General features: G+C 39.3%; 2 protein-coding genes across 2 annotated transcripts in view; one reads left to right on the top strand and one right to left on the bottom strand.

The window, feature by feature from the left end:
• The window catches only part of Ica1 (islet cell autoantigen 1), a 107,381-nt gene extending 102,850 nt beyond the window's left edge, over positions 1 to 4,531 (top strand). The window contains exons 12-13 of the mRNA XM_055612921.1: positions 2,056 to 2,142; positions 4,269 to 4,531. Of these exons, the coding sequence (XP_055468896.1) occupies positions 2,056 to 2,142; positions 4,269 to 4,390 (209 nt within the window). The 3' untranslated portion in view covers positions 4,391 to 4,531. The remainder of the gene's footprint in view (positions 1 to 2,055; positions 2,143 to 4,268) is intronic.
• Positions 4,532 to 29,232: 24,701 nt separating this feature from the next.
• Positions 29,233 to 70,376, bottom strand: Glcci1 (glucocorticoid induced 1). Its single transcript, XM_055612920.1, has 7 exons — positions 70,365 to 70,376; positions 67,061 to 67,147; positions 56,760 to 56,873; positions 54,838 to 54,990; positions 48,489 to 48,699; positions 33,316 to 33,436; positions 29,233 to 32,092 (listed from the first exon to the last, which is right to left on the bottom strand). Exons 1-7 carry the CDS (start codon positions 70,374 to 70,376, stop codon positions 31,747 to 31,749), a joined length of 1,044 nt encoding a protein of 347 aa, XP_055468895.1. The 3' UTR covers positions 29,233 to 31,746.
• Positions 70,377 to 72,089: the final 1,713 nt, after the last annotated feature.

Genomic DNA, 72,089 nt, shown 5'->3' with positions numbered 1-72,089 from the left:
TTACACTGGCCTCTGTTAGCATCTCTTACAGATGAAGGGGGTTCACCATCTCTAACTGGATTACACCAGGTGTGAGTCAGGCGACAGGCCGCAGGGTTGGAGGGTGCTGGTGGGCAGGTGTGGGGACAAGGAAGCACTGCAAAGAATACAGTGACCGTTACCAAGTTAGCTTTGACACCTCTCGGCTTGTCCTGTAACTGGAACTATTGGGCAGACATTTGCACCATAACTTTCTCTTTCCACATTTACTGCTTTTATGTGATTTGGGTCTCCAAGGAAAGTGGTTAAGGGCCAGTTTTCTAGGAACTTGGGAGGTTTTGTTATTCCTGGATCACACCAAATACTGGTCATTTAAAATTGCTTTATTGAAGTATAATTTACATGCTATAAAATTCACTCTCTGTAAGGGAACAGGTCAAGGATTTCTCGTAAATACATATAGTGAAGTTTGAGTTCCAGCATCCCAGAAAGCTCCCTTGACACCTGAAGCTTCTGGCTGCTTATGAATCATGCTGACTGTGTTTAAGTACCATTCCAACGAACAGTAATGCCATTGAATATCCTTTCTGTTTTCCATTGTTCTATACCAAGGAAATAGGTCACAGGCCATCTGTTTCATTGCTTGTTAGTCTTCATCATTAAGTGTATACTTCCCATCAAAAAATGAAGTACATCTTGCCAGTGAGTAGGAGACTATATGGTTGCCAACTACAATGTTACCATCTTTTAAGATAATGCACCAAGAGTATGCTTCTTGCCACTTATGGGGGTGGGAGGGTTGTAATAGTTTGTCTTATTTCAAGAGTCCTATGTCCAAATGCCCACTGTGTGCCAGTCACACTGTCCTAAAAAAAAGGAAACAATACATGACCCAAGTCTTCAACGGTTCATGGCTCCTGAACTCAACAAAAATACAAACTATTAAAATTAGTGTAATTCTGTCATTGAGTCCACTGGAATGTGTAGACGTTAGAATAGCTGGCTAAACAAATGGTGTTCAATTGTGTAATTTTTGTAGCGTACATGGTGTGACATTCTTCCTCAAGAAACTGTATCCCCTGACCCTTCTGAACTCTGCAATCCAAACATGGTCTCTCTTGAGGACTTTGCTGGAGACTAAGTTATTGCTTACCAAGAAATACAGAACAGTGTAAGCAAGACCATCTCGGTCAAAAGGACAGAGCTTTGGGCACAGTGATCCCCGTAGTGATGCCCTGTGTGACAGTCACCATTTTAATGTGAGAATCAGCACTGGGCTTAATCAGCAAACAGCTACCCATTAAGTGTTCTGACAGAAAACGCCTACACCTCTTTCAGAAGACACACAAAGAACTAAAGCAGAGGGTCAAAGATGTATTCAGTAAATTTCCAAATGAAGGATGAGCCACGCCACAATATCCAGGACAAAACAGTAAATGTCGTAGGGGATGGAGCTTGCTTTCCTAAAACAAGACTGCTGAAGGCCTCTGACCGTGCTCTGCAGGCAGGGCACAAAGCTGTGACAGAATGTGGGCTCACACAAGCCAAATGCCATGGTAAGGTATGCATAAAGTGAACACTACCGCTGCTCTCCCCGCCCATCTTTTGGGATGGGCTGTTGTTTCTTTAACTATTAACTCAACTTCTCGACATACAGGGAATAGACGCACAAGACCGTCTTGGTAGAGATTGTGGTTACTAGTTCTACTGTGTTACCACTATTTGGTTTTAGGCCTTCCTCATTTGTGACAGGAAACCATAGCTCTTGATTTCCTCATGGATTTTGGTGTGGTTGTGAAGTCACCACACTCTGAAAGAAAATGGGTATAAAACATAAAAGGCAAAATCTTGGCTGCTTTTCAAAACCCATTGTCTTCCCATGTATTTCATTGGAAAGGATTCAATGCTTCTCTTCCCTCAGATTTTTCCAGGTCTGAGGAAGATAAGAGAAAGGTCTTGTCACACCATCTTCTGCAGGAAGCCTTCATGGGTGGGAACCATATTATGTCCCCAGCAGCTGGCCAGGTGGTGTGACTGTTCTTATTAGATCTAATATCCTTTGGTTTTGAATATTAGGCTGGCCAGAGAACAATGTCAGTCCTCCTCCTCCATGGCCTGTACCAAAGATGAGCAATTCAAATGGCAACAGCTCTGCACCAAAAGGTAATGCAGCCTTACCCTCCGCCACCACAGCTGCCTCCCTTTGCAGTGGCCTATCACTCTTCCTCTGTTTCTTTACTAGTTTTCCATTTGCACATCTAGAGCTCAGTGCAGGCCTGTGGGAGGAGGAGTTATGCAGGACCCTAGAAATTACATTCTGCCCCCCCCTTTTTTCCTGGCTTACTGTCCTAATTCATCATTCCACTCATCAGATTCATCTGAGGGTTCATCCAATATGTACATCTCCATGAGATCCTTGAGATGATCAGCTGAAAATATCAAAGTAGGAAAGGCCACTGTGGTTTGTTGTCTCTAAAGATACCAAAAATAACTTTGCTTACCACATAAGGCATGGAGTTAAGCGAGCCTCTGGAAGGGTGGGACTTCTTAGCTGTCAAAAGAGGTCCTTTCAAGCCTGGGAGATCTGTTCTGTTTTGGGACAGGCCCCTGAAGTGAGCATCTGCTGGACAGGAGGTGTCATGTGTATTCACAGCTTTTATCTCTGTGGCTTTGGTCATCACCCCTCTCCCTTTGACCACGGGACATTAGAGGAAACGTCTGTCCCATTAGCATCATAAGGTGTTCCTATGATGTTCTTTTAAGTGCTGTGCAAATAATTTGCACCTGCTTTTTACTCCTAGTGGAGACCTGGGGGATCTGAGGGTCGGTCTCCTCAAAGTGCAGTCAGCTGGCTTTGTTCCTAACTGCAATGCTGTGATCACTCACCGGGGACCTTCTCAGACCCCCGCAAGAGGTTGGGAGGAAGGGGAAGAAAGTGTGTTGCGTATTTTCAGTGGAGATATCTTTTAAGATATCTTTTATATTTTCTATCAAGGACTGAGATAGACTAATGCATCTCTATCAGTCTTAGCCCGTACATTATCCTCATATGACCTCCAACATGATGACGAGGTTCTCTCCTGTCTCAGTTTGTCACTGACATAAGCTGGGGTTGGGGAGGGCTAACCACATAGAATTCAATTAAGGTTATATGGAGTAATAACCTATTCCATTACTATGCAGAGAACTGTTCAGACTTCTCTACCTTGCCATTACCAGCTGTTCTGTGTGTACTAGTTGCATCTCATATATGATGACATAATTAATACATGCATTGATTCTGTCATTGCAAAGTGATGTACCCATTGGGTATTATGATGAGAAAGAGGGAGGTGAAGCTAAGGTAGAAGGTGCTTCGCTCACTATCTTAACAGTTCGGTGCCATTTTGATGATGGATCAAAGACGGCTCATGTGATCCTAATCCCATTCTATCCCTTCACTCTAGCCATTTTTTAGACTTTTCAGCCAGATGGCAAGCACATTCCTGGCTGCGCCCTGCTAGACGGGTACCCTATTAGAGAGACATTTATTCATGCCTCTGACACCTCCACCTGTTGGAAAGGGAAGAAAGCCTGGTTTCTCCAGCCAGTGAAGTAGATAGTCACGTGGAATGATTTATCTGAAAGAGTCCCAGCTTGTTTATAAATGGCTTGCATGAGGCACTCTTTTGAAAATTCTCTCCTCATCTGGAAGACACTTTGGCTGTCTAATCATGGTTTCTGGGAAGTTAGGGAAGGTGATTTGGTGAAAGAGCAGTTGAGTGAAGGGCTCCAGCGAGGCTGAATGGAGGAATTTCAAACCCTTGAAGGGAAGGGCAGGCATGTCAAGGGCCTTTTGCCTTTGACAGGAAAAGGTGAAAAAGGCAATGACCATAATGGCAGAGAGGCTGGGCGTGAGTATGACGGCCTCTGGGTCCATGCCTTTGAAGGACGAAAAGAGAAACACCAGATTGCTCCTGACCCAGAGGATTTAAAGGGTGCTCTCCGAAAGTACCTTGCTTCCTCAGCCATTCAGTCTGATTTCTGAAATAGCTGTGCTGTTTCCTGGCTGAGGCGGAGAGACAGGGTGTGGGGCTTTGAGCAGGTCTGTGAGCTGTGGAGGTGCAGATGGTGGCTAGTTAACTGAGCCTCTGGTCACAGTTTGAGTGCTAGCCAGACCTTCAGGGCACATGAAATTCCCTTACAGTTAGAGCCCAGGGGTCATGGGATTTGTCCCTTCTAAGACCTGTCTGAGTCCAGCATGGCAGAGGTGGTCATTGCTTTGTTTATGTTCCTTTTTCTTTCCCCAGAGCCTGCCAAGGCTGCCTCAGACCTGACTGCCTGGTTCAGCCTCTTTGCTGACCTCGACCCCTTATCAAATCCTGACGCTATTGGGAAAACCGATAAAGAACATGAATTGCTCAATGCATGAGTCTGCGACCTTCAACAGGGAGCCCCCGGGCCACTCCACAGCGCCTCATCCAGGGCTCACAGAAGGCTAACATGCTCAGTATGCTGTTTTAATATTTACGTGCCATTTTAATAAAATGAGAGGGTCACGGCCCCGTTTCTATTGCTTCCGTTATTTACTCTTACTTGGTTTGTATGTGCTCCGTGTGTCTGGAACAACAGAGGAGGGGTACACAGGAGCGGTTAGCAGGTCACTTGCTCGCTCTTGCTGACATCCCTTCGGGACCATCACTGTGTCAGGACACCACAGTGTGAAATCCAAGTCTGAATGACACAGCTGAATGTGGATTTACATAATTTGTGCTCGGGGACACCAGAAGGCCAACAGACTTTTTTGTCCCCGTGTCCCTCCGAAGAGGCTTCAGGAAGAGCCCTTGATCCTGCCATACCCCCTTCCACTGAGCTCTGGGTGAAGATCTAGACAACCAAAGACACTGTCTCCCGCTACACTCGACTGTGGCCATACGCCACATGCATGGACCTTTCTATTGAAAGCAGCCATGTTTGCACATCTCCTTTCGTCCTCTTTGTGTCTGAATTCAAAAGCATGCATTCCAGGAACCTCAGCGATTTATTTTTGACAGATTTAAACATTAAACAGAAAACAACATTTGATTTAGAAATTCAACTCGTGGATCCTGTATGGAGCCCCAGTTGTGCTAGGAAAGGCATTGTGGGAGGTGGGATAGAGGAGGAAGGTGAGGTCCCCATGCAGTTCTGAAGCCATTGACTAGACCTGTGCATTCCCAAACAAGGCAGCCGGGTATGTGGGCTGCAAGGGACTTTTGTAGGATCAGGAGACAGTGGTAATGACAGATTCACATGTCAGAAACTGTCAATATCATAGACCCTAGAGCTGGCACCTCCCCTCCTATGTCATAAGTAGCCTGCTAAAGGGCCCTACACAGTCCCTGAAGTTCATGTAGACCATGTCTTTTCACGTGAAGTTCTGTGTGAGGGTAGAATCAGTGATGATCCAGGGAGAAGGTTCTCTGTGCTAGGCCAGGCCAGTGGCCTTTTCTGGGCTTCTGTAACCCATCTCAGAGAAGGCCTCTGGACTACCCTCAGAAACGCAGGAGCACCTCATGGAAGGGCCTGAGCACGGCTCTAAAAACTCTGGGGGCTGGAGACACAGACTGTTACAGATACCTTCCTGGTGCAGAAAAGATAAAGATGTGGGAGCCAGCTGGGGGCTTAGCATGGGCAGCTTTCCCTGTGCTTGGTAGATTTGCTGCCCTGTGCTGTCAGGGTTGTCATTAGCAGAATCTTCTCTTGCAGCTTTCTGAGCTCTGCATTAAGACACCTTGAGGTTGTCCTGATACGGAATCTGAAGCCAGCCTCACACTCCTCTGAACAGAGGTGTTCTTGCCATCCCCCTAATGCACCATCCCAGAACCTGTTTACTACGTGAGACACCATGACTACCCTACTCGGTCCCCAAAAGCTTCCTCAGAGCCCACCTCCAGTCGCTAGAATGCCTGTAGGTGCACCTTCAATTCTCCAAGGATGAACGTACTGTCTCCCTGGGAGTTTGACTCCTGGCCTGCCTCTGCCTCTCTCCTCCAGCCCTGTGGTACCCTACCTAGCCTGGTCAGGCATGCGCCTCTACCGTTACCATTAGATGCTGCCGTCCTAGAGAACACGACCCCATTTTCAAAGTCTGCCTCTGAACAACCTGCATCCTAGAGTCACCTTGGGAACGATGGATTAATGATTGCCAGATCAAGCGGCTTTCCAAGGAATGAGGACTAAGGGTCCTAGTTTCATCCCGGGGTCATGAAAACCCCAGAAGTCACAACAGGAATCTGAATCTGAAGGGCCAGTCTGGCTTCCTCTAGGTGGTCAGAGAAAGAAGGCGGTTGGAGGGCAAGCAGGGTGGAGCTCTTCTGTTTTGAATGGGTTAAACAGTAGGAGGCTGCACCTTGACACTTATCAGTGAGTGGAGAAAAGAGGATCATGGTTGGATAAGCTCTGCTACAGGAAAAGGGAAGTGTTGCTTGTGGAGTCATTTTCACCCCGAATCTTCTCTATATTTCTTGAGAAAAAAAAAGAAAGAAAAGAAAAGAAAAAAGACTGTTTCCTTTCCTATCTGCAGTCCACTTAGGAAGCCTCTTGATCCCCTTTGAGAGTCGTGTTTTGATCCTGCAACATAAAGCCCCGTGACCACCTCTCCTGTGTGAGGAGAAGCAGCTGCTGCCTGGTTCCCTTGTAAGTGCCCTGTGCACCCGCCTGGCCAAGGCGCTTCCTCTGGGACCCACCTGGTGTGGGCTCCCCAACTGCCTACCACCTGGTGTGGGCGCCCCAACTGCCTACACCAGTCCTGTCTCGGAGTCAAAGTGCCTTCGCCCTCTCCCTCCTCACCAACAGTCTCACTCATCTCCATCTCACCTTGGGCAGCTGGCCTCAGCCACAGTTATACTGGCACTTGAGGCAAAGATGGGAAGCCTTTTCCACAGGCTTCCTTGGTTTTCCTGGGTTTCAGCATGACTCTGTACTCCCCAACTCCCCACATCTCCCCAACGCCACCCCCACCCTGCTACCTCCCTCATGGAAAGGAGGGACCAGGAATGTTTGTGCCTGCCTTCTTTCCCCAACTGGCATTGGCTCTCAGTTCACTTTACAGATTCATTCCCCTTAAAATGTAATTTTAGAAATGTCAAGTTGATTTTTGAGTTCTGGGTTTGTCAAAAAAAAAAGCATCCGTCAGACTCAGAATTAGAAACCACTGATTTAGAAAGAGCCAGCATGTTGTTGTTGTTGTAAAATTTTGCCCGAGAAAATGTGCTTGAAGCCAGCACCGCTGGGTATGAAGGAGAGGCAAACCCATTGTGCTTTAGCCAATTTTTATAACTGGTGTGGGGCCAGGGCTGAGGGCCCTGATGGCACTTTGTGCCGCTGCCCACCTGCCAGATGACACCTACGAGGCCCCTCTTGCCTTTTGCCCCATCCTGCATCTCCTGGAGTCGGCATTGACTTCCCCCTTTAGGAGATGCTGAACCAGCACACCCCCGGCCCAGAGCCAGTCAATGGCAAGGGCTCATGGCTAAATCTATTTGATTTTGCCAATATATTAGAGATGCACCTGGCTTTGTGATCAACTAGTGTCCTCCACAAAGGCCACAGTGACTCCTCTGCTTCCTGCTTTGATTGGAAGCAGCTTCCAAGCCCTCTGCTTGGCACTCTCAGAGCAGTGATGTAGGTAGGGCTCTTCGGCTCTGTTGGAACATAGATGCCAACTTGGAGGCCAATCCAAATGACTGACCATGGCTGCCAAGAATTCTGCACCGGGAAGGCTTCTAGTAAATGAGCAATGTTTATGGTGGGTGTGGGGCAACCAACACTACCTCAGCCTTTGCCTTTCATGGAACTTTTCAAATTAACTTTCTTATCAAAGGAAATGAGTAGTCTGGAACCTCCAGGGAGGGATCTGTGTGATATGAACAACGAAGTTCAGAGACTAGCCATTACCAAAACCCATCCCGACTCAAACTGAGGTAAACACCAAACTTGTAAAACTAGCATTTGGAAGGTGGAGGCAGGAGGACCATGAATTCAAGGTCACCCTTGGCTATACAGTCAGGTTGAGAGCAGCCGAGACTAAATGAGGTCCTGTCTCAATAAACAATAAATTAATATTTTACATATGACAGTAGGCTTATTGCTTAGGTGACCATCTATAAACTCCAGACACAGATCTAAAGGTGCATATTTGCAACCATGCCCTGCCCCCATCTCAGATTCCTCTGTTGCTTCAGTCCATCAAGCATTTCTTCAGGAGACAAGAGGGCCACAAGTATCTGTCCTTGAAATTTTGGAATGTTCCATGTGTGAGTCCTGTGTCCACTATTCATTCACTATGCTCAAAGAGAGGAAAATAGGCTGTTTGATAAGCTTCCTCCAGTTAAACCTGAGTGCGCTTACTAGAAGAAGACAGAATGGAGCCTGCGCAGAAGAATGCAGTAGAGATCTGCTCAGGTTTCTCTACTGCAAGGAGACATTTTTCTTCCCAGAGGACAGTGAATGGCAACCGGGCAGTTAAAGAAGCCAGAGGCCTTTGGTGACTTGTTGAGGCTCCTAGATCATAGAGCCCTCTGCATCTGTCACACTTTTATCCAGAAACTATAGGAAACTAGGGACCAAGGAGCCATCAATTAACAGTCAAAGTCAGTGGCATTCCAGGCCTGGAGCCCATGTTGTCTAATCCCAAGCCAGGGCTTCTTTTAAATCCAAGTGTTTGCTAGAGATAGCAAGCTATAGGAAAGAATGCAAAGACAGGCAAAGTTCCTGTAAGAATTAATGTTTCCTCCCTTACACACATTTCTTATTTTTCTTTTCAGAAGACAGTCATTAAATATTAAGGAAAGCTTGATGAAAGTAGTTTAAGGCAGTAAACAAGAATTTATTCCTGAAGCGGGACAAATCTTTAGTGAAATCATATACCCATCAGCTACGAGTCATAGCCTTCTTTGAGCTTCAGGGTTTTTTTTGCTTGTTTGTTTGTTTGTTTTTCACTCATAAACAGGAAAATAACATTCCCTGTGGAGTCACTATACAGAGTAAGGGCTTCAGCTCTAGGGCGCTTCTGTGATGGCCTCAACACCATATGGAAACAGACACCCCCGAGGCTCCCTCAATTCATGAAATGCTATTTATTAAAGCAGGGGGAGGAGATTGTTCATTCTCAATGAGCTTCCAGTTGACTCACCAAGCTCCGTGTTCCTTCTTCAGTGTTGGTCGGCTCATTCCTAAGTACCAGTGGGATGGAAGGCAGATGGGCAGAGTCTAATGGAAAGCTAAAGACACAGCTCCACCAGTACTGCTTAAGCAGCATGCACAAAGCCTCGAGTCGGATCTCTAGAACCGAAGTTCCGGTGTATGTGCCGATAACCCCAAATCAGGAGGTGAAAACAGAGGATCAGAAATTCAAGCTCTTCCTCAACTACATCGCAAGTTCAAGGATAGCTGGCTACAGGAGACTCTGTCTCCCCCCTCCATACACATACATACATACATACATACATACATACATACATACATACATGCATACATAATAGAAGAAAGTCTAATAAGTATCTGCTGACTTTCCCATTAACTGGACACGATTCTCTGAGGAGGCGAGGTGAAATGAAAGGGTTATTTGCCGGACTTAAGGAGTACACTACAATACTTGCCAATTTTAGATGTTTGTTTTTTATTTTTTTATTTTTTTTTTACAATGAATCACTCAGTAACCAGAACACCAATTAAAATAATTAGGATGTAGAGCAGTTGAACCCCTCTAACATTGTTGATGGGAAGGCAAAATGGAACAGCTATTTGGGGAAACAGTTTGGCAGTTTCACAGAAAATTAAGCACATGCATGCCATACAACCTGCCAATTCCACAACTAGGAATTTACCCTGGGGAGAGGAAGAGAATGTATATATTCACACAGAAGCCTCTATATAAATGTATAGCACCTTTATTCATAATCTCCCCCAAACTGGAAGCAGCCCAGATAGATGTCTTTCAGCTGCTGAAAGAATAAAAAAAAAAAAGTCTGTGACATACACACAGAGAGGTATTATTTATCAGTCAACATGAACAAGCTACTGATATACAGAACATGAGGCCAGCTCACACCAAGATCATGTACCCTTGCTCTGAGGCTGTGAGAAGAGTGCCTTGTATCTGTATATTCCTCCCCAAAGCTCACAGCCCAGTTTAGAAATAAGAACAATATCAAATAAAGCCAGACCAAGAGACACTGTACAAAATTCCAGGTCACTACCTTTCAAAAACATCTGCATCTTGAAGAAGGCCACTTTGGATAAAGGAAAACTGTAAGAACCAAGGCCACCAAATGCCACATGGGAATCTGGAAGTAGGAAAAAAATGACATTATTGGAGAAACTGGTGATTCCCAATCAAAGCTGAGAGATTATCTGTGCCAATATAGGTTATTAAAAATTTTAACAATAATTATACAGGTATGTGAGATGTTAATAAGAGGGAAGCTAGCCATGGAGATATGGAAACTCTGTGTTCTGCTGAAACGTTCCTGTAAATTTAAAATTATTCCATAGTAAAATTTGTGCTTATTTGTATTTTTTTTAACCCCGGAATTTTGGTGCTACATAATTTCCATTTGCATAAAACTTGGAAAAATGAGACCTATAGGGACAGACATCAGATCCATGTTTGCAAAGGCTGAGGCAGAAGGGTGGTGGACTACAAAAGACAGAGAATTTAGGGGGATGAAACTCTGTTGGGGTTCTTTTGATGGTTACATGCCTGCCCGGATTTGTCAAAATCCATAAAGGCACACAGGAGAAAGGGTGAGATGGACCAAGTGTAAATTTTCCTTAATAAGCGTGTTAAAAGGGAAGAGACTGGATTCTGGACCAGTCCTCAGGAAGCAGACCCCCTGGAGCCTGGAGCAGAGGACTCAGCCCACGATGCAGTCAGGGCATCCTGTGTGCCTCCTGCTGCAGGAAAGCAGTGCTACTCCCAGCCACTTGCCTCATGGCTTAGCATCCATCTGTGTGTCGGTGGGGATGGGACTAGCTGAACTCCCGCAAGCGGGATCACACAGAATTGGAGCTTTTCAGATGGCAGCAAGGGAGGGAAACCTGGAAGTCACACACTGACTGCCTCATCCAAGGACTAACACCCCCACCCCCATCTACCTCCTTACTTAGAAATGACCACAAGGCCCAGCCCAACTGCAAGGGACTGAGAAATAGTTCATGGCAGATGGACTGTTGCATGAAATGCTACACTAACCTTGAAAAGGATCACGGTCTTCAATGCTGGCTTTGAAAACACTGCAACAGTGAAGCTTGTCAATTCTATGGCAAGAAGGAAATATGGATGCATTACTAAGGAATTTTGCACTGATTTAAAATACAAAAAAAATATTGAAGGTCAGTTCTGTCTTCTTACAGAAGATTACAAAAAGAAAATTGAAATGTTCCATTATAGACCAAATATTCAAGATACCCTCCGTACTCATGTTCTCCCTTTGAAGCATTCCTGGCTCCTGTTCTGTCTGGAAAGACACAAATCTTCCAATAGTTAGTCACACTCTGAGCCACAGGTCCTCCTGATCTCATAGATGAGCTCAAGGAGCCTGGTGGAATAGCTGTTCACCTGCGGAAGAGTCAGACTTTTTCAGATTTTCTTCCTTTCATTCTGGGCTGCTGATGACATAAAATCTGTCCATTCTGAAAGCAACAGCCTAGATCACCAGAAACAACGCGAGGTTGCCTAAAAGCTTCGAGAGCTTCATGCAGGCACAGAGTATGAAGTGACAGAGCAGAGGTACAGAAAGGTTGGGAACCAGAACGAGATGATGAGACCTACTGTTGAAGACACCACGTGCCTGGATTAAAAGATACAAGCAAAACGGGACAGAACTGAGGTGGAAGAACCTCTCCCTGTTGGCCACTTTTTATAGTGTTAGGAGTAAAAAGACTTGAGTGGCCTTGCCAACCGGCTAGGCGACATGTACCCACCTGTCCAGTCACTCTACAGTTGGATTTAAGGCCATCTCCCCAGGGGGAATCCATGATTGCTATGTAAACCCATTCAAAGACCTTGCCTGGAGATATCACAAACCTCAGAAAGGAACTTACTACTGTGTTTAGCTAAATTGATATAGTCTCAAACTACCTTGTAAACATCTGAATTTATACCCATAGATAAATGCTACTCTGGGCCTTACTTGGACAGGCTTCCCTTTGCCGTGAAAGGTGGTGGAGACAGACACATACAGCTGCCAAAGTTTCCCAGAATAAGTTGACAGTCCTAAATAAGATGTCTATACCATCCTCTCAAGGCTCAGGAAGCATCATGGAAAAGGTTTCAGAAAGAATGTAAAAGCCAGAAGATAGAGAAAAGGTCCCAAAATGCTATCTTCTGGGCATGACCCAGCCATTGCAGTCAGCAGCTGCCAGCACCTAGTGGTATAAGTTAAGATTCAGTCATAGGTATAAAAGGAATGGACGGGGCCCTACCAGGCCTCAGTGGCTAATTTCAAACCCAGGGCCACACAGATGGCCCCGGTTAAGTGGCTCACAACCCAAATGGAAAGACACGAACTTGAGAAAGAAATCTGTAGGGAAGGGGAGGGGGATGCCGGTGGGAGCATGGGGGTAAGAGTAATCAAAATGTGTGAAATCTTCAAAGAACAAATTTAATTAATAAAAATTAAGAAAAAATTAAAAAAGCGGGTCACTGAGTCACTTCAAGGACTGAGTGTCATTGAACTCTTGATGTCCACCCAAGCCTCAATCAATCGCACCTCTTTGCACTCAACTCTGAAAACAGGATCTTTGCTCTTAATTCAAATAAACACCTGCTTTGTCCTCTCACCCCTCACTAATGGAAAACTACTGACCTAGGAGCCCTGCTATGTTCAATACATCCAAATGCTTGCTCTAAAGTTCATAAATACTTGGCCATAGTCACAGAACCCTTTGTTTAGTCTTCTGGAAAGAACAGTTCAAATGATTCAAATTTTGGAGTCCTCCATGATCTGAATTTAAAAACTCCCTTCTCGGTGTTGGTGTTTGACACTCTTGAAATATTTCAGTAAACTATCCAAGCCCGTTGGAATGCCTTTTTCTCTAGAGTAATAGGATGAGCAACTTCCTTGTGACTCCTTCTTGTGGTCTGAAAGTGAACTATCCCCTCAGGCTCACGTGTTTGAATACTACGTCCTCAGACGGTGGTACTATTCGGGAAGGTTGTGGAACATTTTGAAGGTGGAGTCTCACTAAAGGAAGCGAGTCACTAGGAGAGGGAACTGAGGTTTTGTAGCCTAGCTCCACTTCCTCTTCACTCTGTGTTTACTGACTGTGGCTTCAAAGTGATCAGCAAGGCTCCCCCTGCTCTTGCACTGTGCCTTCCCCACTGTGATGGACTGTATTCCCTCCCCGCCCCCCGAACCATAAGCCAAAATAAACCCTCCCTCTACTGGCTGGCTGTGGTGGGGTATTTTATTCAGAAGTGCTCAGGAGCACAGAGGGCATAAAGTCCTTGTGCTCACAGATAAGCACCGGGGAAACAGGAAAGGTAAACACATACGGTCATCTCCTCAGTATAGGAGATGTATGTCTGCTTTCCCCAAAAAGGAGAGGATGCAGTTAATAACCTGGTGATCTGTGCTATCTGTAGGCCAGGCCACACCTAAATCCCCCAGACTCTCCCTCCCTAGACCTTTATCTTGAGTATGGTTTCTCAGTCAACAGAACCTATCTCTCGGGGAGATGTCACATGTACTTTGTAGCTCAGTGACCTCAGTGATGACCTAGACCTCCCCTACGCCCTTAAGCTGTAGAACTCATTCTTTAGGAAGAGGTCACATGGACTTTACCAAGGAGTTTCAACGTGGTATGCCCTAAGCTTTGTTGTGACGATTGTTACTAGGAGACTTTTTTCTGAACTTAATTATGCCTGAAATGAACTTCTTGGTGTCAGACTGGCAACTTGTTTGAGCTGGCAACTGCTAACTAAGTTGTGTTGAACTAAATTTCCTTCCTGCCTCAAGTGGATCATTATTCTGCTGGCTGTGGCATTTTCATGGAGTCCCGCACAGAAGAACCAGGAAGCCAGAAGGGTCTTTACAGGCTCACCGCCCCCCTCCCCAGCCTGTAAAGATGTCAATCATTTTAGAAATTCCTTTTCCAGAATGGTTAGATTGTGTATCCACTCTCCAGCGCTCCCTTCTCCAGCTACCGTGGAGGGAATTCTTTTATTGATTTTGATCTAAGTGTCTCCTTGTTGGTATATTTGCCCGTGAACTGAGGTGCTCCAAAAATCAGTTCTAAGTTCACAGTACTCTTGCCAGTCTCCGGTCCCTAGTATAAGGAGTTCTCCAGACTATCAGCACTTGAGCAATCAACACCCTTGCTTCCATTCTCCTCTGCAGTTTGTCTGGACTTCTGCCAGCTGAGTCATAAAGCCTGTTTTGGCCTGGAGATTTACAGACTTCTTATTTTCAACAGTTGGTGCATCCTGAGATCATGTGTAAGGATGTGTAAAAATGTACCTACGTGTATTTTTACCACAAGAAAAGGACTAGTATTTCTATAAATTCTCAAAGGGGTTGCTGGACAATAAAAATTCAGCAACAGACCAGCATAGAAGACACAAGTATACTTGAAAACCCCTAAGCACTGACAGCCTTTATCATCTGTGCAAATAGAATGGAGACTCTCCAGTGCCCCCCTTACCAGCAGGGCAGCCCCAGCCTTCTGTAATCTTTCCTCTTTGCCTGCCCTTAAAGGCTGAGATAGCCAAATTGTTCCTTCATGGTCAAACTGAGGTGTATTTTTATCCTGCCAAAAGGATCTGTCAACCTATGAGAGCTGTGAGTTTGGCTCCTGTTAGAAAGAAGACAGAAAAAATCCTCTCCACACAGTAGCCTAAGCTCTGGCTACCTGCAGTTTGTCACCCATCTGTTCTCTGCCCTCATGAGCAGCTCTGGTGGAGTCCTAGCTTCTCCAATGGTCAGCCTGTGATGAGAAGCCCAGAGCTAAACACGCTTGTTTTTCTGACCTGTAAATCAGGTCTGTGATTAAACGAAAAGTACCTCAAAAGACAAGGGGTGGACCTGGGTTGAAGCCTCAGTCATCCTAGCTTGCCAGTCATAACATTCTGGCATTGTTTCCCCTGCAGGATTGCAGGGGACCAGACAGTCGGGATCACAGGTCACATGATGGGGAATGTCTTTTGAGCAATCGTGGGCAGCTAGAATGGCGGAGATTTTGATCGCCCCACTCTCTGAAACCAAGGAAACGTGCAAAGGACATAAAGTAGAAGGACCTGAGAGGAGGAAGTTCACTGCACATCTGCTGAGTTAATGCCCATTAACCATCAACTTGTGTGTGTGTGTGTGTGTGTGTGTGTGTGTGTGTGTGTGTGTGTGTGTTTACTCCATTCACTCCTTCTGACCATGGAAAAAAAGTAGTTATTGCCCACAAAAGGGTTACTCAGGGGCAGACACTATGTCCAGTTCTTATTAACTATGCTTTGGTTATGATTTTTTAATATGTATACTGTGTATATAGTGTTATATGAATACGAATGCCCCCTACCCCAAACTAGAAATGATCATCCTGAGTGAGGTATCCCAGAAGCAGAAAGACACACATGGTATATACTCACTTATAAGTGGATACTAGACCTATAAGATAGGATAAACATATTAAAATCTGTATAACTAAAGAAGTTAAGCAAGAAGGAGGACCCAGGGTAAGATGATCAATCCTCTTTTAGGAAGGCAAATTGAACAGACATCGGAAGAGCATAAAAAAGGGAACAAGACAGGAGCCTAACACAGAGGGCCTCTGAAAGACTCTAGCCAGTAGGATATTGAAGCAGATGCTGAGACTCATAGCCAAACTTTGGGCAGAGTGCAGGGAATCTTATGAAAGAAGGGGGAGCTAGAAAGACCTGGAGGGGACAGGAGTTCCACAAGGAGAGCAACAGAATAAAAAAATCTGGGCCTAGGGGTCTCTTCTGAAACCGAGACTCCAACCAAAGATCATGCATGGAGATAACCTAGAACCTCCTGCATATATGTAGCCCATGGCAGCTCAGTGTTCAAGTGGGTTCCCTAGTAAGGGGAATAGGGACTGTCTCTGACATAAACTCAGTGGCTGGCTCTTTGATCACCTCCCCCTGGTGGGGGAGCAGCCTTGCCAGGCCACAGAGAAAAACAATGCAGCCAGTCCTGATGAGACCTAATAGGCTAGGGTCAGATGGAAGGGGAGGAGGACCTCCCCTAGCAGTGGACTGGGGGAGGGACATGGGAGGAGAAGAGGGAGAAAAAGTGCAATTGGGAGGGGAGATGGGAGGGGGCTACAGCTGGGATACAAGGTGAATAAATTGTAATAAATAAAAAATAAATTATAAAAAGAATGCTCCCCCAAAAGGTCATAGATTTGAATGCTTGATTAGCAGGGAGTGACATGTGACACTATTTGAATAGATTAGAACAGTGGTTCTCAATCTTCCTAATGCTGTGACTCTTTAGTATAGTTCCTCATGTTGGGCTGACCCACAACCATAAAATTATTTTCATAGCTACTTCATAATTGTAATTTTGCTGTGGTTAGGAATCATAGCATAGATATCTGATATGCAGGATACATGATATACATCCCCTGTGAAAGGGTCATTCACCCCCCAAAGGAACCACGGCCTTTGATGGTTGAGAACTGCTGGATTAGGAGGTGTGGCCTTGTTGAGGAAAGTGTGGTCTTGTTGGGGTAAGAATGCCACTGGGGGTGGACTTTGAGGTTTCAAGGGCTCAAGCTAAGCCCAGAGGCTCTCTGTCTCTTCCTTTTGCCTGCGGATCTGGATGTAGACCTCTCGGCTATTTCTCCAGCGCCTTGCCTCCATGCTCAGTGCCATGATGAGAATGGACTAAACCTCTGAAACTGTAAGCCAGCCCCATCTAAATTTTTCCCTTTGTAAGAGTTGCCATGGTCACGGTGTCTCTTCACAGTTATAGAACACTGACTAATACACATACATATTCTTGAACTGTGCCACATATGAAGTGTGTGAATCAATGGCTTTTCACGTATTTACAGAGCCATGCAACCATGGGCATTCTCTTATCCCGGAACATTTCCTGCTTCTAAAAGAGACTGTGCCCATACTCTTCCCTTTACCAGACTCATCAGTCTCACTTCTGACTAGGGATTGTTCTGTATGAACAGCACATATCAGTGAGATTGTCTTGTACCTGGCCTGCTTCACTTAGCCTACTGTTTCAAAGGCTTGTCCATATCATCTCATCAGTGTTATCAGCATCTCCTTCTTTGTTCTTCCTGAGTGGTTCTCAGCTGTCTGCAGATTACACATGTGATTGTTGTGGCCATTGAACTGGTGGACATTGGACTGTTTTGACTTAGGAGCTGTTATGTGTAATACATTTGTATACAAGTTGTTAGGCAGATATGTATTTTGTTTCATGTATAAGCAAGGAGTGGATTTTATGGGTCAAATGGTAATTCTACTCTTTTTGGGAACTTCCAAATTGATTTTCTAAATGGATGCCTGGAGCAGTAAGTGTGGGCTCTAATTTGTCTGTGTCCTTACCTGTACCTGAAATCGTCTGACCTTATTTTTTTTTTTTTTGGTTGTTTGTTTTGTTTTTCTTTTATGGTCATCCTATTGGTTGTAAGGTAGATCTAATTTGGATTCCCCTAATTTTTGTTTTGCTTTGTATTGTGGGATTTGTTTGTTTGTTGTTTTGAGATGGACTCATACAGCACAGGCTGACATTGGAGTCTGATGTCGTCCAGGCTTCTCCTCACCTCCTGATCCTCCTGCCCCTGCTGGAATGACAAGTGGGCCCCCACTGTGCCCCTCAGATTTACATTGAAGCTCTAAGCCCCAACGGTACTGTTTTGTCAGGGACCACTTGAGGGAACTCGCCAACTTCAGAGACCACCTGTGGAAGCTTACCAACTTGCCTCAATTTGCCTGTTCCCTTACCTCCAGTAAACATACTGCTTGGAGATGCCCGTTCCCTTACCTGCAGTAAACATACTGCTTGGAGATGTCAGAGACCACCTGTAGAAACTCACCAACCTGCCTCAACTTGCCCGTTTCCTTACCTGCGGTAAACATACTGCTTGGCAACAGCAGAGATGTGCTCACAGAACCATGGCTTATCACAAGATGTTTCAGGCCCCTGGCTGAGAAGAATCTGTAACGTTTCACCCACCCTACTTCCTCATCCTGAACCCTATTTAAAGCTGATTCTGCTCAGTAAAGTTAGTCCTTGACAAGCACCTGTTTGCTTGGACTGGTTTCTCTTTCTCGCCCATCTTTTCACAGGTTTGGATTCTCTTTTACCCCTCGAATAACCTTAGCTCCGCTGGCCGGAGCACTGTTTTTGGAAATTTGACCATTGGAAGGTTATTAAGGAGAAATGACATTACAGAGAAGGGAGTCAGTCTAAATAAGATGAAACACTAGAGAGCTTGCTTACTGTCTCATCAGAAAGGCCATGTGAGGACAATGCAAGCCAGAAAGAGCCCTCACTAGTACCTGGATGTAAGCTTAAGCTTCTAGAACTGTCAATACAGTGTCCAAGTATTTTGTTATGGCACCCAGGCAGCATAAGGTAGACCTTTGAACCTCCGTTTTATAAATAAAACTCCCAATCTAGCAAGGCCATCCCTTACCCCTATCTGACACCAATATCTGCCCCATTTCCCTTTTGCTGCACTGCTACTGGGTTCCAGAATGGGGAAGGACATGGTTCTCCAGGGAGTGACCTGTCAGCTGACACAAATCACAAGCAACACAGGGTAAAGACCTCCTTCAGTGAATAAGGGGCAGAAACTCCCCAAGAAAGAGGAATAAGAAAGCACTGAGCCCCAAATTGTCTGTCCCTCTGGCTTGCTTGAGCCACAGACTTGAGTGGACCACGGCTTACACATCACTGACTCTCACCCGCTGCAGCCAGGCCAATGCTCTTACTCATAACCAAAGCAAGCTCACAGGTACCCACTGGGCAGGCGCCATAAAGTGTACTACAAACACGATCTGATCCAAAAGCAACCACTACATCATTTCCTGGCTTGTGGTACAGTTTTCTAGAGGAGGCAGTTGCAGACGCTTAAATGAGACAGCAGATTTCTGGGCTCCCTGAATGCTCACTTCATAAATCCATCTCAGCAGAGAAGAAGGTGTGTCAGCACAGGCCACACATCGGGAAACACTCTGCTCTAGCACTAAGCTCAGAATGTATCCCAAGCTGGCCTCAAACTCATGGTGATTCTATTACCTTAGCCTTATAAGGGCAGGACTTGGAGGCATGTGCTCACTGTCCAGCTACTTTGATTTGGAGACTTGCTGCTCATTTTCATTAAAATAATCCATCACTGCTAATGTCTTTTTCTTCCTCTTCCTACATTCCTCCCCATCTCATGTTTAGAAATTATCATGTTGTGTTTTCTAAATGACAAGGTTAATAATAAAAAAAATCAACAACAGAAAAGCAAATGATAAAGAATTATCCACTCACATGTAGCCACCACTGATTTTTTTTGCAATGTCTTCCTATCTTTTTACTCACATACATATTTTTATATACAAAAAAGTGTCTACGTAGGTTTGCACCCTTATTGACTCCTGTCATGAATTGCTGCAACATATACTTCTGTTCAAAGTGAGTCTATTTTTCTTACAGAAGATAAGGGTGTCTCTGTTAGTCAGCTGAGAAATGCTTTCGATAAACATGTTATAAGGAAGAAAGATTTACTTCGGATCCTATTTTCAGAAGTTTGAGAACAAAATTTCTTGACCTGTCACTTTGGGCTTGTGGCAATACAGTAAACCTTGGTGGCTGGAAATGGAAAAACTATTCTCCTGATAGCCTGGAAATAAAAAAACAGAGAGAAGGGTAGGGAACTTGCTGTCCCTTTCAAGAACGGGGCTCCAGTGGCTCTCTCCTATTAGACCTCATATCCTAAAGGTTCTGCTCCTTCACAGTAATGCCACAGGACAGACACTGATCCTTCAACACACAGGTAAGACACAGACCACTTTAGGGGCAGTGCCTTCTCCTCCCTTGGCACCCAACTTTATCCCTTTATTCGTTGCCAGCTGAAAGCTAACAGACTGCTTTAATTTACTGATTACTAGTGTGGTGAACATTTATTTTCACATTAATCATTTTCTTCATTTTCACCTTGCCCTTACGTTGCACTATGTAAATCTAAGTCATATCTACCCTCTGCTCAAAACTAGACAAATGGGTGGATGCTAAGGAGTGGGGCAGGTGGAGGTAGACAGTCAGTCATCCTGAAAAAGGTCACATTGTTTCTGTGTCTTTTACTAGCTACCACCAAAGGAATACATTGCTTGTTGTAAGAAGAAAAAAAAAATCCAAAGAACATATCAACAATGAAAGGACACTTAACTGTCTTCCACCTGCCAGCGTGAATCACTAGCAGGAACCATTTATGGTTCTCTGGCCACATTCCTGTTATCTTGCCATAGGACCAGCCAGTCTAGCCATGGATTCCAGGGAGGATTAGAAGACAAGATGAGGGCTCTGAACAGGAACAGCTTCTTCCTACCAAGCTTCCCTGTTTTGCTCTAGGGTGGTGGCTGGGGAGGAAGCAGGAGAGACCACACCAGTTGTTTGTCTGTAATCAGAGCAGCAGGTGAAGGGAAGCCAGCTAAGATTACCCCTCTGCCTTGACTCCGGTCCATATGAAAAATGACAGGCTGCTCTTTGCAGCATATGAGTGGTGTCCTTTGTTAACTCCTGTCCCTTGGGTGCAATACTTTTCCTTTACAAAGTGGAATAGAAAACCTAAGAAGAGGGTTGGCTTTCCAGCATGAACCCTTCTCCCCTTCTGGCAGGTCCTTGTGGAGCCCTGCACCCACCTTTTATCCACCTTGCTTCCAGACAGTGGTTTGAAATAACATCCATTGCCATCGGGGCCATAGCCAATCCTGGCTAAAGGAATGCCATCAGAGTCATGCCTCAATCAGATGCTAAGGCTTGAGTCGAGCTTATAGTGTGAAAGGGAACCTATTCTGGCTATCATAAAATCTTTTAGAGGAAAAATGATCTAATTGTTTAAATTCTTAGAGCTAAGAAACTGGCTATTGTGAATGAGAGAAATCCTCACCAAACTGATCTGGAACCTCTGGTTGGTGGGGTAACATATATTTCTCTTTTCTCATTGAGAGATGCAAATGCCTAAGGAATGTGATAGCCCACTTCATAGTCTGTGGGTTACCAGTCTCTTGGTAACCAGGGAACAAAACAAAACAAAACAAAACACCACAAGATGTTCACGCTGGGTATGGCAGTACATACTGTAGCTCCAGTACCTGGAAGTTGAGGCTGTAGAATTATGAGTTCCGGGCCAACCTGCGCTACGTAGCACAAGTCTGTCTCAAAACAAAACAAACAGACAAGAAAAAAAATGAAGAGGTCAAGGTTGGAAAAATCCAACTGTTCTCTTCCTCTCTCCTTCTTCATCACCACTCTTTAAAACCTGATCAATTATTCACCTCTCCCAGCATCGTTTCCTAAGCAGATCCCTGTTTCCAGGAGTCTTACAGGCCCATGGACTTTAGTGGGTTTCTTAACAGCTCCACTGTTTGGTTAACTTTAGACCCACACAGTAGAAGCTTACCATCGTGTGATTTTTAAGTAATAAAGTTTTGTGTGAGAATGTTTTGTTACGGTGAGTCTCCATTGCTTGTTTCTAAATCACTGGGTTTAGAATCTATGCTCACCCCTGGGCTCTGAGCGTGTTTCCCTGCACATGGGCAGCACCGTACATCCGGGCTTAGACGGAAGAAAAGAAGGAAATGGGCCTGTGAAGCTGTGAGGAAGTACCTTCTCACAACGCTGCCACTGCCACGGACGCCTTCCCCACCATCACACACATGGATGGAATTCCCACCTCCAGTTGCATTTTGCAGGTCTTTGGTGACAATGATGAGAAAATCAACTAATGGGAAATTGGTCTTAAGAAGTGTGACATTAATGCAAAAAGCCTGATCATTGGAACTGGTTTGTGGAAGGAATATGGAATAGTTTGGAACTGTGGGCAATAAAGACTTAGCATACGGTAGGGAGAGCTTACTAAGCCATCTGGTGGGGACTGGGAAGGCGAGACAGCCTAAGAGAAAGGCAGATAGTGGAAGCCAGCGCAGGAGGTTTCAGAGACAAAGGATACCTGTGGGAACTGGACCACCGGCCATTCACACTGCGTTACATATAGCAAAGAATCAGTCTACATTCTGCCAATGTCCAGAAATTAAAAAGTGATGAAGTTATCTGGAAGAGATTATTTCAAGAGAGCGTGTCACTGATGATGTGGTATAGTTGGTGCTTACTGCTCTTAGATCTACAGTGAGAGAATATACACGTACGTACACACACACACACACACACATACACTACAGTTTGATGAAGGTCACAAGTTTAAAGGTGCAGACAGAGTAGGTGAGGTGAAAGCAAAAATACTTGGTAAATAAGTCAGTGTCATTAAAGAGAAGTGTCCTACTCACTGCATGGGGACAGTAGGAAAGATGACTGGAGGGAAGATAACAGCTATCATATGTCCCACATTCATTTGGAAAGGGCTTGGATTGAGAACACCATCGCAGGGGTCCACTGCCTGAAAGATAACCACCCAGGGAAGCGTATTCCCTAAGAAACACTGAGGCCAGTACGGCCGTGGTAGGAGAGACAGACTCTGTCATAAATGGGGAACAGAGGCTGGCAGGGTAGCCTACCACGTGATGGTTTTGAAGTCATACGAAATGTGAGATTTGTAGAGAGGCTTGTCCCAAGGTCCCAGAAAGTCACTGAAGCCAGGCAATGTGCTGTAGGGTTAGATTCCCTGAAAAGACGCTCTGAGAATTCATTGCATGAAGCTTTGAAGATGAAGCCAAACTCGCAATGGAAAGCCCAGTGTGTTGCAGTCTCCAGGACTATGGGATTCCACTAAGAGAAGCTAAAGCCATGGAGTGAAACTGGCCCAAGAGAGCAGAACCGAGGAGGAAGGGCTACCCAAATCCACTGGAGCTCAGAAATGCAGTCAGAAACCCAGATGCTGGATGTGCAGCTGTGGAGTGCGGTACCAGGCCTCTGGATTTCAGTCTTGGTTCGGTCATGTCTTTGCTTGCTGCATTCTGCCCTTTTGGAAAAAGGAATGCTTATTCTGTGCCATTTTATATTGGACTTATGTAACATAGGCTTTGATTTTTACAGGGGCTTATGGTTTAAGGAGATTACATGTCTCAGAGTGCAATCTGGCCTTGGACTTTGAAACAATGTTGGAAATGAACTAAATGCTATGTACCTTATGCTATGAGGTAGTCACAGAAGCCTTTTGAGGGCCAGGGATGGAGTGTTATGGAATAAAACGGTACGTATGGTGTTATCACCATGGTTATGATGGTTAACCACCCCGTATGGTTATCACGGGGTGAGCTTGGGATGATTAATCGTGTTGTCCACTTGACTGCGTGGAGAATCAGGTGTGAGATGCGCTTCTAGGCATGTCTGTGAGAACGTTTCCAGAGGGCGACTGAGGCGGGAAGACTCTGAATTATGAACAAAACCATCTACAGGCTGGGGGCCCAGACTGAGTAAAAGTGGGAGAAGAGAGAGGTCAGCAGGGTACTGCTGTTCTCCTTTCTCGGCTCCCCGGCTCCTGAAGAGGAGGAGTCCCACCCATACACTCGTGTCCCCATGAACATCCCCATGACTTGTTCGTCACAGTGGACTGCATTCCCCTGAACTATGAGCAAAAACAAATCCTGCGCCTATTACGCTTCTTTCTGTCTAGTATTTGGCTACAGCGGTAGGGAAAGTAACTAGTGCAGCCTACTTTCAAAAGTGTCCATTCTAAAAAAGCAAGCCTTATTTCCAGATCTGGATTGGACTGTATGCAGCAGGACACGTGTTCGTAGAGGAGTAGCAACTATTTATTTAGCCTATATATTACCAGAAAGCCTTACACATTAAAACAATCACATCTCATTGCACGTACTTTCTGAAAGTCAGGCACCCAAGGAGAGCAGTCCAGCTCAGAGTTCTGGCCCAAGGCATGTGACGACATTGTAATCATCTCTAACCTGTTTGGGTGGATGTTTCTATATACATCTGGGCTGAGGCCTCCATTATTCACACTAGGACTCTGATGGACTTCCTGTGTTCCTTCAGAATATCACTTGCAATGGGTCCAAGAAAGCTGTACACCTGAGACACCAGTCTCTTCATACCTAACTTCAGAATTAAAATCTCATCCCATCTGCCATGCTCAGGTCAGAATAAGCCATGTAGTTCAATCCATACTTAAAGGGAGGAATATGTATCCTTTAAAGAGAAGAGTTCCCTGGTGGCGCACGCCTTTAATGCTAGCACTCAGGAGGCAGAGGCAGGCAGATCTTCCTGAGTTCCAGGCCAGCCTGGTCTACAAAGCAAGTCCAGAACAGCTAGGGCTTTGTTACACAGAAATCCTGTCTTGAAAAACCAACCAACCAACAAATAAATAAGCAAATATATGTAGTGTCAAAGATACTATATATATATATATATATATATATATATATATATATATGGGGTATATATATATATATATGGGGTATATATATATATGGGGAGATGTTTAAGATGTTTGCAGAGGAAGAACCCGTGTTCCTCTCGTCAGATCACGCTCCAGAAACTTCCCCTGATCGGCCATTTGGAATTACTACAAATTCTGTCCACTGAGACTTCAATATACAGGCATGACTTTTGTTTGAGAGGAAAAACTGATTAAGGCCTATTAGGAATCTAAACTTCTGGTTCTTTCATTCTTCTTTCAGGGTATAAGACACAACTTTTCTGGAATGTGGAGAATCTTACATCCTTCTGTAGGGAAACAGTAATGGGGAGAATGTCTGTGGCCAGTACCTAGAATTTGTATGACCCACTTGATTAGAAATCCTAGTTTCTATGGCATGCCTTAGAGAGGGAGCTATAAAGCAGGAATGTAAACCCAATCACATACCTCACAGGCTACTCCCTGGATTTTGAATACAGACCCCTCACTCAAATAGGATATGTACAACTCCGAAGACTGCCACATTGCTAGAATTGAATCTCATTCTAGCCTAATAGTCTAGTGTATCATCACTTCAAAGAATGTTCTGGGAGAAGCCATCCAGGGCCACAGGCTTTTTCTGTTAGATGATGTCAGGCTCCAAAGCTGGAGTGATCTCAGCACTTCTTGAGCATCTGCTAGAACAGAGCTAAGAGAAAACACCATTCCTTGCTCAGAGCTTCTTTTGAGGTGTTAGTTGTAATATTGAACTACACTCAACTCCTAACCCATTTATTCATTCTTTTATCATCAGCAAAGTCTTCATTCCTTCTTTTCCATTAACACTCAAATGTTTTCACCTTTAGAAAACACATCAGGTTCAGCCACAGTGCTGGTTTAAGCTACAGGCAGCAGTTCCATTCTAGCAAACGACTCCTTGTCATCCACTCTATTTGGATAGGCATAAGGGTTTTGGTTTAATTCTTCTTCTTTTTTTTTTTTTTTAATGTGTATGTATTTTCATCTGTGCATCGTGTGCATGGTTGGTGCTCCTTCAGGCCAGAAGAAGGCAAAGGATCCCCTGGAACTAGAGTTGCAATTGTTGTGAACCCAACAGTTGGGTGCTGGGTACCAAATTTAGGTCCTCTGGAAGAGCAAGCATTCAGTGTTAATCACTGAGCTTCCTCTCAGCTCCCATATACATTATATATATAATGGTTTAAACAAATACAACTTTTTGCTGCAAATCCATCCCTACTTACAGTTCTTATTAATGTAGTTCTCGGTCTTATTGATTCTGCAATTAGGTAGGGAAATGTTAATTTTCAGGTAACTTGGGGCCATTAAAGAAGTACTGTACATGATAGTTCAGTGTCCAAGTGGGTTACATAGTAAAGGGAACAGGGACTGCCTCTGACATAATCTGATTGGCCTGCTCTTTGATCACCTCCCCCTGAGGGGGGAGCAGCCTTACCAGGCCACAGAAGAAGACAATGCAGCCACTCCTGAGGTGATCTGATAGACTAAGATCAGAAGGAAGGAGAGGAGGACCTCCCTATCAGTGGACTTGGGGAGGGGCATGCATGAGGAAGAGGGATGGAGGGTGGGATCGGGAGGGGAGGAGAGAGGGGCTTGTGGGGGATACAAAGTGAATAAAATGTAATTAATAGTAAAAAAAATTTAAAAAAAGAAGTACTGTAATTGTACCAGCATCCTTTTTTAAAACAAAACAAAAACAAATAAAAACAAAACAAAACAAAACTCCTTTCCCAGAGAAGGGATGAGAGCCATCCCTTCAGGCCTTTACCTCCCTATTTTAAACACCCAGTATATACACTTCTTTATGAAACTGTTACCCTAAGGCAGTGGGCATGATGAACAGTATGGTGTGTTCTTTGCTGTAAGAATTGACAGTTGGCTGTTTAACCCCAGACAGCATCTTCTGTTTATCTTAGCATTTGCAATTTTTTTGCTGGTTGAGCAAAGTCCAGTCCAGAATTGGTTCTCTCTTCTTTTTAGGATCCTTTTGTGCCACCCCCAGTTCCAGGCCATCAGCCTTACAATTACTTGCCAGCTATCATCAGGTCAATTGACCCTGTCAATGTTTATTTACAAAAATAGGCTGCAGGCTAGACTTGGCCTACAGTAGAGCTGGCCAATCATCAGCATCTCCATCTCTTGCTAGTAGAATGATTTTTGAAGGAATTTTGTCTCAAAAAAGTACAAGCATGTCTAGGAGAGGACACACACACACACACACACACACACACACACACACACTCACACTCACACACCTAGATTCAATCTGTCTCTACACTGCTGCAGGCTTCCTCCATGTCCACTTAGCTAATGGACACAGGTGACCTCTTTATGAGAGTTCACTGGGACATGTACTTGAATTTCAGCCACTTTCTGAAAGATAAGAGGTTGTTTGTTCTTGTTTTCGGAGACAAGGTTTTTCTGTGTAACAAGAGCGCTGGATGTCCTGGACTTGCTCTGTAGATAAGGCTAGCCATGAACTCAAGAGATCCACCTGCCTCTGCCTCTTGAGTGCCGGCATTAAAGGCGTGAGCCACTATGCCCAGCTGAAGGATGGAGTTTTGATATCCTACTTAAAGGCAATGCTCCGATTATAGGGCTGTCCCCCTACAGACATCTCTTCAACAATCCAGGCTTCTACTATCTATCTGGCCATGGAGCCAGGTCTTTGACCAGTGCTGCTGGATCAGTAAAAACCCAAACATACAGCCTTTATCACCTTATTCCTTAGCATATAATTCAGTCCACCAGCTAATTCACTACATCTTTTAATCGAGTGGCATCCTTCCAAAGAGCATGTTGTCTATTTACCTAGGAATGAAAATCCACATACCAAGTAGCTCCTAGTCAGCCAAGAACTGTTTGAGCCCTCTATCCAAGTGTCAACTAAATGCAGACATCCTAGGTGTAAGAGGTCCTGTTTCTATCTTCTCCCTTTGTTTGTGGAGGGTGGGAAGGGTAAGGATTATAGACCTCCTCCTACATTCTCTAGTATTGAAAACAATCCCATGTATGATATAGGTGACTTCTATATATTTAACCTTATCCTGTAGTGCAGGATAACTACCCGCAATACACAAACAAATGAGTGTAACTGCATCAATAGTTCTAATTTACAAAAATAGACCACAGGCTAGATTTGGTCCACAGGCAGTGGTAGCAGTTTGTTGACCCCTGGTCTGTATCTATTGAGCTTACCGGAATGTCTGGCATACTCAGTGCTTTTCCTCATTAGCAGAATCTTATTCCAAAGAAATCCATCAAGATGGCATGGTTGTCTGCCTCCTGTCATTACATCGTCACCTTGACATTTAAATCAAATCTGAGATTTATATAGACAAAACATCAGGCTACACAAAAGAGGAAATCCCCTAGTCTTGAGAAGCAGGGGAAATAGGGAGTACAAAGAAAAAGAGCTGGCTTGACATAAGGGCAAGATGATATTTTTATTAATCACTGAAGTTGAGATAAGCTAGAAGTCTGATAATAGGTACAGGTACAAACCGGCCACCAGCATTAAGATTTTGAATGGAGGTACAAATCAAGCAATTTTTCCAAAGAAACCTGCAGATTCACATGTCCAGTAAACCAAGAGTGAAATGTATGGGTGGGTCTAAGAGTTCTGATGAGTAGAGATGGATGTAGGAGGTAGAACCACCCACAGAGCACAGTAGGGAATACACTTAGAAGAATGAGCTTCAAACCTGGTGGCACCTTTCAGCGTGGGATGAGAGACACCGGCCGGAAGGCTGACCGCTTAACAATATGCATAAATACAGCTGTTTTAGGCAGATACGGTTGGAATACCCACATTTCTAGGCTCAGTTTCTCTCTCCTTGATTCTAAAGTTTGGTTTATTTCTCATGGCACTTGTATTAAGCTTATTATATGATTAAATCAACCATGAAGATGAAAATGTCACTTTCCTCCACATTCAGTTGCAATTAAAAATTTAAAACTCTCAGAATAATTTCCTGTATGGACTATATATCCTTAGTACATTGCTAACAGATAAATCACAAACTCAAAAACTTTTATATTTTGTTTTTCTCAACCAAAAATATCAATAAAGCAATTGAGTTTAATTTAAATGTCAAATTTTATCTAATTCTTTTGTTTAGAAATGAACAATACTCTGAGGCAAATTCATCTTCACAGTGGCTTCCCAAATTGCGTTATTGGTGTAATTCTATACTAGCAATATATATATATATATATATATATATATATATATATATATATATATATATATATATAATCCTTCTTTGTTTTGTAAAGCTTTGCTCCTCCTCATTCTGAATCTAGAAAGATTAAAAGAAACTACGACTATAGTTTTGTAGGAAATATGCAACTTCTCTGAGGTAATTCCACTGAATTTAAACTCATTCCCTATAAGTTCCTAGGCACAGGAATGAAACAGAACAATGTTTTTACTATTTGAGATGCTCACAGCTGGAAGCAGCACAAAACTTTGGACTCTAGACATGCAACTTGTTGCCTTGTATGGGAAAGTGAGCAAATTAACTGTCAAGAGGAAACTAGGCTGGAGAAATCTGATCCATTTAGACGCCCAAAGCTCTAGATCAGGAACTCAATGAGTACCAACAGTGCCGTTACCTAGGGCGGAATTCACCTCCGCTGGGTAACATGCCAACAACCAGTCTTTTTAAAAACATATGTAAACGATTCCAGTTTTACTAATAACTTTATTTAAATAAGACACAGGAACTTCTATACTGAAAAAAATACAAAACAGAAGCCACACATTTCTCGTGTAAAGCCATATTATATAACTTGAATACTGTTCAGCGCAGTGGCTAAAATTAAACAGTACACCTATGTACAAAATTTAAACAGTTTCTGACAAGTTTCTACAGCTGGATGTAGGATACATTTGAGCTCAACAACTTCTGGGAAATTTACACGGCAAAGCATAATCTTTAACACATTTGGTTCAAAACTTTAATATATGCTAAAAACAAATGTACAACACAATATTTAGTTTCTCATGAGAAAATAAAGCACATCACTATAAATATCATACATAGATTTCATCACCAAAAAAGCATATTCAGTCCATCTTTGTGAAATTGATAATGATACTATCGCATCTTACTTAAGACAAAAGCAGAGCATACGATCAACACATCATGTAATGCTAAACCAGGTATCAGAAGTTAAATGGAGCTCATATTTATCTTACGGAACTAGTATTGTTCTCCCTTTAACCATAATCTACAAAATATAGTATTTTCATCAAGGCCTGAGATTATTAGGGTTAAAGGTGTCTGCTGCTGAAAAGATTGTTTTAAAAGGTTCCCCTGTGTAAATGGCAAAAGTAAACTGAGTCCTTTTCTCCATGACAGTCTCCAATAACACTGACTAAAGGAGCCAGAATGCACCTTCAGGAGAGAATATTACTGCAAACTTTGGTGGAAAGGAGAGAACTGAGGTGACAAAATAACACACAAAATACACACACACATACACACACATATGCATGCGCACATGTATGCACACACACGCACAGCATTTTTTAAAAATTAAAATGGTGTCGCCTTATCAGCTCATCCTTCTCCAAACTCCTTAGGAGAGTCAAAACAAAGAAAAACTCAGGAATGATCTAAGGAAACCAGAACACTAACTGTAGGCAACTTGCTCCCCTAATTCTAAAAACAAATGTGCCACACATTTTCGGTGGAGATGAGAGAACTCTCGGCTCCAATTGAACTGAAAGCAATGGAATACAAATACAAAAGCTTCCCTTTACTTTTGCATAAGCGCTGTGCTGCAGAAAACAATGTCTGAAAGTCAGGCTCTCCAACTGACAAGTCAGGAATCTCTAGGACTTTCTTCACACTTTGTGGAGAACTTGTGTCAAGTCTGCAAGTTCAAGGCTATTTACTTGGGGCTCTGTTCCACTCCACACATTCCAAGTCTTAACAAAATTATTCATGATAGTGTTATCTGAGGCTTAAATGAGACAGCTTTAAGCTATTGCTCTTGTAAGTCAACAAGAAATCTGCTTGCTTATGCTGCATTGGTTCTGAGACATACACATTCTCTACATGAATGCAACTCATTTAGCAAATACTTGAGGAAAACAGTAACCAAAATGTCTCACTATTTAACCATCAAATTAGAATTTTCTAAAGTGAAGCTAAACATAAATATGTCTTTAGATAAAAATAGTAGCAATTATGACCCTGCTGGCCAATATAAACAAAATCCTTAATTATTTATTCCTGCAAAACTTCACTTGCTTTGAAATCAAACCCAGCCATTCTTGCATTTAAATTTCATCACACACAATGTGGAATGTTTATGTACAATTTACTACTGAAGCTTTATTTGCAACATTGTAACAGTCATTAACTGAGCAACACCTAACTTAAAAAAAAAAAGCCACATTTATACATGTTGAAACAGTGAATGCAACAGTTGTTCTACTGGTAACCAAATGACAAAAGTGATGTCACACACCACAGATTTGCTGGTTCTCATGTTCCCCATGTCCAGGATTACCATCTCCTAGGAATGAATGCACTTCTTATCCTAATGTGGAATGGAATGAAGAAAGGGAAATGCATAAAATAAGAAAAGGCAAAAGAGTGATGTTCTCTCTTTAGCTTTGTAGCTGTGAAATATTTACTATCCCAATATGACATACATTCCAAGTTACCTGAGTTTAGACTTCAACTGAAGTACCTGAAGCTAGGCCATAGGGTGGGCACTGTGCAACTGTTGTGGCCATTTTGTTTTTGCATTGTATGTATTATAGAAGTTAGGAACAAACACCTGGATCAATTGTAAACATAATCCGGAAGTACAGTATTTTCCATAGGACAAAACACAGCAAGACATTTTCTACTTAGACAGGCAACTTTTTGAAATAGAGCTTATTCATACTGAAAATTTTGGAACAAAACACAGGACACAGTACTAATCTGTCAGACGTACTATGAAATGCATAGTCTCCACTTAAATGCTGAATGACACACACATTTTGCAAGCATTACTGCTTTCCACAAAAACTGCTGAATAGGAGTCAGTCCCTGCCAAGATCAGTGTTAATAGCTATTTTATGATGCTAAGTATTTTGCTGTTGTTGATGGTGTTCAGAAAGTTTGTCACTCCATGCAGAAGATGTCTGAGATCTCATTCCCAATCCATGGAACGTGGGTGGAGGCCAGCTCCCCCTCTGCTTTAGATCATCACATAGTTCTGAGTGGAGATGTGCTCCTCCGCCTGCAGATCCTGTAGGAGCTGCTGCTGCTGAGATGGCTGCTGGACAGAGGTCTCCAGGGAGTCTGCTGTGCTGGTGTCATCAGAAAGAGACGTGAAGGAAACCCGGGAAGAGAGCTGCTCTACGGTTAGTGTGGCCAGAGCTGAGCTCTGGCCAGAGTTTGGAGAGTTCTTGAGCATCAGGTCAGAGGCAGGCAAGAGAGGGCCTAGAAGTTTCACGGGACAGAAAGCTGATCCGGTTGGAATGAAATTAACCTTGTTTTTGTCAGGGCATGAAAAGAGAGGGGCTGAGATAGGCTGACGAGACCTAAAACCATAAATCAAAATTAGTTTCAAATGACTGTGAAGCTGAGCACTTTGTGAATAAACTGCAATTCTCTAAAACAGCCTGACTGTGAATGGCGGGAATGGGTTACGTGCACACAGAGGGGAACATCTTCCATAGCACAGGTCAGATCAGAGACTCTGCATGTATAGGGAGTTGAAATGATATTTAAAGAAAAAAAAATCAATTTTCAAAAGGGCCTGGCAAATTTTTAGAGATCTTTAGTTTGCTTTCAATCATTGAGGAATATAAAAGAATTTGATACTTTACTTGAGTATTTTACACATTCAGAATGAACTTCGTTATTAAATATAAAGATAGATGCTATTTATCATTTAATTTTAAGCATTTTCAACTTTTTCTGCATCTTTAGATAATTTCTATCAATACAGATGGAGAAAAATGTTTTCTGTGGTCTCTCAGTCAGCCAAAAGACTATTCTTTATTCCCCCTAGGCCCATTCTCCAACCTAAAGCAACAACTAACTTCTGCACAGTTTCTGTTCCCGTCTAGCCTGCAAGAGGACCACTCTACATTTGGTATTCACAGGGACAAAACACAAAGAATCACATAATCACCTTCTGAGTGATTCTAGATGCCCAAGATTTACAACATGGAGCTCTTTCTAATTTAAGTTCTAACCTGGTTCATATTGAAATTTTAAGATAAAAAGGACAGAAAACATGATTTCATGAATAAACAACCTAAATATGCCTACCGAGAAGGAGACCACTTTCCTTTGACTTGCACAATCAAACTGTCTGTATGTTACTTGTGCATGGTCATTGACCTTGCTCCTAAATGTATTTCTGTCAGCAAGATTAAAAATGGAATTTTTCAGAAAAAGAAAATGAAAGGAGAAGAAAAAAAAGAGTAAGTGAGAATGCAAAGAGAAAGAAAGAAGGAAAGAAAAGAGTAAAGAAGGAGGAAAGAGAGTTGGAAGGGAGAAAGAAAAAAGGAGGGGAAGGAGGGGCAAAGAGAAGAGGAATAGGAGACATTTCAGCAGCCACAGTAAATTCCTAAGTTTTCTGTACTGGCTTATACATTTCTAGCATCCTCCAATCCTCATTCTAGGATCTTTTGTCTATTCAAATTTATTTTCCTAATTTGCTTTTGAAACGAGTAGCTGGATAGAATAGTTGATTCATCTGTAATCAACACCTCACCAAAAACCTTCAGATCCCAGCTGAGAAGACATTACTTACGCCATTTCCTCAAAGACTTTCACTCGCTCACATCCCTCTGGGGGCTCCCGTTTGAACATGTAGCTGTTGTTAGGTTTGGGAGATGAAGCATACTTGGGTAACGGTGAGCTACTCCCACTGTCTGTAAATTTAAAGCAGTTAAATTAACTAGGAGTTGACAGTGCTTTTAAATTAAACTTGATTTCCAAGCAGCCCCTTTCATTCACTACAAAGCCAGCCTCTTGTCACTGCATGGGTATTTCTAACAGCCTTGTGTAGTACTTTTTTTATTTTTTAAATAAAAACTTAAATGCAACAGTAATCTGCCACACCACAGAATATAAAAGGATGAAATGTTTGTAAAAAAAAAAAAAAAAAAAAAAAAAAAGGACGAAATGTTAGTCCAGAAAACTTTGTTTGGGAAAATCACAGTTGTAGCTTGAAAAAAAATGTAAATGAATGCAGTAATATGCATTAATCATACAGAAGAATTACAAAATTATAATAATGGAGGGTGTTCTCTGTATGATTTCTCCCTGTCCAAGCAATTTTATTTTATTTGTATATTAATAACTTTTATTACAAAAGTTCCTAATAGAAATGATACTTTTAAAACACCAAGAATAATAACCATTCATGGCAAAACAAGTTTACAACATGTCTTCCATCTTCCCATAATAATGTTTAAAAAGGTAATTTGCCCAGAATTTTGTCATTAAAGTCTACAAAAGGTCTGTTTCAACACAGCTTGCATTTTAGCCACTAACAACATGAAAAATCAAAAAACATAGCTACCTAACATGTTTTCTTCATATTTTTTGACCCAAAACAAAATGGTCTATTCATAAAAAGCTACAAAAGCTATGTGCAACTTCTTTTCCTTTCTGGCAAAAATGGCTGGAAATCCAACACCACTAAGATGATTATCTTTGTAAGATGGCAAATTGTAAATTCAGTAACAGATCTGCATAATAGTCCTATTTACCTAAGTTCTGATTTTTGCAAACCAATGCTTACTGCTAAAAGAGTAAGTGCATAATCGATTGAGATGTGTCATTTTCATGAATTTTGAAAAATGGTGTTAATAACAAATTACAGTAAAACTTTGGTGACTTGAATTAGTTTAGGATAAAAAAAACAGTCTAGCATTCAAAAACTGAGTAAGATGAACATATTTTTATCAACAATGAGGTACACAATGCATACTTAGAAAGTAGGAACATTAATACTTTATTTTATGAATATTTCACATGTTAGTCTTGGGAATGCAGACCTATGCTTTTGTTTGAAAGTGGACGTTTCTCTAGTTGGGAAATAACTTTGAAATAGTAAGAGCACACACTACTAAACTACAAAAGCTCACAGTTTGTCACTATTAGACATGTCTTTACAGACTATGTATAGAATAAACTCTTGGAAGGTCGTAAATCATAGAATGAGGTTTAGTTTTTTTTTATAGACTTCAAATTTAATGATTTTCTTAGACTCAAATTTTACCTATTTCTTATTTAATCACACAGAAGAAGGGAAGAGGATCTTTTGTCTCGGCTGATGCGATACACTCAGGAGCCTGAGATTCATGCTGTCTCTGACTAAAATTAAACTATTAGGACTGGTCAAGTACTAAGCTGGTGTTTATGAGGCCGTGAGTTCCTTTCACAACCACACCACACTTTACTATCCAAATAACAGGTGCTCCATGAAAGAAATGCATGCATTCAAGAGTACAGGTGGGTGAATAGGGGATGCATCATGGAGATTACTGGTAGGCATAGGATAGCCCACCATTAAGTGGAATCAAATTAAAGCCATGACTTTGATACCTTTAACAAGTCTTTCATGCCATTAAATGGGTGTGACTACACACCCACTCTATTATCATGCGAGAAATGTCCCACTGGCCTCAATTACATAATCAAACCTACTACACAATTTCTCTTCACAATTTTATTATAATTTCAAAGGACTTCCCCCCAAATTGAAACTGGTCATGGTCTAGATAACCTGAAAAATGAAAATTTTTTTCTGCCAGTACTGTAAAATAAATTATTTTTTTGTCCTGAAATTGTTTTCTTCTAGTTTCAGAGGTAGTATGTTTTTGTTTTAAAACATATTCACCTAAACATTTTTGTTCTTTCTTTTTTCGTGTGGGTATTAATGCTAAAAACAAACAAAAATATGCTCATTGTTATACATCACTTTGCTTTTTCAATAAAAATCATCTGGCTACATATGAGTATTTACATCTAATAGTTTATGATCTGAAAAGACATTATAAAAGAATTATAAACAAATACTTGGTAAAATTTAAATATATCAAGTTAGCATACAATTTAATTGCTTATTTTATTATTATAAATCATACTTATGCATGAACTATACTAACATCAAATACAAGTAACCTCCCAAATATTTTCAAAACAGTTAAAGCTTAGAAAATTTTAAATTATTAAAATTTGGAATTCTTTACAGAAAAGTATTCATTAAACCATTACCTTTCAGAAATGACTTTTACTATATCATATACTACATTCTATGACCCGCAAGCCCCATAAAAGAGCCTCACATATGGCTGTTGGGGCACTTACGTAGTAGTAGTACGTAGACGTCTGTAGTAGTTCTACTGTAGCCCTAAGTCTTTACATACATTTTATTCCCATTAGATTATCAAATAAACTTAATTTTCAAGCAAACAATAAGAAATTATGTTTTTGTTTTGTTTTGCAAGATACTGGGACTTGAACGTAGGGCCATAACATGCTAGATAAGTGGTCTACCACTGAGCTATATTCCTAGCCCAAGTAGTAGTGATTTGTAACCCTAGTGTACAGATTCATTATAAGCATTTTCAATTCCAAAGTTCACATTTCTCAAAGGAGCCTGGCTTTTTTATTTTCCCCTTTTGGAAAAGCTTCCAGGTGCATCTGAAATGCAGGCAAATGTGGGGAATGAGTGTTAAGAGAAACAGGAATTCTAGTTTGAAATCAGACTGCCTGACTCTTACCTGTGCCTGCTTACATGGCCATAGTATTGGCTCATCTCTGGCTTTTGGTCCATAAAATAGACATGACTACTGAAACACAGCTGTGCTGAAATGTAATGTAAAAGACTAAAAAGTACTCAAAAAAACTTACAGAAAGGTCTCAAGAATACCAACATTAACAAATCCCTAATCTGCAAATTTAAAACAAGTAAACCATTCCAAAATTGACTATTCCATTCTTTCAAGCAGAAGTAAATAAAATAAGTGTTGTTTTAAATAGATTGACCCACACTAATGCTATTCAATTACATAAAGATAATCCTGTTTCTTGCAAGGAAGCAAGGTTATCTTGTGTGTGTGTGCCTGAGTGGCAGTGTACAGGTGCATCGGAGAGAATGTGCCCAGAGAAACCACAGAGGAACCTGAGGTTATATGTTGAGTAAGAGGAGGCTGGCTGGACAGTGATGCTCAAGGACCTCCCTGTCTCTACCTCTCCAGTACTGAGATTACAAGATACACAGTTGTGCTAGGTTTTGTTTTTGTTTGTTTGTTTGTTTTAACATGGCTTCTAATGATCAAACTCAGAGCCTCATGTTTGCATAGCAAGCACTTTATAGACCGAGTCACCTCTTTAGAACCGATAATCTTTACAGTACCAGAATCTCCATGAATGCAGCTCTCTAGCATCAACTCTGTTGGTTACTGACAACAAAGACTAGATTGGGAGATCGAATCTAACACCTTGAAACTAAAACCAATGCCTAAACCATTAAGATTCTTCAGACCAGTTTGAAAAAAAAAATTATTTTGCAGTTATACACAGTAGTAACCAACCAAAAAATAAGAATATTTATTCTTTCTCAAGTAGATAGTTCACTAAATAAATGAATGTGACGTGTTGAGCACTATATTTAATGCAATATTAATATAATAAAAAGTATGAAAGTTACCTAGTGAGTTAGGTTAGAAATGGGTCTAAACAGAATTACTACTTTGATGCTAAAATTACTTCTTTTCCTCACACAATAAGTTAGCGAGCAGAACATGGTTGATGGCCAAAAGAAATTAGGAAAACCATACAATTATGTTCTTTTAATTTTTTTTACCAATTAACTTTAAGAAAAGGTAGAATTATATCACAGTGCCTGCACATTCTCCTAACTAAAAAAAACTAGACTGGGAAATTTCAAGTAAGGAGAATTAAAAATAGCCCCTCTGAGAAAACCATCAAATTTCAATTAGACATAAACTTTAGTTAGGAATTTTTTACATGAGTATTTCACAAAAGGAGAAAAATATGACTTCATTGTGTTTTACTACTTATATTTTTGAACTTCACTTCAGGTCTGATTATTATTTGAGTAAGAGATCTAACATCCCTTCCAAATGTTTGAAGCACTGGTTAACTGTCATACGCAGGCCATTACTTTAAATGGTGATCACTTGTTGTTTGGGTAATAACTGAAAGAGGGCCCATTTATAGGCTGAACTACAAATGGCGTTTGTTTTGTGTACTCATAGTAAGTACAGTGCTTTTACTATACCACAATCCTAACAAACAAGATCCAGTTCCTGACAGTGCTACTCTGAAATAGCAGATGAATATGAACACAAATCCTATGACTGAATAGCCTTCAAATCAACTTATGGACTAAAATCATACTTTTATTTACATAAATCATAAACTAAACATGAACCAAAAATTAAACAAAGTATTTTGAACCTTGAAAATTATTAAAGTTCTTGGAAAATTTTTACAATAGAACCTTTTTTAAAAACTACATATCCTCAAAGTTTTAAAATGATAAAAAATTCCAGGAATATCAGTTTCCAAAACTGAAATATTCCTATTTCAAACTGGCCTCTGTGTGTATTTGTGTGTGTGAGAGTGACAGATTTAAGTGACAATTTAAGTGAGAGACAATTTAAGTGTTCATTTCAACATTTATTTTATGTAAAACAGAAGACAAAGCAAGCTGCTGATGAAACCATAGAGAATAAATTCGGTTTTCTCTTTTTAAAAATGTCACAAACACAGTTAGGCAGAAACCCACATGGAACTTTCACCTTTACATTAGGGTTCCTGAAAGCCCCTTTTTCTCCATCACTTGCCAGTTTTCTAATAATCACTTCCTACACTTTCCACCCTTGAACTTGGTTATCTGACTCATCTCCTCATCTTCCCCTGTATAAAATACCCAAACTATTTGCAGACATACAGAAGTACATGTTGCTAAGTTTTTCAGTTACTTCCTATCACTACAACAAGTAACCTTTGTTAACACTTATGTAATTTGTGGAATGAACAACAACATATTAAGGGTATAGACTCAAAATAGCTGAGAAGGGTGTGTGACTTGAGTTTGAAAATCATGGGGTGAATTGAAGGAGATCAAGGGGATACAAATTGGAAAGGAAGAAGTCAAAGTATCACTGTTTGCAGATGATATGATAGTATACCGGAGTGACCCCCAAAATTCTACCAAGGAACTCCTACAGCTGATAAACACATTCAGCAAAGTGGCTGGATACAAAATTAATTCAAGGAAATCAGTAGCCCTCCTGTATACAAAAGACAAAAGGGCCGAGAAAGAAATTAGGGAAACAACACCCTTCACAATAGCCACAAAGGACATAAAGTACCATGGTGTGAACCTAACCAACCAAGTCAAAGACTCGTATGAAAAAAATTTCCAGTCTCTGAAGAAAGAAATAGAAGAAGATATCAGAAGATGGAAAGATCTCCCATGCTCATGGCTTGGCAGGATGTAGTAAAAATGGCCATCTTACCAAAAGCAATCTACAGATTCAATGCAATTCCCATCAACTTACAAACACAATTCTTTAAAGACCTTGAAAGAAAAATCCTCACCTTCATATGGAACAAGAAACCCAGAATTGCTAAAACAATCCTCTACAATAAAAGATTTTCTGGAGGTATCTCCATCCCTGATCTCAAGCTGTACTATAGAGCAACAATACTAAAAACTGCATGGTACTGGCATAGAAACAGAATGGTGGATCAATGGAATTGAATAGAAGACCCTGACATAAATCCACAAACTTATGGACACCTGATTTTTGACAAAGAAGCCATAAAACATTCAATGAAAAAAAGACAGCATCTTCAACAAATGATGCTGGTCCAACTGGATGTCTACATGTAGAAAAATGCAAATAGATCCATACTTATCACCCTGCACAAAACTAAAGTCCAAGTGGATCAAAGACATCAACATAAAACCAGACACACTAAACTGCTTAGAAGAAAAAGTGGGAAAGAGCCTGGAACTAATTGGCACAGGAGACAACTTCCTGAACAGAACACCAACAGCACAGGCTCTAAGAGCAACAATTAATAAATGGGACCTCATGAAACTGAAAAGCTTCTGTAAAGCAAAGGACACTGTCGTCAGAACAAAATGACAGCCTACAGATTGGGAAAGGATATTCACCAACCCTATATCTAACAGAGAACTAATATCCAGTATATATAAAGAACTAAAGAAGTTAAACAGCAAAAAATCAAGTAATCTAATTAAAAAATGGAGTACAGAGCTAAACAGAGAATTCTCAATAGAGGAATACTGAATGGCAGAGAAATACTTAAAGAAATGGTCAACCTCATTAGCCATCAGGGAAATGCAAATCAAAACGACCCTAAGATTTCACCTTACACCCATCAGAATGGCTAAGATAAAAAACTCATGGGACAACACATGCTGGAGAGGTTGTGGAGAAAGGGGAACCCTCCTCCACTGCTGGTGGGAATGTAAACTTGTACAACCACTCTGGAAAGCAATCTGGCGCTTTCTCAGACAACTAGGAATAGTGCTTCCTCAAGACCCAGCTATACCACTCCTAGGCATAGACCCAAAAGAGTCTCAAGTATACAATAAAATAAGGACATTTGTTCAACCATGTTTGTAGCAGCCTTATTTGTAATAGCCAGAAGCTGGAAACAGCCTAGATGCCCCTCAGTGGAGGAATGGATGCACAAATTGTGGTATATCTACACAATGGAATATTACTCAGCAATAAAAAACAAGGAAATCATGAAATTTGCAGGTAAATGGTGGGACCTGGAAAAGATCATCCTGAGTGAGCTATCCCAGAAGCAGAAAGACACACACGATATATACTCACTCACATAGACATATAATATAGGATAAACCTACTAAAATCTGTACACCTAAAGAAACTAATCAAGAGGGAGGACTCTTGCTAAAAACCTCAATTCCTATCCAGAAAGCCAAAGAGGATGGACATCAGAAGGAGAAAAGAGAGAACAAATCAGGAGCCTGACACAGAGGATCTCTGAAAGGCTCTGCCCTGCAGACTATCAACGCAGATGCTGAGACTTATGGGCAACCTTTGGGCAGAGTGCAGGGAATCTTAAGAAAGAAGTGGGAAACAGTAAGATCTGGAGAGGACAGGAACTCCACAAGGAGAGCAACAGAATCAAAAAATGTGAGCACAGGAGTCTTTCCTGAGACTGATACTCCAACCAAAGACTATGCATGGAGATAACCTAAGACCCCTGCACAGGTGTAGCCCATGGCAGCTCAGTATCCAAGTGGGTTCCATTGTAATAGGAACAGGGACTGTCTCTGACATGAACTGATTGGCCTGCTCTTTGATCACCTCCCCCTGAGGGGGTAGCAGCCTTATCAAGCCACAGAGGAAGACAATGCAGCCACTCCTGATGAGACCTAACAGACTAGGATCATGAGGAAGGAAAAGAAGTCCTCCCCTATCTGTGGACTTGGGGAGAGGCATGCATGCAGAGGGTGGAGGAAGGGAGGGATTGGGACGGGAGGAGGTAGGAAACCACAGGGGGGGACACAAAGTGAATAAAGTATAATTAATAAAGAATAAAAAAAATCAGAAATGAAGTTTTTGGAAAAATATTGGGAGCAGTTTGTCTATGCATGGGCAGTTGGTCATTTGTCTTGTCAAGGATTCACATGCAGTTATAGTACTATCTGTGAACACAGGAAAAGCGAAAATGGAGTCTGGAGACCCTATTAACATAGTTACTAAATGTTTCCACTTTTAGTAGAACAAAACAAAAACTGGAAAACATAAAAGAAATGTTGAAGAGTTAGCTAGTTAGATGATTAAATTGACACCCTGAAAAAAAAAAAAAAAAGAAACAAAGAAAATCATGGGGTTAGACAATTAAATGGCATACTGTCTTGTTCTTCTGGAATCTTTCCACCACAGTAGTTCCATCTCAGTTACGCTTCTTAAAAATTAAGCTGGTCGTGTTCTTCTCTGACCATTCTTCCTGGCCCTTTAATTTTTCTTAGCAATGTCCATACTTGTAAAATCTAGGTTTTCTATCTCTCCATTCTAAGTTTCTCCTCTCAATTATTCACCCACCACACAATATTTTGCTGTTCTACACAGCTGCCCTTTCAAAGATGACTATTATACAAGGCGTATTCTTTCTACAAAGGCTGTAAGATATGTATGAAATCCTCTAGAAAATTGTTATTAGCATCTAGACTATAGAGAAATTAGGAAAGTCACCAGTTTCTCTAAGCCTAAACAATACCACACACCCATAAGGATATGACATACAGTAAATAATAAAAGTAAAACCACCTGACCACATTTAATCATCGTAACAATTTTATGAGCAAAAAAAGACATGCCTAGAGGTCGTCCATGGGCCCATGATTAATAAGGCAGGGTTTTACCTGGTTAGCCCAGAGTCAGACTTCATTGTTTATTTAAGCTTTCTGCTTCACTAAGCTTTGATCTACTCAAATTCTTGTGCTTTCATTACACATACAAGGAGGTGACTAAACGATCAAGTTCCTTCCTAACATTTTGTTTCTATGTAAAGGATTACAGCTCAGGAAACCCTTGTTGGGTCTTCTGTTAGGAGATAGAGTTAATAGAAGCCAAGAGAGGAGGACAACAGATATGGGAAAAAACTTACTAAGTTATACTTACTAAGTAGTTTTGAATTAATGAGTACAACATTTATATAGACCTGTCACATTATCTGCTATTGGTATCATTGTACAAATTACAGAAAGATAAAAATATGGCAGTTTCTGGATTCTTATTACGTGTTTGCAGACACTGGTAATGTGTGTAAACATGCTGTCCTAAAAAAGATAAATGGGCAATGATATTAATGGCAAAATTCTACAATAAGGAAGTCTTAACATGTAATATAAATCCCTTTTTTGGAATATATTTTCAATCTGTAGTTTTACTATTAAGTTCTTCTAACACAACAGGGCAATATTAACATGCAATATAAAGTCCTTTGTAGAAACTGTTTTAATTTATAGTTTTACCATTAAGAAGTTCCCCCAAACTGTCTCTGACATGAACTCAGTGGCTAGCTCTTTGCCCTCCATCCTCCCCGCCCCCCCAAGAGAGAAGTAGCCTTGCTAGGCCAAAGAGGAGGACATTGCAGCTAGTCCTGATGAGAACTGATAAGTTAGGGTCAGATGGAAGTGGAGGAGGACATCCCCTATCAGTGGACTTAGAGAAGGGCATGAGAGGAGATGAGGAAGGGAGGGTGGATTGGGAGGGAATGAGGGAGGGGCTACAGCTGGGATACAAAGTAAATAAACTGTAATTAATATAAAAAATAAAAATTTAATTAAAAAAATTAAAAAACCATAAAAAATCTTTTGATAAACAGATTCATGTTCAAGAACAGTGGTTTTCAAGGTAAGGTAGCAAAACACATACTCAACATTTGATTAATAAATGGCTAATATGGTTAAATAAGAAATAGAAAATAGAAATAAAAAATGTTCAAATAGGCTATTTTAACAGCCTGCCTAGTATCAACTCTAGACCCTGTAATGACAAGCTAATACTTTTCATTTGCTCTCTGGGGACCAAGGAGTGCTTATGCTTAAAACCCAAAGTTTAGCAATATTAATATTTATGAGTCAAACTACAGTGTGAGTTAATGGGCTTATATGCCCTAGCTTAGGAAACTATCCACATAGCATATTTTCTACAAGAAAATATAGCTTAAACCACAAGTAATCAACTTATGGGCTCTTGGAATATAACTTTTAGTAGTTGGCTTGAACAAAATGGTTCCATTTACTTCATAATTAGAACAATCAATGTTTCTACCATATCTTGAAAAATCACAGAACTTTCTAACAACTACCTTAGTAACGTGTGCCAAAGACCCATGACAAGCAGCAGACTGAAGTCTAGGTTTTATGGCTTGCCTAGCACTAGCTTGGCTACCATCAAGGAACACTGGCAGAGCTGCTCAAAGAGCTAATATTTTGATGCTGCCATCTGTACTGTATATTTTTTTCCCTTGCAATTTGGACATGATGTAGAAGGACTTGGGCCAACTCTTGAGATCCAGTTTCGATAATGTTAAGAGATGTCAAGATGAGAACTTTTATTCTGAGTCTGAGTTCTTCATTAAGGCTTAGAAATTATTTCTGGATTAGGTTAAAGCTAGCCTGGTAACTCAACACATGTGACCAAGCTGCCTTCAATCTTTAGGTTACTAGAAAAACCCTAAACAAATACGAAAACCCAGCCCAAACAAACTCAAAATGAAAATCTCCACCTGAAATAAGTCTCTCAAACAACTGTCCCTTTCTCAAAAGAGGGATTTTTTTTCTGACACTGCAACTGATAAGTCAAAGAAAAAAAGATCTAAAAGTCTTTTGTTGAAAATTATACATGGTTCATGAGGAAGAGATGGTGTAAACAGACAGAGATAACTTCAGCAAAGCCAGAAAAAGAAGAAAAACATAACAGATGAATACTAAAAATAACCAGCTCACCAGCACACCTTTCAGAACAGTACCTTCACTGCGCTGGTTCTCTCCCTCCCTGCATCATCTCACCTACAGTCCTAAGAATGGCAGAAGCTATTTTACCAAAGAAATTTCCTAGATAAACTACAGAGTATGCAGGTATTCCAGGTTAATCCTACACGGCTAGAAAATTACAGTATTTTCCTATTCCCATAGTTGATGAAAACCAGCAAGAACTACATAGCTTTCATTTTTCCCTCTACTGAAAATAAAAGGACCCATACATAGTTTAGCATGAAAACATAAACTATAAGACAAAAATTAATGTTAAAAATAAAAAACACTTCAAAATTTAGATTTTGACATAGAAGTCACAGGTCAAGACTATTCTACATTTGGAATGATATATAATGTACAAGTTCCACAACCTGATAAACTATTTTTTTTCCTTTTAGTATTCTAAACATTGTTTAAAATACCAAATATTTATAAGAGCATTATACATGCCCTTTACATTCCTATTACTCTCTAAGATTGCAACTTCCTTAAAGAAAAAGTACATTTTATTAATCTCTATTTCTCTACTTTCTAATACAGAACCTGATGTGCAGCAAATGTTTAGCAAGTATTTCTTAAGTAAACTAGAAGAAAAAGATTTAGTTCAAAAGCACAGGCCTTTATACCCAGCCCTAAATACAGGTGTATGTATATAAGCATATATAGATTAAAAACAGCATTTTAATGTTCTCTTCATAATGATGTGTTTTTCTCAAGAACTGGAAATTTTACATACATGTAAGCCATATAAGTTTTCAAAGGAAGAAACATTGTCTACTATAATCACAAAACAATGTCTATAAGCTAAAAATAGTAGGTATTTTAAGAAACTAATGACATTTCCCTGTAGAAAGTGGGAAGAACACCTTAAATGTTTCCTAGATCTTTCTGTCCCCTCCCTTCCTCTCATACAGAATCTGACCTGTAGCCAAGGCTGGTATGGTCTAGTACACTCTTCAGTTCTTGCTGGCCTCACACTCACAGCAATCCTCCACTCCCACCTCCACAGTACTAGGATTATAGGCATTAGCCCCACACTTGCCCCAGTAGCACTAACTGAATAATTTGAAACAGATTTACGGTTAAAAATAGTTATTTTGTACAATACATATTTTAATTCTATTTTTCCCTCCCCCATGCCCACCCAACTTTATGTGTCCCTTCTTACTCTCCTCTTCTATCTCCTAATTGCTCTAGTACAATTGCTTTCACTTTGTAGCCTTAACTGGCCCAGAACTTGCTATGTCAACTGGGCTGGCCTCAAACTCATGTAGCTCTGCCTGTCTCTACCTCCGAAGCACTGGGATTAAAGGTGTGTACCAACATGCCCAGCTTACTAGCATAATTTCTTTGTTTTACACTCTAAGAAAAGGAGAGATGTCTAAAGGTATCTTTAACACACTCTCAATGGAATCTGTCCACAAAGCCTGTGATAAGGAAAAGGATAAAAAAAAGAGAAGTATTTAAAAGATATAAAATAAGATGACAAAATCGACGATAGCTTTCAATTAAACTTTCTTAAGAAATATGATATGTAGAATAAAGCAGACACAACAGCATACAGAGTGCACCACCATCATTTTATTCCTGTGAAATCCCTTTAAAAAGATAAAACTTAAACTGTGGTAGAGGAACACAAAACAGTGCTTGCTTCCAGAGGGAAGGATGCTACCTGGGAAGACAGAGCACCTTATGAAATAGCAAACTTGTTTTGTAACTGTACCTTGAGCCTCCTTTAACAAATGGCTATATATAAAAAATTTCTCCAGGCTGAACACTTAGGATCCATGTATTTTACAAATAACAATATCACAAAATATATTATAGAGAACAGTGGTAATATTTGTAAAAAGAGCACAAAACTGAGTAAGATGTTTTATAATTTTGTTATTAATGACTTCTATCTAAAGCTGCAGCTTTGGTGACTAACCCTATCTGGAAGATAAAGTGGAGAGGCTGGGAGGATGACTGAGTTTGGAAAGTGCTTGCTGCGTAAACATGAGGACCTGTGTGAAAGCTGAGCATTATGGTGTGCATCTGTAACCTGATGTTAGAGAGCTGGGAGAGGCAGATCCTAGGGGCTCCCTGGCCATCTCATCTAACCAAAATGATGAACTCCTGGTTCCATGAGAAATCTTGCTTCAAATAAAAAGATGGAAAGCCTGGGGAGATGATTTAGTGGGTAGGAGAACCTGCTATTCAAGCCTGGGAACCAAGTTGAGCACCCACATTTTCTTTCTTCTTTATTTTTCTCTCATATACCATACTGCAACTGCAGTTTCCCTCCCTTCTCTCTCCTCAGTCTCTGCCTTCTGACCTCCCCTTTCCCCCAGATTCAACCCCCTAGACCTTCCATCACAAAAGAGCACGCCTTCTAGGGACAACACTACATAACAAGCCACAATTAAGACCAGACACACTATATTAGCTATGAAGTACAGGATGACTATGCTACAATCCACAGACCCAAAGAAGCTAAGTAATAAGGAGTGCCCAGGGGGAGGATGCTTGCCTATCTTTCAGAAGGGGAAATAAAATAAACATTTGAAGTAGATGGAGGAAGAAAACTGGGTGTGAGAGGGAGTGGGGCAAAAGTGGGGGAGAGAACAGATACTGGTTTAGGGGGCGTCTCTGGGATAGGGAAGGCCCTTGGGAGTCTATGGGGGTGACCCTAGCTGATACTCTTGGCAGCAGTGGATATGGAGCCTGAAGCGGCCACCTCCTCTAGCCAGGTGGGACTTCCAGTGGAGGGAGGGGACATCAACCCACCCATACAACCTTCAACCCAAAATTTGTCTTGCCTACAAGAAATGTAGGGACAAAGATGAGTAGAGACTGGGGGAATGGCCAACCCATAACTGGACCAACTTGAGACCCATCCCATGGAAGCGAACGAACCTCTGACACTATTAATGATACCCTGCTATACTTGCAGACAGGAGCCTAGCATAACTGGCTTTTGAGAGGCTTCATCCAGCAGCTGACTGAAACAGATGCAGAGACCCACAGCCAAACAATAAGCTGAGCTCAAGGAGTCTTGTGGAAGAGTGGGAGGAAGGATAGAGTGAGCAGGAGGGATCAAGAAGACCTACGAGTAAGCTAACCTGGGCCCATGGGGGCTCACAGAGACTGACCTAGGACCCTTCGTGTATATAGCAGATGTGCAGCTTGGCCGTCATGTGGATCCCTAACAATGGGAGGGATCTGACTCTGTCGCCTGCCTTTAGAGCCCTTTCTACTTGCTGGGATGCCTGATCTGGCCTCAGTGGGAGAGGATGAACTTAGTCCTGTCATGATGTGATGCGCAGGGTGGGTTAGAACCCATGGGGAAAGGGTTCCCCTTTTCTGAAGAGAAGTGGAGGGAGGAATGGGGCGAAAGATCAGGAGGGTGGGTCTGGGAGGGAAGGAGGCTGCAATCAGGCTGTTAAATAATTAAATAAATACATGAAGATTTAAAAAAAAAAAAAAAAAAGAGAGACCAGGCACATAACATCACATCAAGGCTGGACTAGGCAACCGAGTAGAAGGAAAAGGGTTTTCTCAAAGGCAGGCAGAAGAGTCAGAGATAGGCTCCTCTCCTACTGTTAGGAATCCCATAAAAACACCAAGCTACACAACCAAAGCACAAGCGTAGAAAACCTATGTCAGACCCGTACTGGCTCCCTGATAGGCTCCTCCTCCGCATGACTCCTGTTTGTAGGGCTTTGCATCTGCTCCCATCAGGTGCTGAATGAAGGCTTTCTGATGTTGATTATGCTAGGCTCCTGTCCCAGCACATCCCAACACCCAGGTCTTAACTGGGCACAAAAGGCAGGCAGATGCTGAGAGCTAACTGGTCAGTCACTCTCATCCAAAAAGCATGCTTTTGGTTCAGTAAGAGACCTTGTCGTAAGGAAATAAAAAGTGGAAAAGTATAGCGGAAGGTACCTCATATCTTACTTTAGTTTTCACATATGCACACATGTGTATGTGCGCCTTCACACTACACACACTCATTTTCCCAAGACACTGTTAGGAAGTATTCCTCCAAAATCACTGAATATAAACAAAACTTTAGCTTTAGACATTAGAAAAATAAACTGTACCACAACTATCATCAGCTTTGAAGAAAATGAAGGAAAATACCAGCTTGGAGTTGTATCGAATCTACCTTATAGCTTTTGTTAGTTGTAAGAACCAGGTGCTGTGCTTATCTGACACATTTATGGAAGATGTTTGAAAGTTACAAAGGAGGAAAGTGAGACCAATGAACAAACAAACCTGTAATAACTCCTTTTTCACAATCTCACCATTCAACAAAGGGGAAAAGTGGTGGAATGGTCTAAGACGCATACTATAATGAGCAATAACAAGCCTTCCATGTAAGTGGATGACTTCATTCTCACCTTTATCACGATCATAGAGCAAATCTTCTGTGGAACAAGGACTTCCATCCTGGGATTCCGGGGGACAAAATGGGGACACACAAGGGGAGTGGCTGCTACAGCTACTGCTGCGTTCCTGGACAGAAGGAGTCTGGGTGTCTATGCTGCGAGTGCTACTGCTCCTGTAGTGAGCAGGGAGTGGAGCTCTTCGTCCATCTGGTATATCCAAAGGCTGCAAGAAGAACACGGGTAAACATGTGGGTGACAGCAAGTACACTCAAGTTATCAGAAGGTATGGGGCAAATATTCAGATGTTATATTCTATAAATGTTACCTCCATAATTTAGTCCTCAGTGAATAAACATAACATTTTGTATCTTAGAGTAATTTCTAGGCATATTGTCTTTATTCAAGTTAAAATCTGTTTCAAACTGTTTTCCTTAAGAATTACAGGGTTCCTTCTATATCCTCCTAGGCAGTTCCAATGATATTCTTATATGAGCAGCGTAAGTTTAACAATGAAGCCCCAACTATTACCATAAATAGCATGTACACACTGGGGATAAATGAACATTCAAAGAAATCAAATTCACTTGCTAGTAGGGTAAAACAAAACCTCATACTGGCGAGTATAAATTTTCAACATATTAATTCTTTACTAAATAGATTCCCAAGAACTGCCATTTCCTTTGAAATTATTTAAGCTTTCTAATAAAATTTCAAAAGTATTCACTGGAGAATTACAATTTCAACAATTCTGTTAACCTGGCATATGACTAAGAATGGTCATTCATAATCTTGCTTAGTTCTAATGTACTGTTCTAATGTGGTAAAAGTGATAAAGAGGAAAATACAATCATAACCACATGCTTTGACCTAGGGGACTCATTAAAATTCATCACTACATCATTCTGTTTCCATAAATAAAGAGAGTATAGATTAGAGTGACAGTGGTAATTAAGGAGTACTGGAGTATTAGATCCTACTGGCTGGACCCTTTCTGTGCACAACCAGTCTTTCTAGTCTACCTAGCTCTCATCCCACTTTTCTTACTTGTCATCAGTCAACAACTCTGTATGCTAAATTTTCATAAAAATTAAACTATTATTATTATAATGAAATGATGGCAATGCTAATAAAATGAACTAATATAATTAATTAAAATTCATTTTCACCAGTGTGCCTACTCCACATGCTCTGAGCTTTGTCATTTTAAAGATTTAGACATACTGCCAAAACAATAGAGGAAGAAAAATTAGGAAAGAATAAAATATCAGTATTTTTTATGTTGATTGGAAGGGAAACTTTGTTTATGCAATGCTGCTGCAACAGACACCAACTTTATGACTTGATAGTGACGACTATAAAGAGAACATTCAGCTATCTAAATAAGTATCTGGTTCCTTTGTTACTAAAAAAAAGTTTCTAGTCAAGAAATGTAGTAAAGGAAAATATTCACTAGGCCAAACATGGGCAAAAAAACGTTAGCCCAGCCCATCAGAATGGCCAAGATGAAAAATTCAAGGGACAACACATGCTGGAGAGGTTGTGGAGAAAGGGGAACCCTCCTCCACTGCTGGTGGGAATGTAAACTTGTACAACCACTCTGGAAATCAATCTGGCGCTTTCTCAGACAACTAGGAATAGCGCTTCCTCAAGATCCAGCCATACCACTCCTAGGCATATACCCAAAAGAGGCTCAAGTACACAAAAAGGACATTTGCTCAACCATGTTTGTAGCAGCTTTATTTGTAATAGCCAGAAGCTGGAAATAACCCAGATGCCCCTCAACTGAAGAATGGATGCAGAAACTGTGGTACATCTATACAATGGAGTATTACTCAGCAATGAAAAATAAGGAAATCATGAAATTTGCAGGTAAATTTGCAGGTAAATCATGAAATTTGCAGGTAAATTTGCAGGGACCTGGAAAGGATCATCCTGAGTGAGTTGTCCCAGAAGCAAAAAGACACGCTTGGTATATACTCACTCATATAAACATACAACATAAAATAAATCCACTAAAATCTGTACATCTAAACAAACTAAGCAAAAGAGAGGACCCTAACTAAAATGTTCAATCCCCATCCTGAAAGGCAAAGAGGATGGACATCAGAAGAAAAAGAAAATAGGAAACAACCTCGGAACCTGCTACAGAGGCCCTCTGAAAGCCAGAAGAAAACAGGAAACAACCTTGGAACCTGCCACAGAGGGCCTCTGAAAGCCTCTGCAGTAGAGACTATCAAAGCAGATGCTGAGCCTGATGGACAACTGATGGGCAGAGTGAATGGAACTTTATGTAAGAAGTGGGAAATAGTAAGAGCTGGAGGGGACGGGAACTCGACAAGCAGAGCAACAGAACAAGATAATTTGAACACAGGGAACTTCCCAGAGACTCATACTACAACCAAGGACTATTCGTGGAGATAACCCAGAACCCCTGCACAGATGTAGCCCATGGCAGTTCAGTGTCCAAGTGGGTTACATAGTAATGGGAAGAGGGACTGCCTCTGACATAATCTGATTGGCCTGCTCTTTGATCACCTCCCCCTGAGGGGGGAGCAGCCTTACCAGGCCACGGTAGAGGACAATGCATCCACTTTTGATGAGAACTGATAGACTAAGGTCAGAAAGGAGAGGAGAACCTCCCCTATCAGGGGACTTGGGGAGTGGCATGCATGCAGAAAGGGGAGAGAGGGTGGGATCAGGAGGGGAGGAGAGAGGGGCTTATGGGGGGATACAAAATGAATAAAGTGTAATTAATAAAATAAAATAAATGAAATAAAAAAAATGTTAGCCCAATAAAATTGGCAATGCTAGGAAGCAATTAAATAATGCACTTCTTTGGAAACAAATGTTTAAGAATATAAGTTATATTTTACTTATGTCCTACTTCATAAATAAAATCTTTACTTCTATTTTTTAATCTACAACTAGACAGTATATATTTATTTAACCACCTTTTTGAAGGTAGAATTACAAAAGCTAATTTTACAAATCTACATGTTTATACAAAATAATTATGGAAAACAAAAGGGCTTATAATATTGATATCAATAATAGTTAATGTGACGATTTTCACTTTTAGATGGGGCAGACATTTTAATTTATTTTTAATAAACTCTGATACAAAATTAATTGTAAACATACAATCTCTAACTGAGAGCAGGTTTAAACATTAACAGCCTTGCCACTATTGTACCAGTTGGTACATCTTGTTTGGAAGCCATTACTAAAGTACTCAGAGTCCAGTACTTGGTAAAGCCACTGGTGTCTTCTCTCCTCCAGCAGCCTGCATAACACTTTCTAAACAACTATGTAAGCTAGCCAGCAGGGAGAGAGATTCCCAGTCAGTTCAAAATTTCTTTCTATGTTCTGCAACTGAAGTTTGTGGTATCTTTAGCAACAGGGTCTTATATCTAGTTACAACGAACAACCAAGAACAATGGCAACAGCTTTATTGTTTTGAGTGCCTCTGAGGTCTCCCTGACCAATAACTGACAAGGAACCTGTGTCTGGAACTGAGATTTCACTCAATAACCCATGTTTTCTGTGCACAGCATTGTTCACTTATTTGGAACTCCTCTGTTAAAACCCCTTTAAAAAGAAGTATACTGTAGTTAGCTTATCAACTAGTAGGGTTTCATTAGGCATCTTCATATGTCCTTATAATGCCTAAGTTTTGGTTATCTACACCTGGTACTATAAACATGATCAAAACCCATGTCTAGGAAAAACACAGATCCTAGGAAAGAACCTACTGATGTTTTGCCAAACTCTCTTCTAAATATTTATGCTTATGTCCTTAAAGGTTTGCCACTTTCAACCTTGGTCAGAAAAGCTCTGAATTGCAGAGGGTAGCGGTTTAATTCAGAGACTCAAAACTCTTCAAAATGCTGAGATTAAGCAAATGGGTATTTGTTACCTCCTCTCACCAAAGGTTCAGGAAACAATGCAGAAAAGGTGACAGGGAATGTAAAAACCGAAAGACTGAGTAGTAGTATTGTGAAAGGCTGACCTTCTGAGTATAACATAGTTGCTACACATGTGACCTCACATACTTGTAGCTATCCATATAAGTAACCTCAAAATCCAAAGTTGAAAATTCCAGTATGGGTGGGAGGGCTACTAATATCCCAGTCCCACAGCTGAGGAGGAAATGGAAGCTTGGCAGCCACTGAGGAGGGGGCATTCAGCTTGTTTTGAGAGGGAGGCCAATAGAAGGTTTCCCATGCTACATGGGATGACCTCATATCATGAACCTCTTGGCACCACAAACTGGACTTAGTGGGAATAAAGAGATGACATGAAGTCAGAGGGGAATCAAAGATACTGAGGGAGGGGACATGGAGGGAGGGAACTTGGAGTGGATATGACCAAGATATACCATAGACAAGTATAAAATTTTAAAATATTTAAAAATGCAAAAAAATACCCAAAATACAAAAATTCTATTAAAAAAATCAATGTTTTAAGTTATAAGTTTGGAGATAATTCTGGAATAATTTTGACATGTATCTTTACAAATATAACTCATTTTCAAGAAGAAATGTTTTATATTTTAGTAAAGTTTTGCTTTGATATTCTTTGCAAATAGATTAATTTGTGAGTGATTATTTATTTCCGAATATAAGATCAACTTTACTTCCTTCTATTACTATTCTAAAAGAAACACTTTAACAGTAAATGGCTAAAAGATGTCACAGCTTCCATTCCAATGAATTCCGTTAAGCATTATTTATATAAAATAACTTGATATATGATTAAAGAGTAAAATAGCAATGTTTTGGGAAGATGTCCATATCAAAACTTAAAACGTGAATGCTTTGGCAAAGCAATTTCACCAACAGAAAACTGCAGATATATATAATGTCTTATAAAGCACTGCTATGGTTATGATGGAAAGCATGGGACAGAACATTTTTAAGTTATAGCAATTCATATAGCCACTCATTATATACTAACTAGTATGGATACAAATGAACCTATGAATATTGCTTGCATCTGCTGACCTATAAATACTAATGTCTAAAGACTTATATGTAAGTGTGTTTACTAGTCTTCTGTCAACTTGACATACAATCTAGAGTTATCTTAAAGGAGAGAAACTCAATTGAGAAAATGATTCCATAAGATCTGGCCATAAGTCATTTTCTTAAATACTGATTGATAGGGAAGGGTAGTTCCATCCCTAGGCTGGTGGTCCTGGATTCTGTTTAAAAAAAAAAGGCTGAGGAAGCCATGGAAAAAGCAAGCCAGTAAGCAATACCCCTCCACAACCTCTGCATCAGCTTTCATCTCCAGGTTCCTGTCCTGTTTGAGATCTGTTCTGACTTCCTCTGATGATAAAGAGTAATATGGAAGTGTAAGTCAAATAAACCCTTTTCTCTCTAACTTTCTTTTTGGTCATGGTGTTTCACTATAGCAATAGAAACCCTAACTAAGACAGTAAGAGAGAGCCAAAACTGTAAAATTCACAGAAAAAAAAAATGGAAGAGTCAATCACAGGATCATGGATTAAGGAATGTATAAGGAAAATAATAAACTAGACTGCATCAAAAATATTCTTCAATGAAATCATCAAGAAAATGGAACTCAACTTTCATAATGTTTCCTCATGAGACATTTGATAAAAGAATTTATCTCTAAAAAAAATTGCAAAGAACATTTACAGCTCAGTAATAAAAAAGACAAACTAATTTAAAATGAAACAAGAGATGTAAATAAAATTCCTCTAAAAACATACAAATTTATCAAAATTTATGAAAAGATATTTAGCATCATTAGCTGCTAGGGAGGCAAAGCAACATTATGAATAAAATGCTGCTCTGTTCCCACTAGAGACTGGCTATAATGAAAAAAAGAAAGATTACTGAAATGTTTAGAAAATATGTAGAGAAATCAGAACTATCCTACATTAATGGTAGGAATATAAAATGGTACAGATGCTTAGGAAACAGCTTGGTAGTTCCTTTACATCTAAACACAGAGCTACAGTACAAGCAATTCCAGTCCTATGTTCATACACAAAATGAAATAAAATTATATGCATAAAAATGCTTGTACAAATGCTTGTGAAAGCATAGACCAAAGTAGAAACCATAAATTCATTCAATTATTACCTGGAAAATGTACAGAAATAAATACTACCTGGCAAGAAAAAGAAAGTACTGATATGTGCTGCAGAAATCTTAGACATGCTATGTGAAGTGAAAAAAGCCATACCAAAAGTCAGACATTGTATGTTGCTATTTATACTTGAAATGTCTGGAACAGAAATATACATAGAGACAGAGGGTACATCAATGGTGGCCTACAGCAAAACTGCAGCATTAAAGAAAAAATAAATAAATATCCCATATAATCTTACCTTGGACACTTCTTCCTTCCCATTGTTTTCTTTGATAAATACTTTTTCCAGTTCAGGACTTATTCCTTCTACATTGCAGGGCACACGTGAAACAGATGATTTTGGCACAGATATGTTTGAAAGAGGCATAGGGACTGACCTTGATCCAATAGCCTTTGAGCCAGAAGATAAAATGGAAGTCAAATTATTTATTGCCAAAAAAAGAACTGGAGCATGATCCATCTTAAAAATTGAAGAGCTAGAATGTAACTCAGTGGCAGACTTTTGGTTAGCACATGTAAGGTTCTTTACATGGCCCCTGCCATAAAAACATGAAGCAAACAAAAATGTATTAAAACAGAAAACTCAGTTATTTCTGACACTTCAAATACAGTAAAAATTCAAACACACATACAAAAATTTAAGTTCTAAAAAGAAGTTAAAATAACATGATTTCAAAACAATCCTTTTAAACCTTTTAAAGTGCAAAAATATAACTAGATAATATATACACTTGGTCAGTAAAATGGCAGAATTTTCAGCACTTTTTAAAAGTTGTTTTGTTGTTGTGTTATTGGGAAAGAATAGTTGAAATAAGTATAGTTGATATTGTGTTATTTATCATGTGACTCTACTGCAGTGCTGTGGATATACCATGATATTTACGTGTTAGTATTTTTTGTTAACATTTTGTCAACTGTGTAAGACAATCACTGGATTATTAAGCAATATAAAAACAATACTATGTTAAATTCAACACTCACTTAACAACTTTAGATTGTTTTCAAAAGTTCTCTGCATGGGTTTTCAAAAATAGCCTCTTCTAACAACTTCTATAGAAGTTACAAACAATGTCAATGGACATTTTACAGCTCAGGGATATTATACAATAATAAGAAGAAAATAAGAAAAAACAAGAAAGACTAAGAAATAAAAAGATAATAAAAATAATCTTATTAATAATGAGCAAGTGAAATTTATACATATGATTTGTAATGTGGCAGCCAGGGTGTTACTACTTCATATAGTTGAACTTCAGACTATTAATGTGCTTTATATCTTCTTAATCTTTAGCTCTATCACACTTTCCATTTTCTTATTATCAAAAGTATTTAGTTGTTTTATGACTTTCATAATAAAATATATCTATCATGAGTTACTTCTGTGTATAGTTTAATAAGAGGTTTAGTATAAGCCCCACATATCAGTTCAACTGACCTTATATTTCTTCATGAATTCTCTATTTGATATCTTTAAGCTTTTTTTCTCATAATTTCCATACCAAGCTCATTTTAATGTAATGTTACAGCAATTTTGTTATCTGATAGAAAGGTCTTTAAAATTTTTTTTCCCAGAACGAGCTTTGAAAACCCCTTATTAATTTCCAAAATGGTTGTATAAGGTTACATTCCCACTTTTTGATACAGTGAGTTACACTAGTATTTTATAATGTTGAATTATCCTTATCTTTATGAACTATCAATACACTACTTGGTCATGGTATCAAATTTAACTTAAGATTCATCACTCCATAGCAGCAGTTTTCAGATCTGTTCCATAAGATATGTTAGTACAAATTTCTTGGGGGGGAGGAAATAAAAACTATAATTTAAAAATTTCTTCATATGAAAAACAAGATAGAAAATGCCTGAAGCATTTACCATCTATAAAGTAGACAGTATAAAGTATCTTCTACTCATAGAAGGATTAAACAAGATACTACTAAATTGTTCAGTAAGCACATTACCTGTGGTTTCAGAACAGGTAAATATTCTTAGGCAACTGTACTGTATGTCTGTTACTAAAATAATGCTAAAAGCATTGTTTCAAAGCATTTTACAAGAATTTGTCTAAGTAAAATGATTTGGTGAATGAAGGTAAAGCTTTTCCCTTAGTAATACACTCAGAGGAATTAGTAAAATCTGAACAAGAACCTGGCCTACCTGAGTATGACTGATTGTTATGTGGTTGCCATGGAGAGGTGACTGTCGATCTTTCTCTTTACTGTGTCGACTACTTTGCTTGCTGCGTTGTAGTTGTTGCCTCAGTTTGGCAATCTGCTTTGGGGAGAGAACAGAGAAGAAAAAACAAAAGTGAATAACAACGCTGTTCTTTATTTCCCTCAAAAAAATAATAAAACATAAGGTTTTACCACAATGATTTATTCTTCAGTTGTTACAACTAAGACAACTGAAAAGGAAAAATAAACATATGGCACAAATATTTCATTTCTGCAAGTTTATATTGTGTGGAAGGAAACAGGTAAATAATGTTAGGAGTCTCTTCCTTTAAAGAGGAAACTGTTAGGTTAGAAGTATTTCAGATGTACATACGTACTGATTAATTTGTCAAAACTGTTATCTACTTTTTTGTTTTTCCTTTTAGACAGGCTCTTACTATGCATAGTCTCAAAGTCACAGAGACCTGCTTGCCTCTGCCTTCAGACTACTAAGATCAAAGGCATGCATCACTGCATCCTAAATAGAGCTGTATTAATTTCTATATTTCTTTATAAAGAAAAGAGATCAAGCTTTTCTATTAACTAAATGTTCTAAATTATACATTGCAATGGTGGTAAAGGCAATCAAATATTTAGTGCTTTACTAGTCTTTGTGAATAACCTTGGGTTTCGTAAGGACATTTCTACATATTTAATCTTATTATGTGTTAATTTTAGTCAGTTAAACATATATGTACATTTGGATATGTTCTCCTACATAGATCCAGATTTAATTGCAAAGTCTTTACTAAAGTATCATCTGGAACTACACTGCTTACAGACTTTAGGTGATATATAATGTACTTTAAATCTTCCCAAGTATTTTAAAAGGATATGGATATTGTTCAATGGTGGGGTTAAGAATAATGTGTAATCTTAAATGACTGATGTGTTGTAAACTTAGTTCTTAGTGAGCTACTGTTAAGATACAGGGGCTGTTGTAGATATAGGAGCTGGAGAGATGGATCAGCAGTTAAAAACACTTGCTGCTCTTGCAGAGTAGCAGAGTTCTGGTCCCACTACTCAAACAGTGACTCACAACTATCTGTAAAATCAGTTCCAGGCAATCTGACTCCATGGGCACACATACATAACATGCAAAGTATGTGTGCATATAAAATTTTAATATCATTTTGAAAATTTATTTATTCATTCATTTTACATCCTGAGACATAATAGTAGAATACCTCTAAGAAGCAAAGCTTAGAAGGAGTTGATATGAAACCTTTCTTAAAAAAGTGAAAACCCATGGAATATGACTGTATCATCAGGGGTGCTACCCTTAGAAAACAATGTGCTTCTTCTGGGACCTCTAATTCTCATGAAGATTCTGTTTCCTTATGTGATTTCTCCTTCCTGCACAACCTCTCACCTGTTTTTCGATGTTCTATGAGAAGACTCACCAAAGGCCAAACATGATGGGGCTGTTTACTCTTTTGACCTCCTCACTTTTAGACTGAATCACCCTTTGTATTATATACATTAACCAGTCTCTAATGAGGACCAGATTAACAAAAGACCATTAACAATTTATGGAAAGTCTTTAACACTAATATTACTTTTGTCAGAGGCAACATTAACCAATCAATAATTATTCTTTAAACATCTAGAAGCACCTGTCTTATGTTTTCTACTAGATAAAATGTAGGCACAAAATGTAAAATGTTATTTTCTCAAGAGTATATATAGTAAAAATACAATGCACTGTGAAATTACATAAGGAACTGAAATATTAGAAAGCACAGTAAAAAATGCTACTAAAACCTATAAATGTTCAAGGTAAAAATAAATGATGAGTTGGGAAAATTCATTTTTACCTGTGGGAAATAATAAGGAAATAGTACAACCACCTAAAAGAGGGATAATTTAGGTCCTTACTATCAAGACTTTCTTTTTTTGTGACTTACGGATTTCTCATACATATCCTTGCAAAAGATGTACAGGTAAAAAATTATGGTAATTTTTCTGTTCCTCGCTTTAGTTTGAAATAACTTAATTTTCTTCTAGAGAGCATTAATTTTTTTCATGAGAAAAGAAAAAAATTAGTAGGTAATCATCATAAATCCAGACAAATTATTCTCTATGACAGAAAGGAAGTAGGATCTCAAATTATACAAATTATTTTACAAGAATATAAATATAAAATCAAATGTTTTCTAAATAATGATGTTTTAGTGGTGTTAGGAAACTGGAAGTGCTTATATAAAATAGCTGTCATGTCTGCAGTTTAGAGCAATTTGTAGTTATTTGTTTTAAAAATAAATCTTTAAAACTGATTAATCTTAATCTTTTATGGCCTCTGATATATTAAAATGGACCAGAAACATTTAGTTCTATGTGGATTTTTTTTAAAAACTAGGAAAAGTTTTTTTTTTTTTTAAATCCTATACCATAGTTCTTGGAATGCCAGTTAAACAAACAGCTTCCAAAACTGTTATTTTTGTTATAATACAGATACACTCTTGTTTACAATTAGTAGTCATCAGAATAAAAGGAAAGCCTATCTTCCCAAATATATGTACATAACACATTGCAAATTCCATTTCAGACATAAGTAAATGATAGTGAGACCACTTTCCATGAAGTCCTTCTTTGCTTCAAAATGCAGGAGGCTCTTGTATTTATTTAAGGCACAAAGACAAGAGGGGCATAGCACTGAAAACACTCCATCCTTGTACATTCTTGTACACTCCATCCCTGTACTTTCCTTTGACAGGAAAAAAGCCTCCATGGTATGTGACGCCATTTCTTCTCTCTAACGCCAGGACCATGGAGAACAAACATGTCCCCTGAAGGAAACGCTAAGAGAGTTATGTTTCTAAGTTACGCATTGGTAGTGCTTAACTTCTACCTAAAACAACCTAAGCCCATATCCCCACTGCATCATATCTCTTCAACAGGTCATCTTATGTGATGAAAAGACCTAATACAACCTTCCATTTCAGATAGAACATGTAGCTATGTAAGGTATGAATGTTTTAAAACTAAAGACTGGTATTTTTTCTCTAAAAATGTATTTTCTATTTTGTGGCCATAGAGAATCCAGAAAGAAGAACTTTCTTCATAGTCTGAAAGGAGTCCTCAGTGTACCTAAGTGTTAAAAAACATTAGGAATAAGCAATCTTCAGGCAATAATTAGACAGAATGGTAGCAAGAACCAGAAGATCCTCAACACAGTGGTTGAGCACTTCTGTAACATGGACTAGGAAGAGTCTTAATTCTCAGAATTATTTCAAATCCACAGTAGTGTTGGGAAATGAAAAATCTTAATTCAAAAGGAGTAAGTGGTAGCAGGGGAATGGGACTCAAGGTCTTGGGACTTTTGCAAGAGAAGGAACAAAAAGAGAGCCAGTGCAAACCCAGAAAAATTATACAGGTTTTCATCAGTAAGAGATGTATTGTTGCCAGCAAGTCCCTTGCCCACAGCTATCAGAAAAATCTGAGAAATCCAGGTTCTTATCTCTGAAGTTAAAACAACTTGGGAAGTATGTATGTCACTGCTATACTCAAAGTTCTCAATAGCATTTGCTATGAAAGACTGTTATCCAGAAGCTAGAGTCTAACCCAACCATTAACATGGTTCAAAACTGATGTTCCATAGTGCAACTGGGACTTGCACCTCTGGCACCAAGCCTGATAATTTGAATTCTACCCATGGGACCTACAAAGTTGAAGGTAAAAACTAACTCTTATAAATTGTACTCTGACCTTCACTAGCCGGTGGAGGTATGCACATACACATATGCAGACACACATTCACACACACGTGAATGAGTAGTAACATTAAATTTTAAAGGTAGTAATTACCGTAATAAAGTAAAAAGACAAATTATACCCTAGGAAGACAATATACATTCAGCAAGTATAAAAAAACTGCAAGCAGTCAAAGAGTCAATGAAGCACATGGGCAAAGACAATAATCAAACTGTCTCTGACCAATGTGTGAAGAAGAGATGCTCAACATATCCTTATCAGAAAAATATAAGTTAAGAACAAACAGAATAATAGTAAACACCAAATTCTGGCAAAATTATAAAACTAACTCTCCATGTACTACTGAGATTGGGTTGGGAATGTCTTTTATTTTAGCATGATAGAATTGATTAGAGATTTTCTTCTGCAAGAACTTATATCCTTAACATAAGGTGTGAAGGTAATAAATAGCTCGACAGTAAGAAGCAATGACCAATCTACTAAATGTTAATATTGCTTTATAGAAGTGGAAAATGGTAGTCCAAGGTTAAAGTCATGTTCTAACAAGCCCTAAAGGAAAAGTGTTAAATCACTTAATACTACATTAATAGAGCTGGGAGCAATGGTTCCCAGAAATGAGCTAGCAGAGAAAAGAAGACCTCAGAAATATAGAGCTACACTATCTTATTTCTGTTAACAATTGTAACAAGTGACACACTAGAACATCCCTTCTTTGTGTAAAGAAATATCCTTATATTATAAATTTATCCTTTTTCAAATGTAGGTGACAAAATGTTAAACACTGCTATGTTGAACATGTTCTGATGCATATTCTGATTTGTAGCATATACTTTTTAACCACTGTTCAGAGTACCTTTGTAATCTAGTTTCTTTAATGACTGTGTCAACCACAAATAAATTATAATTAAAACCTAATAACTGTTTATGGTGCAGTAAAGCACTATATTAGTTGCTATACCACTTGTTAAGACATTAACTGCTGCATTTGATTTTCAACAAAAGAATATGAGATAGGTACTATTATTACTCCCACTTAGGATGAATTGACATTGAGTAGAAAGGTTTTTAATGCTTAATAAATTTGCATTACGTGATGAAACTCAAATTTGAAACCTACAGAATTCTACAGTCTGTTCTCTTAATACACTATAGTTAGTATCTAGAATATTCCCACAAAAGCCTACATGTTACTAGGGCTGATCCTCAGCCTATGGAACTACTTGAAGGTTGTGGAAGCTTTTCTTTTTCTTTTTTTTTTTTTTTTTGAATTTTATTTTTTTCTTATCAGTTACATTTTATTAACTCTGTATCCCAGCCGTGTCCCGATCCCTCATTCCCTCCCAGTCCCTCCCTCCCTCCCTCTCCACCGTGCCCCTTGCCAAGTCCACTGATAGGGGGGACCTCCTCCCCATTCATCTGATCCTGTTTTATCAGGTATCTTCAGGACTGGCTGCAAAGCTCTCCTCTGTGGCCTAACAGGACTGCTCCTCCCTTGGGGGGTGGGGAGGCCAAAGAGCCAGTCATTGAGTTCCTGTTAGAAATAGTCCTTGTTCCCCTCACTATGGGAAACCAATTGGTTACTGAGCTACCACAGGCTACATCTGAGCAGGGGTTCTAGGTTACATTCATACATGGTCCTTGGTTGCATGTCAGTCTCAGAAAAGACCCTGTGCCCAGATATATTTGGTCCTTGTGGAGCTCCTATCCTTTCTTCATCAGACTAACTCCCCTTCTTTCTTATGATTCCCTGTACTCTGCCAAAGGTTTGGTCATGAGTCTTTGCTTTGAAAACACTGCTAGTTAGAGTCTTTCAAATGCGCTCAGTAGACTCAGCAAAGTGGCAGGATACAAAATCAACTCAAAAAAATCAGAAGCCCTCCTGTATACCAAAGACAAAAGGGCCGAGAAAGAAATTAGGGAAACAACACCCTTCACAATAGCCACTAATAACATAAAGTACCTTGGGGTGACACTAACCAAGCAAGTGAAAGACCTATTTGAGAAAAACTTCAAGTCTCTGAAGAAAGAAATTGAAGAAGATCTCAGAAGATGGAAAGATCTCCCGTGCTCATGGATTGGTAGGATTAACATTGTGAAAATGGCCATCCTGCCAAAAGCAATCTACAGATTCAATGCAATTCCCATCAAAATACCAACTCAATTCTTTACAGACCTTGAAAAAAAGATTCTCAGCTTCATATGGAGAAACAAAAAACCCAGAATCTCCAAAATGATCCTGTACAACAACAGATCATCTGGAGGTATCTCTATCCCCGATCTCCAGTTGTACTACAGAGCAATAGTAATAAAAACTGCATGGTATTGGCACAAAAACAGAAAGGAGGATCAATGGAACCGCCTAGAAGACCCAGAAATAAACCCACACACCTATGAATACTCGATTTTTGACAAAGAAGCCAAAACCATTCAATGGAAAAAAGACAGCATCTTCAACAAATGGTGTTGGTCCAACTGGATGTCCACATGCAGAAAAGCTTTTCTTTTTTTAAGAGGTAGGTCTCCTGGAAAATAATTAGCTGTGTTTTGGGAGGATAGAGGTTTCCAAATCCTTCCTGTCTTTATTTACTTCCCATCTTCCATGAGGTAACAAGCCTCCTCTATCACATGCTTCAGTATTATGAGTTGCATTACCATTGCATGGCCCAAAGAAAAAAGATGCCAGACTGAAAATTTTGAAACCATGTGCCAAAATAAGCCTTTCTTCCTTTAAGTTGAATATTGTCTATATTTTGGATAGCAATGGAAAGTGGTTGTAAAGTTAACACAACCACTATAGACCTTATTGGCTGAAAAATTCAAGATAAAAAGTGGGAAAAAAGATAAATATTATAAAAGTAAACAAATGAGAATAAAATATTTAGCAAGAGCTGAATTAAATCATATACATTTCTAAATAATTACTAAAGACATTAATTTTCTAAAAATGAAATTGGTCATAAAACTTAGACCATTAGTAGTTTTGATATTAAACAGGGAATATATGACAAGTTTTAATGCTTTTAAAGATAAAGTATCTCCACAGAAACACTCTACTAACTAGCTAAAAGCAAACTGATTCCTGTACAACCGTATGCTTGTCCATATATACAGTCTCACATAAATGACACAGGGATAGACAGACAGCTCACATACAAAAATCTCAAACACAGCTTGCTTTGGGAGAATAATAAATAGAAACTGTTTTAACACAGAAGTGTATTTAACAAAGAAGTGTGTTGTACAGTATTGACAAACGTAGCAGTCTATGCTGATTAGTTTTTATAGCCAGCCGGGCAAAACCTAGCGTCAGATGGATTGAGGGATCCTCAATTGAAGAACTGGCAAAATCAGATATTCTGTGGCCATGGCTGTGAAAAAGTGTCATGATTGATGACTAATGTGGGAAGGCCCAGCCTACTGCCAGCAGCAACATCCTTAGGCAAATGGAGTAGGTTGTATAAAAAGCTAACTTATCAGCCTATTTAATTGATTTACCTGGTCTTGGGTCAGCTTTGGTAACTGGAATCGATCAAAAAAAATTGTCCATTTCATTTAGATTTTCAAACTTTGTGGCATAAAGGCTTTTGATGTAAGACCTACTGACTGGATTTCCTCAGTATCTGTCATTATGTCCCCCTTTTCATTTCTGATTTTGTTAATTTGGATAGTGTCTCTCTCTGCCTTTTAGCTACTTTGGCTAAGGGTTTGTTTATCGTATTGATTTTCTCAGACTATGGCTTCATAGAATGAGTTTGGTATTGTTCCTTCTCTTTCTAGTTTGTGGAATAGTTTGAAGAGTATTGGTGTTAGCTCTTCTTTGAAGGTCTGGTAGAATTCTGCGCTGAAACCATCTGGCCCTGCGCTTTTTTTAGATGGGAGATTTTTGATGACAGCTTCTATTTCCTTAGGGGATATTGGACTATATCTGACAGAGGGCTAATATCCAGAATATATAAAGAACTCAAGAAGTTAAACAGCAACAAATCAAGTAATCCTATTTTAAAATGGGGTACAAAGCTAAACAGAGAATTCTCAATACAGGAATATTGAATGGAAGAGAAACACTTAAAGAAATATTCAATGTCCTTGGTCATCAGGGAAATGTAAATCAAAATGACCCTGTGATTTCACCTTACACCCATTAAAATGGCTAAGATCAAAAACTCAAGTGACAATACATGCTGGAGAGGTTGTGGAGAAAAGGGAACCTTCCTCCATTGCTTGTGGGAATGTAAACTTGTACAACCACTTCAGAAATCAATCTGGTGCTTTCTCAGACAATTAGGAATAGTGCTTCCTCAAGATTCAGCTATACTACTCCTAGGCATATATCCAAAAAATGCTCAAGTATACAACAAGGACATTTGTTCAACCATGTTTGTAACAGCTTTATTTGTAAAAGCCAGAAGCTGGAAACAACCCAGATGTCCTTCAGTTGAAAAATGGATACAGAAATTGTGGTACATTTATACAATGAATTACTACTCAGCAATTAAAAAAAAAAAAGGAAATCAGGAAATTTGCAGGCAAATAGTGGGAACTAAAAAAGATCATCCTGCGTGAGGTATCCTAGAAGCAGAAAGACACACAAGGTATACACTCACTCATAAGTGGATATCAGACCTATAATATAGGATAAACCTACTAAAATCTATACATTTAAAGAAACTAATCAAGAGGTTGGACTCTGACTAAAATGCTCAATCCCTATCCAGAAAGGCAAAGAGGATGGACATCAGAAGAGAAAACAGGAAACAGGATAGGAGCCTACCACAGAGGGCCTCTGAAAGTCTCTACCCAGCAGGGCATCAAAGCAGATGCTGAGGCTCATGGCCAAACTTTGGGCAGAGTGCAGGAAATCTTGTGAAAGAACGAGGAAGTAGAAAGACCTGGAGGGGACAGGAGCTCCACAAGGAGAGCAACAGAACCAAAAAATCTGGGCACAGGGGTCTTTTCTTATACTGATATTCCAACCAAGGACCATGCATGCAGATAAATAGAACCCCTGCACAGATGTAGCCAATGGCAGTTCAGTGTCCACGTGGCTTCCCTAGTAATGGGAATAGGAACTGTCTCTGACATGAACTGATTGGCCTGCTCTTTGATCACCTCCCCCTCTGGGGGGGGGGGGTGCAGCCTTACCAGGCCACAGAGGAAGACAATGCAGCCACTCCTGATGAGACCTGACAGACTAGGATCAGAAGGAATGGGAGGAGGACCTCCCCTATCATTGGACTGAGGGAGGGGCATGGGTGGAGAAGAGGCAGAGAGGGTAGGGTTGGGGGGGAAGAGAGATACAAGTGGAATACAAAGTGAATAAACTGTAATTAATAAAAAAAAAATTAAAAAAAGAGGCTAACTTATCATGAGCCAGGAAGCAGGCAAGAAGTCAGCCCAGTAAGCAATGCTCTGTTATAGGTTATTCCTATGTTCCTGCCCCAACTCTCTTCAACAATGAACTGTAACGTTAAGATGAAAAGGAACTGTTTCTTCCTTTAAGTTGCTTTTGGTTTATCACAGCAACAGGAATGCTGCATTACAGACTAGACTTTCAAAAACAATCACAAATCCACTTAATCTCTTAATTATAACCATTTTACAGATGAGGAAAAAAAATAAAGTTCCTTTCCCATGTGAGAAACCTAAAAAATAAATTGTAAACCTAGTCTTTGACTTTCAATTTATAAGCTAATTTTAACACTCACAATGCTGTGCAAGTAATCCAGTATTAATATTTAACTACAAACATGGACCAATGAGGATCTCAACCACTTCACTAAAGCAACTGCCATAATGTCAAGAGATATTATGAGCTGTAAAACTAAAAGATGAACAAAAACTTGACAAAGCAGTTAGTGGTCTGTGTGTGTACAGGAAAATGGGTTTTATTTCTACTGGCATCTTGAAATCTCCTTGCAATTATTCTTTTGTTTCAAACAAGAATACCACAGCTTAAACTATTCTAACCCCAAGTTTTCATAAATAAAATTGCTCAATTATTTTGATTACATCTAGAGTACTAAAATACTTGTTTTGATAATTTCATTTGGCATCATGATTGTTTTTCAAGGAGACAAATACTTCTAATCTGTTCCCTTTTAGTAGCATATATCACGTGTTACTACAGACACTCAGTTTTATCACAACAATGTGAAATATCAGCAGTATGTCTGAAACTATACTAAACTGAGATGGATCACAAGTTTGGTTTTTATTTATATCTTATACTTGAATGTGAATTTCTCAGTCTGGATGTACTAGACTAAGCTTCTTTTATTCCTTTTATTTATGTGTTTGGGTAAGAGGCAGGCGAGAATTATACATTTTCTACATTCACAACATAAAAAGTGGCTAAAGATAAAATAAAATCATAGCAATATCACGCCATTAGACAATTTGCTTTAGACATCACGGTATACGAGGAATCCTACAACCTAAAGTACATGAAATTAATACTGGTAGGTCTGAAACTTTGCATAGGAAAACCATTCACAACCTATGAAGTTACAGAATGAAATAAAAATAACTTACCTCTTTCAGTTGATCAGCACTTCCCCATGATGCAGAGCGCTGATGAGATCGTTTTTCTGCTCCCTCTTCTGCCCAACAACTAGGTGTCTTTAAAACCAAACAAATCAAAAGGTAAGAAATGTCACTACTACCGAATTCTAAGTAACTGAAACATAATTTCTTAGCATTAAAATTTTTAAAATGTTGATTAATTAGACCTAATTAATCTAAGATGTCTGAGGCATCTAGCTTAAAAAAAATCATTTGATATTTTCATATCAGCATTAATAACACAGCAAAGTAAATGAAAAATATGAAAATTTACATGCTGAGCTATTTTTGGTTTGATTGGTTTCGGTTTTGGAATCAGGGTTTCTCTGTGTAGTCCTGGTTTTTCTGGAATTCTCTGTGTAGACCAGGCTGGCCTATAACTCAGAGATCTGCTTGCCTCTGCCTCCGAAGTACTGGGATTAAAGGGATGTACCATCGTTGCCCAACTTACATACTGAGCTTTTAAAGAGAACAAACTAAATATAAAATAGAATGTCTACTAAAAACAGAAGATAAACAGAGCTCTCAGAAACATCTGTATTATAGATGGCTTATATGACAAATATCTAGCTAGAGGGTTAATTTAACTAGAAGAGAATATTAAACAAGAGTTATCTGTGGAAAAAGTATTAAGCATCTTCATTTAAAAAATAGTTATTTTAAAACCTAAAAGAATTATAAATAAATATAAATCAAACATATTAATTTAAAAATGAAAGCAATGCAGCTTTTTAAAACTAGTCAGTCATTTTAACTAAAATATATTTTTTAATTATTTAAGCATCAATAGATATTAACTAAAGAATAACATTAAACATTTAGTGTCAATTATTGGCATAAAGTTATAAGAAATTAGGAGTTACATAAAAAAACTCAAACATTAAAATACCACATTTTTAACATATGAGAAAGCCGAGTGTTATGTAAATTACAGAAAGTAAAAACAAGAAGATAGACAATGGGTAATGATTACCACAATATATACATATGGCATAAAAATGCTTTTTGTATTCTATACTAAAAACAAGTTTATACTGAGGTTGTACTTGAAAATCCCCATAAAATAAAGAAACCATATTTCTGTTTAATACAGTTCAAAATGCTTATGAGAAACTTTAAATTACTCCCTCTTAAAAATAGCAATTCTCCAAAACCAAGCCCGTGACAACTGAATGCCAAGTGGCTACAGAAAAGCTGCTTGAAGGGTTCACTGTTAAAGGAAACTGTTTGGTTAACAGTAAGAATATATTATTCTAATGGTAAGTGCAAAGATAAGAAATTAACAATCTGTCAAAAATTATCAAAAATTTCCATGTTTTAATCCTAGATAGACAACCTGAAAATAATTTAGCATTCCAAATAATAGTATCTTTAATAATTTATTACAGAATAATTCCTCTATGACAACTTTAGCCAAATTTTTGAAGTTTTCCATGACTTAACAGTTTTATATTTCTTCTAAGTAGCACTCTTTTGCTACAAAAACAATTAAAGATTACAACAATTATAAACCAAAAATACAGTCACAGAAAAAAAAATTAGACAAAATTTAGTCATGTCCATGAATATGCTAGAGAAGTAACAAGAGCTAAATAAGTTTTGATCTATGTGTTAAATGCTGAGTATTTCAGAGTGTTTCAAGACTGTAAACAGGTACACTGGACAAAGTAAAGCAGCAGAGGCTCTTTCCTCTTGTGCTAGTGAAACAGCGGTCCAGCTGCTGTTATTTTGTCTACTGTCTGAACCAGAGCTTTATACAAAGTGCTGCTTTGTAGCTCTGCTTCTAGATATTACCAAAAAATGTTTAATAAAAGGGTTCCAAGGCCAAACAAATTTGGGGAAAATCATACATTGTATTTTTCTACTCTACCTACAAAGCAATTTTGCATTCTAAAAACTCAAATGCACACATACTTTAAAAAAAAAACCTGCTTAACTTTTTCCTACTTACATGATGACTACAGTTACTTTACAAGTATACTTTCTAATAACATGAGGAGCATTATTCCACAGATATCTTAGAAACACAGCCCTCAGTAATTTTATTTTTGTATATAATAGCATGTTCTTTGGTCACTACACTTTAGGAGCTTCCTCTTTCTATCCAAACTGCCTCTACTATCAAGGAGGAGAAAAGGAATCTTTTATGCATCTAAACAATACAAGTCTAAAAATCTATCTATAAGACTACTAATCTATCTATAAGACTACTAATAAATTACTTACTTAAAATCTGCCATGTTGACCACACTTAGCACTCACGTATCTTGCCAGACTTTTATATATGTAAGGCTTTAAAAATCTCTTATCCCTGACAATGAATAACACAGGTACTACTAGATACTGCCAAATACTTTCACACCATTCCAATAAACTCCCAGATAAGTCATAAAAATTAACCATGCCCAGATAATGGCAAACTTAAAAAACAGAAGTTTTCATAATAGAAACTCAGTCTTTCACACTTTAATAAACCTTAAGTCTAAAGAACCATTTATTTGTAAGATTACACAGAAGATAAACAATAGTTGACTCAAAGAATTCTGACCTTGTAATAATTACAGAATGTCTGAGCTGTTTTATGCTCTGAGGAAATCTACCATGTCTAAGTCATTTCCTGCCAGACCAGACTTACAGTTCATAATTGTATAATAATAATAATATAATAAACTGTTGATACTAATAATGACATTAATATTACTGTATTTAACTTTAATGACAGTGAAATGTTATGCTGCAAAGATAGTTAATGGGCCAGGACAGATAGCTCAATGTTGCTTCTGTAAAGGACCTACGTTCAATTCCCAGCAACATGGGTGGCTAACAGCCCATGGAGGCTATCAACATTCTTTAAATTTGGTTCCAGAGGATCCTAGGTCTGCTTCTGACCTCTATAGCCACTGCATATCCATGGTGACCAGACATACATACATACAGGCAAAAACACACATAAAAAAATAATAAAATCTTTTTAAAAGGTAGCTAATATTTATCAGTATCTTAACTTCTAGATAACTGTATTAGAAGCCTAGCATAGATTATTTTGCATAATCTTCATTGCAGTAAGTAAAAGAGTTATACTGTAAAATCCCAAAGCACAGAAATCTTTTTAGATGGTTTACATTGTTCCTCTCATTTAATCCCAATCATTTATACAAAATAAGTCTTAGCATCCAGAGATAAATAATCCTTTCTCACATTATTCCTAAATTATGACCTAATTGTAAACTATAATCCCATAAAGCATGTCTTGAGTTGAATAGTCAATCCATACCAAAGCAGTCATGGTCCTGGTTTAAGGAGAAAAAAATTTGTTTTTGTTTAAGGAATATACTTAGCAGTACTAGGGTAAAAACCCATGAGTTTCTTAAGGATATTTTCCTTCAAGTACATTATGTATTTTGACCATATTTACTTCTAAAACTTTCCAAGATCTATTTCTACTTTACGCCATACATATATAAATGATTAAATATACATCTATTAAGTCTGGCAGTCTTCTATGTGAGAAAACATACAATCATTGTCATTCTGAGTCAAGACATTACACTTAAATTTCAGTTCCATCCACTTCCCTTAAAAAAAAAAAAACATTTTGCTCTTTATGGGTAAATAAACTCCATCTCTGAGGGTATACATAAGTGTATCACATTTTGTCTATTCATCTGTTGATGAGTATCTAGGCAGATTTCAAAACTTTGCTTTTGTCAACAGTGCTACAATAAACAGGGACATGGAGGTGTCTCTATCAATTGTTGTCTTAGATAACTCGAGTACATTCCTAGTTGTGGCATAACTACCGTATGGTAGTTTTACTTTTAGTATTTTAAGGATTTCATTTAGTCCTGATGGCTAAGAATACTGAACATTTCTTTAAATGTTTACTAGCTATTTGTACTCCATCTTTTGAGAACTATCTATTCATTTAATTTGCCTGTTTACTGACTTGGCTGTTTGGTTAGTCACTTCAACAAATGGTGCTCAGAAATCTGCATAGCCACACACAGAAGAAAATTAACATCCTATCTCTCATCCCGTCAAAAACAAATTAACCTCAGTTTGTAACCTCAGTGCTGGGGAGGTGCAGGTCATTCCATAGAGTACCTTGGGAAGGTGGCCTAGTGTAACTGGTAAATTCCGGAACAAGGGCCAATGAGATGCTATCTCAATAAACAACTAGACAATACCTGAGGAACAACACTTGATTTTGACCTTTAGCCTCCACACATACACCTACACACATACTTTCAGGTTTACACACTCCCACATGCATACGCCCACATACATGCACAAAGACAGAATTAACAAATGGGATTACATAAACTGAAGAACTTTCTACACAGCAAGGGGAATAACTGAAAAAAAAAAAACTGACTAATTGGGAGCAATATGTCTGCTAACTATTAATCTGACAGATTAATATGTGAATATATAAAGTACTCAAAAAGTTAAATACCTAAAACCAAACAATTGTTGCTGTTTCCTATGGAAATTTAAAAAAAAAAAAAAATCCCTTGAGCAAAGACACAGGAAACTTGAAAGCCTCTATCAATTCTGACTTTGGGTCAAAAAATTCATTTCTGATCTATTATTAAGGTATAATGACCTACTCCTTTGACTTCTTAACCAAGCTATATTCAGGTAAAAGAGGACAATGCTGGATATTTTAGTACTGTTTCAAAGAATGTACATATTTTAAATCAGAGTAGTGATTTTACTGATGGTGGCTACAGCCAAATCTTTTTTAATTTTTTATATTAATTAGTTTATTCACTTTGTTTCCCAGCTGTAGTCCCCTCACGTATCTCCCATGCCCCTTTCCAAGTCCACTGAAAGAGGAGGTCCTCCTCCCCTTCCATCTGACCCTAGCCTATCAGGTTTCATCAGGACTGGCTGCACTGCCTTCCTCTGTGGCCTGGTCAGGCTGCCAATTTCATTATTTTCTTGTTTTTAATTGCTGAGTAGTAGTAGTCCATTGTGTAAATGTACCACAATTTCT

Source organism: Psammomys obesus, unplaced genomic scaffold, assembly GCF_907164565.1.
Source record: "Psammomys obesus unplaced genomic scaffold, mPsaObe1.curated_primary_1811, whole genome shotgun sequence".
In the NCBI taxonomy this organism is placed as follows: domain Eukaryota; kingdom Metazoa; phylum Chordata; class Mammalia; order Rodentia; family Muridae; genus Psammomys; species Psammomys obesus.
The sequence above is the reverse complement of the archived record's forward strand: the minus strand, read 5'-3'. Positions and strand labels throughout refer to the sequence as shown.

Coding starts and splice junctions, on each gene's coding strand:
- Glcci1 (XM_055612920.1), bottom strand. Junction 48,700..54,837: donor GGAAGGAAGAAGTGTCCAAG/GTAAGATTATAT, acceptor TTCTTCTTGCAG/CCTTTGGATATACCAGATGG. Junction 32,093..33,315: donor AAAGTCTTTGAGGAAATGGC/GTAAGTAATGTC, acceptor TTATGGTTTTAG/GTCTCGTCAGCCTATCTCAG.